The following is a 65995-nucleotide window of genomic DNA, read 5'->3' on the forward strand; positions in this document are numbered from 1 at the left end:
ACTAACTTCTCTGCATAATTTGTTATATATTCCTTCACGCTTTGTAGTTACTGACTCAACTGCAAGGTAACGTAGCGCTCCAGCTACCAGTTCATGTCTCTTGAAATTACACAAGATTGAAAAAGATACGCATGGTGGCATAGTTCATCCAAATCAACAACAATCTGCTTTTAATTTGCTTTGTATTTCATTGTTTTCCACAGTATCGTTACTATTCAAATACATCTCAAACACTATCCTAACAAGCTTAGTACTTCATCAGTCACATAATAACTAGAGAAATATCATTCATAAATTCCTAAAAGAAAAAACATAGTAAGAAATATCCCAAGCTTACAAGAATACTGATAATGATATCAAGTCTATCATCAACTTTATAACAGCGGTGATATAAAAAATAATTAATTATCTATCATACCTAAAGTGATTAACATAAATGTAAAGTTAGCGCTGTACCTGATCCTCTTGGCGGCTTTTACGGTTTCACCCTCAGTATCTTGATCGTAAGGTCAACACTTATCATATATCCCTCGCCAGACGGTATACTTAGGAGTTCTTATGATTCTCAAGATTCTGCTATTATGAATTTAGCTGATAACATCTGGTTTGCCAAAACGCTTGGAGAGAGTCGAGCTGAAAGCAGCTGGGGACATACAAGACGATAGTGGTGGAAGATAAGACGTGTGTGTGTGTGTGTGTGTGTGTGGTGTATACTACAACTCTTGAGGAAATAAATCATTTTTCCTCTGCGTATGATGAGATGATATGAGACATCTAAGAAGGACGTGAAAGAAAAATAAAAAACGTTCATGACAGACTTGCTTTTTTTTTTGTAAGATACCTTATAATGCATCAAACTACTATTTCATATAAAAGCATCTCATTTTCATTACCTCAGTCATTTTGAGGAATAAAGTTGATAATTTGAACTGTAGTGTTAATCAGTATATTTTTTTTTCTCATCTTATTTTTGTTGGACTTATGGCATTGTAATGGTGCATTCTAGGGTTAGTATTTTGTCGCATTTGGAACCAGTGTTTGAGAATGATTAAGTCATACGAGATTGAACATGGCGTTAGTTGGGCGTCCTTCATTCCGAGACTACACAGATTTATTTACTTGAGTTCTATCTAGCACAACATAAGGAGGTCGGCCAGCCGCCTATTTCTGATTAAGTGACATAACAAAAGCCCAAGTTTATCTTTTCATTCACTTTCTGCAACTCGCCGAAATCATACCGTCCACTTTGCCAGTGTATCATCTGCTCAGTGCCTGAATGGCTTCACTGACCGACATCCAAATGGTGAGGATCACAGACAAGACCGAAATTCAAGCACTTTTTTGCGTAAATGTGAGCTGAGGAATTTAAAGACCTTGAAAATAGTAGGTCAAAGCACGAGTTTGAAAAGTCACCCTTCTTTTGAATAAGTTCTATCAACATATGTCTCCAAGAAGAAACACCTTAGGTTTTTGAAAAGGGGAATAGACAAGAAAGCACAAAGGTCAGGGTCAGAAGCATATTCTTTCAAAAAACGAATATGGTTGCCACCTGGTTCACAACCCTCCTTTATATATATGTAAAAAAAAAAAACGATTTGGACTGCAAGCTGAAATCAAAAGGAGAAGCAGAGGATTTGGGGGCAAGGGAATTTTAGTATTATGTACTGCTGTTAGAGAAAAGAACCGAAAAAAAGTTCTGTTAAGAGTTGTTTGAGACGATTTCAGCTAGATCAGAAACACCTGTCGATTAAAGAGATATACAGTTGTCATATTTCCTTTAGATAAACTTACTTCTAGACTCACCGATAAAGTACTTGTAGTGACCTGGGCGGAGGTGAAGGTTAATGTCTATCGTTGTGGTTGGGAGGTGTTCGAGTGTTTACTGTTGTAGGTCGGGAAGCGTTCGGAGTTCATTGAATTTTTAATTTCTTTCACACTGCGCCATCTTTTCGTCACCAGTTGATGTAATCTTAAGCGTACCCACACCTATTGTATTCATAACTATAAATGCTGTTTTCACACCCACACCTACTGCATACGCACCCTTATCTACTATATCCAAATCCTTCACCATGAGTTTCACTCATATTAACATTCACAATCTTACGACTATTTTTCCCCTAGTTTTCTATCGTAATATTGTGGAGACTTAAAAATTCCGGTCTTTCCAAAAAAAAAATTCCAATATAGTCCAAATGTTGAGGATGGTAGCGCATAAAATTTTTTCGTGGTAATTATTTCTTGGCCTGACTATCAAAGTTAGCAACATCATGTGCATTCTTTCAGTGCAGATTTCTTAAAGAATACATAAGATAAATTTCAAAGTATTACATTTCCAATGTCATTAATAAGTGACAGATCTAATTTCAAGTATCCCTCAACTTACGATGATTGGTTTGGTTAGGCGAGATTTTCCAAACCCCTGAGTGATCCAAGATGACCTAACTCTGCCTATCTGTTACGCCTATTTACTGTTTCTGATGTATCTACTTGTCATTTGCTCTGCAGATGTAATGTACAAAAGATTTCAAGAATTTTCTTCTTTTGGTTTCTGGTGCATATCGTTAGTGCTTGTAAAGTACCAATGTACAAAGGCAAGACCAAAAGTAATTGATTTACATAGGCATGTTAGTTGACTGTACCTAATAAGTTGTCTTGAAAGGGTTATGATTGTGAGCGTGGTGACATGATCTGAATATCAGACTGCGGAAGACCAATGAGGTTTCTGTAGTTGTAGAGTATGTGTTTCAGGTGTCTGCTTTGAAATTCCCGTGAAAACTAAGAGGATTTGTAAGCGTCATTTATAATGAGTATGGCGAAAGCTTATGATAGGGTTGAAAGAAATGGTCTGTGGAATGTGCTGTGAGAGGAAGAATACTGGAAGTAGAGTAGTCTCTGTCAAGATTAAGGCATGCGGGAGAAGATGAAGATAGGTCTGCCGCAGGGAGTGTAATGTTCCCATGACTGTTTAATTTGTTTATGGATTGGGTGATGAATGCAAGGGTCTTGAAGCGAGGAGCAAGTATGCTGTGTTTCGATGTGGTGGAGGCCTGGGAGGTAAGTTGTTTTAGAGGGTGGATGTGTTGAAAATGAAACATTTGAGGACAGTATATGGTATGAGGAGGATTGATCGAATAAGAAATAATAGGGTAAGAGAGAGATGCTGTTTATGTATAAGCTGAAGGAAGTAGGCTAAAATTCTTTGGTTATATGGAAAAGTTAGGTGAGGAAAGTAAGACTAAAAGGGAATACATGTATGGTTTAAAACTTGAGGTTGTAATCATATCACTTCAATCTTCTCTCTTTAATGGTGGGCAAATCTAAGACTTCTCACCTTTCCTTGTAACTCAACTCTCTTAATTCCAGTTTCATCTTCAACCAATTATCATATAAAAACACTCCACACTCAAACCAAAGCAATGTATCAATCTGTCAACCAACAATGAGGGGAGGATGAACATCTATGGGGTAGAAGCAAACTGCCACGCCCAAGATTCTAATCCAAGCATGCCCATGATGATTCATGATCATTAACGCACACAAGTAAACCACATTGTCCTGTTTGATTGCTATTTGTTTCATATCTGTGTGCTATGAGGAGAGAGTTTTACGCTCGTTATCCATCATGTAACTTAGTCTATGTCCCGTCTTCCCTTGCATGTGTACAAACACAAACACCCTAGCTGAAGCGAGGTACCCATTTATCAATCTGCCCCAAAGGGAGGATATACATCTGGGCTGAGTGTGGCCTAACTGTCATCTTAAGATTCAAGCCAAAGCTGGCTCATGTGGGACTCGCGGTCAGTAACGTTAATTCCTAGACCTGTGTGCTGTATGGGGAGGTAGTTTTATACTCAAGGGGTTCCATCTCTTGAACACTACTCTCTTTAACCTCTTGAATTTCTGTATGGTATCTGCATTAACCCTGTCCCCAGTCCATCTGCTTCATTCATCTACCACTCTTTTACTGTTTACAAGTTTCTTAATTTCATATAATGCATGTGATTGCTCTATCCCCATAGTGTGTGTGTTTATGTAAATGTGCAGCAAATCTAAACTAGCTGAGCCTGTGGCATACAACTGCTTGTACCATCTTGGTTACCATAAAAAAAAGCATCTGCTTCATAATGTGGAACTTTCAGTACTCATGAATAAAACTTATAACTGCTCTCATCTTATAAACACAGGATCTTCCACTCACCATAGTCTGTTGCTGATTCTCTTAAGGGGCAGCTAGGGCTACAAAAACAAGTTATCTGAGCAGCAAGTTTAATAACTTCAAAAATGAAATTAAGTGCATTATCACTGATTCAAAACATGAAAATTAGGTCAATCCTGAAAAGAAAATCAAAAAAATATACAAAATCAATAAAAATGAGCACCCTAACAGAATGATTATGACAGTATAACAAAATTAAGCAACACCAATAAAAAAACTTCTTTTCTTAAAGTAGCTGTATTGCTAAGCTGGATGATTATGAAAGGCTATCTAACTTGCTGAAAAACCTATACACTAAAAAGCAAGATTAACATATTCTTGACTTCATAATACTTTATTTTAGAGATGGTAATAACAAATACATTCCACACTGATGCATCTACATGTGTTTTAATATGAGCATCATCTACAAATATATGCAGCAAGTGATCCTTAACCTTTATAACCCCTATTAAGAGGTCACAAAAGTAATGTCGCCTTAACCTTTATAACCCCTATTAAGAGGTCACAAAAGTAATGTCAAGAATATCTAACAGCATTACAAGTCCCTTCCTATCACAGAACCAAGATACTAAGACAAGAACGATTATCTACCACTGCAAATCATACATACCCCTAATAATTCATGAAATAATTACATCAGCTAATGTCATATTTTTTATATACTATAAACATCCTACAGCATTTCCTCTCACAAGTCTTACTTAACCCTGTAACATACTTAACCCTTTAACTATAGGATGGTAAAGAACTTAAAAATCATCATGCTTCACTTATCTAAGATACATCACAATGAAACTTCATATCTTCCTGGGGTAATTATTTAAACTTTTTTTTCTGAACCAATCTATCTCTTTATCCGTTTGTCCTCTTCTGCCACAGTAGAGTCAAAAACAAAGACTGAACCTTAGAGGAAAAATTCTCTTTTGGCTCTTCCTCCTGTTATCTCCAACAACATGCAGGTGATATACATCTAGTAATCTTTCTCCATGTAATATGCATGCAGTAGTCTTCCTCCCAAGGATCAAATTATACATATAAAAAATATCAATGTAATTTTGGCTTCAGTCATAATACACAACAACTCAGGTTTGGATATGTGTGTGAGTGATGATAGTGAGTGTTCTTGATGTTACTGTGTTAATGTGATGTACAGAGGGCATCCTTATTACTATCAGTTCGAAGATATCTGTCTCTCTCTACTATCTAGCTTCCTCTAATTTATGTAGACCACATTTCCAAGGCCAAATGGAAATTTTCAATTCTGCCTACTGGAAAGGTTGAGGTAGGGGATACCAGTCCTATACATCAAATTTCCAACATACATGCATCTACATGTTTGTTTAACCAACGACTATGCAATAACACTTATCATAGCAGATACATGTATATTTGCTGGGCAAAGGAACATTTCAGCCCTAGGGGCTACCTATTCTATTAAGAAATACTCTTATCATCCACAGGCAAAATTGTGGAAATTCTAATCACATGGTGTCCCTTGTTTTTATAATCTGTACTTTGGAAAGTATGTCTATCATCTGAAGCACTATAACTCACTAAAAATTTTGCTTTCAAGCCTAACTTTTATGTGGACACTTTTTTCCATGATCAGTGCAAAATTAGGTGAAACTTTGACATACAAAATAGTAACCTGGCTTAAAATCAGGAACTTTAAAATTAAGAGAACACTGCAAATATTATGGTTTGTCGTCTCTACCTGAAATATAAAGTATTCAACTTAAAAGCTTGATATTAACCTTCAACAAAAGATTAATCATACATCAAAGACTGTATAATGCATATGGTTATCACTTCTTTTTCATATCAATCATGCTTCAAAATAATCAGTTCAACAAAACATACTGTACCTATCTTCCAACTTACCATACAAACACTTGGCACTCCAGAAAAATACTACAACACACAAAGTTCTCCCACTTATGCATGACAAATCTTGGTTCACGTTCCTTTAAACATACCTAACTTCTCACATGAGCTGAAAAGCCTTTGGCACTCTAAGCAAATGTAAAGTTAAATGCTCCATGTGCTCCTAAAACTTATGTGCAACCCTATGGATGTACTGTGTATGATCCACCTTGATCACTAATCATTAAAGATCATATATGCATGTGAGCATCATTTTTACAAAAATGCAATTTTTTTTCATCTACAAACTAAATTGTTTTAGGCATAATACATAATATACATTCTATACATATTCCCTATATCAAATGTGGCATCCTTCACCGTCCGTAACTTGTAAGCCAAAGCACTTTCCCCAAATTCTCACTGAAAACTTTATTTACAAGTTTACGTGACGTAAGAAGTCTTTATATTAAATGATTACTATTACAAAAGCATTTATACATTTAAACAATATAAACATCATTCCTTTAATTCTGCCCCCTAAATCCCATTATATGAATTACTGTCACACTACCTCTATATACTTCAACAAAAAGAGCAAAAATAATCTTCATCCACCTTTATTTGTATCTCTTCTCCATACTAATTTGGTTATGTGGTGTGGTATATTTTTGAGTAGCCTTCATTAAAAGAAGAATGAGAAAGACTTACCTACTTACAAGTAACTATAGCAAGCTTTTCCCATGAGACAGGCCTCGTACTTTGAACTTAATGATTAAACTGCATCTTTCACAACACAGAAGGGCTCAACTTACAAGGTTACACTCTGGAACAGCTATCGGAAGTCAAGTAAAGTCCATCTTAGTTGAACCAAGGAAACTTATAAGTAGAATAATATTCCTGATCAAACATTTTCCCACTGTATCCCCTATGGATGAATCATAATGTATGTGCAAGTTTAAAATCCATATACAGTACACCATAACACACTATCATAACATTATTCAGATGATTTTTTAGTGAAAATTTAATATAAAAGTTACTGTATTGATACACCGTGATGAGGGATTTAAGTGCAACTGGAGTGCTATGGAGGAGACTGAGGGTGGCTATGAGGGTTGGGGAGGTGCACTATAGTTACCTACATCACCCCCAAAATTACCTGATTCATCAAATGTTGCCATGCCATAGGCAATACAGACCTTATTTGATACTTACCACAAGAACATAGTAATGAAACCTTGAGGTGTGGGTGGAGCGAAACAGAGACTACTTGAACATCTGATCCAGCATTTGGAAGACACCCAGGCTCACTGAAATGCCTACACTTACTGTGGATGTGGTAAATAAAGAGGTAACAGTGAACACAAATGAATGCATTTTGCCAGATGATGGGATACAAATCAAATGGTATTTTGCTGCAAAATAAAATATGCATGATAAGTACACAATACCATACTCATACACTCTATTTAGAGTTAAAACTAAAGATTCTTTTACATTACAAATAAAGCATTAAAAATTTTTCAATTTCTCCAATCTGGTACAAGCTGAATCAGTGTTGTTAGTTGATATAAGTCCAAAATAATGCAGTTCAAAATGTACCTTACATCCCTATGATATAGTTCTCTGCTGCCAAACATTGCGTAGTTATCTATCTTGGGTTCATCTAAAACACTTTAGAGTCAATTGTCCAATCTTCCCTAAAGGGTTTCAGTTTCAACACCTAGCAAGTCTCTATTTTTCTGGACTCAACGTTAGAGTCACTCCTCTTTCTTGCCCAAGTCTTGAACATCTTTGATCCACTCCTTTTTCATAAAATCCATGGAATAACAGGGGCCCCTTCCCAGATCCCTCAACAACCATGGCTTTGAATATAAGCATTCAAAATAATGTATACCATTTTACTAATTGCAACAGGCTCAAGTACCAGTAGCATTTTTTTTCAGCCATCTGGCAAGTATTTTGGCAGCCTAAGGGTATTTCTGGCCAGGCCTTATAGGGTCCAGAAGATGTGGAGAGTGATGTGTCAAAATTTCAAGGCTTTTGAACGGTTGCCCCATTTATACAAAGGAATTATTTCTCCTTGTATAGACTACTCCCCTCACATTTGAGATGGTTTTTACCTGGGCAGAGTTGAATCAAAAGCAGTCTTACTTTTAAATTCACCTATGCAAACTTCAAAACTTGACCCACACGCTCAACGATGCAATGTTCACTTTCCCTCTCCTTTTGTTCCTACTGTGGTTTTCACTCTCAAGAGTTGCTGCTTGTGTGCCACACCACCAGCTAGACCACACAATACTTGGCAAGCTACAGCGTCACATGATTGCGATAGAGGCCCCTGGCAACTCAAGGGTGTTCCATTTTGATAACTGTTTCTTTCCATACACCTCAAAGCTTTAATACTCTCTACGCTCTAATGACCTAGTATATTCAAAGACATTTTTTTTCACTTCCTCCAGAATTTATAAATACTTTCCCTTATCTCTTCTTTTTCCCTTTCATTAACTTCTTTATATTTCAATTAAAGTGCAGCCTCCAATGAAAAAAGAAAAATGCTGCATAATTTTAGGAAAACAGGTCATGTGTAAATAAATCTTTTAGATTTCTAATAGACTGAGTTCTATCTAATACAAAAGGGAGAACTTGGGACTATTTGTATCTGGACTGCCAGAAAACAATTGACACAACCACAAGGGAGATTTGATCAGCACCAGGAGAGAATAAGGAGGAAACTCTCTTACCAGACAGATTAGCTCACTGGAGGAGAACAAAGGATGCATGCTAGAGGAGCATCCTCCAAAAGGGTCGAGAAGACCAGCGAACTACCAGAGTTCTGTTCTACGACCAATAAACTTCTTGATCCACACAAATGACTTGCCTGAATGTATGGTTTCCTACCTGAGTATGTATGTAGATGAGGCAAAGGTCATGAGGGAAATGAAAAGCAATAATTACAGCAACTTACTAGGGACTAAAGAGACTCCAAAGCTGGTTTGAAATATACTTGATGAAATTCACCCAAGCATGCATAAAGAAATAAGGATAGGACAGAGTGAAATAAGGCCTCAATATGATTATCTTTAGCAGAAAATAAGCTTTTTGACTATATGTGTGTTTGAAAAGCTGCACAAACTATTCCCACAGTCCATGATAGAAAAAAGTTTTGGAGACTGACAATCTACAAGCATAAAATAGAATAGCTATCACGTATATGGATAAGGAAACATTTGCAAGCTGTTCGTGTCCTACAGAAGGCCAGAACTAGAATACATATATATATATATATTATATATATATATATATATAAAAAAAAAAACAAGAGAGGAGGATTTCCAGCCCCCTGCTCCCTAAATATATATATATATATATATATATATATATATATATATATATATATATATATATATATATATATATATATATATATAAATTGGGGAAGAGCAGTGTGGTTTCAGAAGTGGTAGAGGATGTGTGGATCAGGTGTTTGCTTTGAAGAATGTATGTGAGAAATACTTAGAAAAGCAAATGGATTTGTATGTAGCATTTATGGATCTGGAGAAGGCATATGATAGAGTTGATAGAGATGCTCTGTGGAAGATATTAAGAATATATGGTGTGGCAGGCAAGTTGTTAGAAGCAGTGAAAAGTTTTTATCGAGGATGTAAGGCATGTGTACGTGTAGGAAGAGAGGAAAGTGATTGGTTCTCAGTGAATGTAGGTTTGTGGCAGGGGTGTGTGATGTCTCCATGGTTGTTTAATTTGTTTATGGATGGGGTTGTTAGGGAGGTGAATGCAAGAGTTTTGGAAAGAGGGGCAAGTATGAAGTCTGTTGGGGATGAGAGAGCTTGGGAAGTGAGTCAGTTGTTGTTCGCTGATGATACAGCGCTGGTGGCTGATTCATGTGAGAAACTGCAGAAGCTGGTGACTGAGTTTGGTAAAGTGTGTGAAAGAAGAAAGTTAAGAGTAAATGTGAATAAGAGCAAGGTTATTAGGTACAGTAGGGTTGAGGGTCAAGTCAATTGGGAGGTGAGTTTGAATGGAGAAAAACCGGAGGAAGTGAAGTGTTTTAGATATCTGGGAGTGGATCTGGCAGCGGATGGAACCATGGAAGCGGAAGTGGATCATAGGGTGGGGGAGGGGGCGAAGATTCTGGGAGCCTTGAAGAATGTGTGGAAGTCGAGAACATTATCTCGGAAAGCAAAAATGGGTATGTTTGAAGGAATAGTGGTTCCAACAATGTTGTATGGTTGCGAGGCGTGGGCTATGGATAGAGTTGTGCGCAGGAGGATGGATGTGCTGGAAATGAGATGTTTGAGGACAATGTGTGGTGTGAGGTGGTTTGATCGAGTAAGTAACGTAAGGGTAAGAGAGATGTGTGGAAATAAAAAGAGCGTGGTTGAGAGAGCAGAAGAGGGTGTTTTGAAATGGTTTGGGCACATGGAGAGAATGAGTGAGGAAAGATTGACCAAGAGGATATATGTGTTGGAGGTGGAGGGAACGAGGAGAAGAGGGAGACCAAATTGGAGGTGGAAAGATGGAGTGAAAAAGATTTTGTGTGATCGGGGCCTGAACATGCAGGAGGGTGAAAGGAGGGCAAGGAATAGAGTGAATTGGAGCGATGTGGTATATATATATATATATCTGTGTGTGTGTGTGAACGGCATGTGAAGCATCTGGGGTAAACCATGGCAAGTTTTATGGGGCCTGGATGTGGAAAGGGAGCTGTGGTTTCGGTGCATTATACATGACATCTAGAGACTGGGTGTGAACAAATGTGGCCTTTGTTGTCTTTTCCTGGCGCTACCTCGCGCACATGCAGGAATAAGGGCAGACAGTATGAAATATGTACATGTGTATATATGTATATGTCTGTGTGTGTGTATATATATATATATATATATATATATATATATATATATATATGTATACGTTGAGATGTATAGGTATGTATATGTGCGTGTGTGGACGTGTATGTATATACATGTGTATGTGGGTGGGTTGGGCCATTCTTTCATCTGTTTCCTTGCGCTACCTCGCTAACGTGGGAGACAGCGACAAAGTATAATGAATAAGTAGAATCTTTTTTTTATGTTAAAGGATCCACTTACAGACAAAAGCCCACCTCAAGGCTGAGCCATAATTAAAATAAAGAGAGAATTATGAAGCAGAAAAAGAAAAGACAAAGGAAAGTACTTATAAATTTTCAGGGACGTGAAAGACCTGTCTTTTGAAATGTGGCAGGTCATATGCATTAGGAAAGACATGAAAAGGTAATGTTCCAAAGCTTCAATGTGCAGGAAAAGAAGCAGGTATCAAGACGGCACATTCTTGAATTGCCGATGACCACACAATAATCAAGTCATGCAGCAGCCTGCCAAGCATTGTGTGGTCTAGCTAGTGGTGGGGGGCACTCAAGCAGCCAGCTCTCAGGAGCAAAAACCAAAGTAATACCTATAGAAGAGGGAGAGTGAACCAACATTGTGGTGTTGAGCAAGGTGGTCAAGTTTGAAAGTTAGCCTGGGGCAGTTTATAAGTCAGACTGCTTTCGACTCGCCTCTTTCAAGTAAGGATACAGAGTTGGAACCACCCCAAATGTGAAAGCAGTTCTCCATAAAAGGATGAATCAATCCCTTTTATAAATGGAGCAATTGTTCAGAAGAGAAGTTTTGACATCGAAACTGGACACCCAGTTTCTTAAGAGGCAGACTTAACTATTCCTGCAATGTGGGGTTTCCAAGAAAGAAAGGATGTTACAGTAAAACCAAGTATGTCTATTGTGTCAAGAGGTGGAATTAAAGAACTGTCAAAGGAAAGGCGAGAGTTGTGAGGAGTTTTCAAAAGAGAGGAGGGTAGAAATCGGGTCTTGGAGGCATTAACCTTAGCAAGATTTTGTCTACCTGATTGGAGATATCCTGTCCAATTCTGAGTTTTTGAGGAAGCTATGTCAAGACGAGATGCAGAATGAGGGAGAGAAGAGGGAGCAAAATTGAAGGGTGTGGATGAATGCTTTTCTTGTTTGGTCACCACATCTAAAGAAGCTAAAAGAGCTTTAGAGAAGGTCCAGAAAAAGTAACCAAGATGGTACTAAAATTAGGACAGCTGAATTACAGATCAAAGATAGAGGCTTTAAATTTGCCAATCATAGTAGAAAGTGAGGGTGACTTAATCACACTCTTTAGCTTTTAAAACCAGATTAATGAAACAGACAGTAAACAGCATACCAACACTTCAGCTTGTTTACTGTTTCTAAATTCTGTTACTTATCTATTTGACTGCTGACCATTCAACACAGCTATTTTCATCTCTGCTCAACTGTATCTTTTTGAAAATTTTCCCTACAATGTTACTCGTTTATCTAATTTGAAAATACTAACTTATCAACGTGCTCCTTGAATTTAAGTTTCTCATCTCACACTTAGATCTCTGATGTTTCCTTCACTGTCTATTTCTTTCCATGTTGCACCTTTTGACAAATACACCATGACTTAATATACTTAAATTTTCATCAATAATTTCCATCATGTTTTCTTCTCCCATTGTACAATGCATCCCGTTCTTCTTGGTAGTTTTTCTTAGCTTCTGATTCTACTGTCAACTATTTCATCTGCAAAAACCCCAAACTATACTCTTCTTTACATCCCTCTTTGGTACTTCATGGTGGATGACAAGCTCTGATTTGATGCACTATACATGAAAGCTACAGTGTGGATGTGTACAAATGAGGTCACTATTCATCTAGATAAGGCAAGACAACAAAATGTGTTTAAAAATATGTAAGAAAATTGAAAAACCTATTCTCTCCAAAATGGTGACCCATAAGCATGAGATATATTCTTTATGAATGTAAGGGAAAAAGCACTAGCCTTCACCCATCCTTCACTGACCACTTACTCATGATCAAAGGCAGCTTGCTCATTGTCAGGTCCATACACAGACAATATGCAACCCAACAAGGCTGATGTCATTGACTTCCTTACTACCAGCATATTTAATCTTACAATTCACAGACCATAGATGCAAAACGCCAGGCAGTCTCAGCAGATAAAGAAAAAGGGTTTTTGAAAGACAACAGGAAGGTAAGGCAAAGTGCAAAAACCAAGAATGCTCACAGGACACCATTTCAAACGAAAAAAAGATTTTCAATTCTAAAAATTTACAATTCTATCTTATGTAATCTGCCCCATGAAGATAAGAACATATCCAGAGAAAGAAGAAAAAATTTCAGACAAGGTCAAACCCAAATGGGAAAAAATCCTTCATATATAATCTGATTGCATTTTGCAATCTGACTCTCCTGAAGGAGGAATCCCCTGCACAGCAAAGCAAAACCATAACACCTAATCTAAGGTATCATCTAACAAAGGAGAAAGATGAATATCAAAAAGCCCTCTCGTGGATCACCTCGAACAAAAAATTCTGTTGAAGGCCATGGTAAAAGGCCACCTTTCTCTCAACATGCTCTAGCATAAAGTCCAGGTTGATCCCATAAAAGAAGTTCTAAATACATGTAGATATTTTCATCGCCAAAAACTAGTCCCCTTGATAATCTCTGGTAAGTCCAAAACATCACTAAGAGATTTAACTGGGAATTTGGCAAGATGCTTTGTTGAAGTCTTCCAAAAATCCATTGCCATGGCTACCCCATTGAGGGAGTTACAGTTGGGAACAAGGGACATAGATAGATAACATGAGAGCTACCCATTCCTCACTTTATGCTAGGATTATTTTATATTTATTATACTTTGTCGCTGTCTCTCGTGTTAGCGAGGTAGCGCAAGGAAACAGACGAAAGAATGGCCCAACCCACCCACATACACATGTATATACATACACGTCCACACACGCACATATACATCTAAACGTATACATATATATATACACACACAGACATATACATATATACACATGTACATAATTCATAGTCTGCCCTTATTCATTCCTGTCGCCACCCAGCCACACACGAAATGACAGCCCCCTCCCCCCACATGTGCACGAGGTAGCACTAAGAAAAGACAACAAAGGCCACATTCGTTCACACTCAGTTTCTAGCTGTCATGTATAATGCACCGAAACCACAGCTCTAGGATTATGCTGTGCAAAAATCTCAAAACAGGAGAAATTACATTTAGCAAACCAATAAACATAAAGGAAAATCAAATGTGTGCAGAAACTTTGTGGTCAGCACGGGAGGATTCTTATGTTACCTCCAGGTTTTGAAGCTTCTGACTCTGAATAAACTTATCTAGCCATCCTTTACTTGTTTGCAATGTCTCTGGCTCAGCAATAATGTCTTTACATAAATGATTATGAATCTTAAGAGCTTTAGACCTTTGCAGGAGGTTAATAACGCTGCATTTCTTCTTTGTCTTGTGCTCTGTGTATAATGAAGGCATATGTTCCATCTTCTCCATTTGTAGATTTCCAACCTTTGTCATCACCAAGGCAGACAGGAGTAAAGTGGACCATACTACAAATTTTCTCTGCATCCATCATGTTGTAGACAATAGATTCACCCAGGTGGTAATCATACCCAAGAGCCGGTACTCTCTCACTAGCATTAGCACATCATAAAATTTCTAACTTTATTTTTAAGGTCAGCAATAACTGCTGGTTCTGGGGTAAGAGATTTTGCTGGGTGACATATCATCAAACACAAACACAATGGGTTGCAGGAAAATCATCTAAATCGCACCAGTAGCATAAATCCACACACAACCATGGCAAGTGAGAGACAGACCTGCTGGTGGGAACATGGCCCACTCCACCCAAGACCCACACTTATTCCACCCCCGTACCCTCACCTGCATTTTGACACACTCTCTACGGCACTTACACTCCCTCACTAGCTTTGGAGTGTAGTAAGATTTCTAGCTTCATTTCTAAAGTCAGAGAGGTTTTCTTCCATTGGCTGCTGGTTCTTGGGTAGGACAATATGTTGCTGGACCTTTCGATGACATATTAAGAAACATAAACAGAGTGAGTAACAGGAAAATCACATTAGCTTGTAGACAAGATGTTGCTGGACATTTGATGCCATACTGAGAAAGATAAACAGACCAGGTTGCAGGAAAGATCACATTAGCGGGTATACCCAAACTGCACAAGTAGCACAGACAGGGGTAACTGCGAGACTGACCTGCTGGTGGGAACATCACTACACCCAAGAGCCATGACTACTCCAGCTGCCAACTCTCACAGGGGTTTTGGCACACCTTCTACCATGCTGACACTCTCACACCAGCATCATAAGATTTCCAGTTTCATATCATAGGTCAGAGAGATTCTCTTCTGCTTAATTGCTGGTTCTGGGGTATAAAATGATGTTGCTAGATGTTTAGATGCTATATCCACAAACACAACGGTTCGCAGGAAAATCACATATAGCAAGCATACACAAATAGCAGAGGTCTGCACCCAGTGGTAACTGTGAGACTGACCCATTCAATATCAATACTCTATTCCTTGATAGAGGAATGGGAGCCTAGTGCTATCACAAGCACGCTCTAACCAGGACTCACACTTACTCCACCCACCAACCCTCATTGAAGCTTTGGTGTACTTTCCATTGCACATATCCACAAAGTAGTAAATTCTAACCATATAAAAAGAGGGACTGGTAGAAGTAGGTTCCTCGTATAATAGCCAGAACTGCGTGTATCTCTATATCAAATTTTCTTTACCAAAAATCTAGGGATTGGGTTATCTTAGCCCAGCATATATTTTCATCAAAGACATGAAGACACAGCATATAACTGATTAACTCTCCTCCTAGAGGCCAAGGCTATAAGGACAAGTTTTCATAAGACCCTCATGAGATAAACTACATGAAAAACTGAGACTGTATATAGTCTTTTGGAAAGCTCCCACTTGTGCACATTGAAGCATGCAGTCTCCTCAGAGAAAAAGACAAGGGAAGTTTACCTATACAAGGCCTATACCGGGGTTGACATGCTGTCAATGGATTGAACCAAGGTATGTGAAGGGTCTGGGGTAAACCATGGAAAGTTTTGTGGGGCCTGCATGTGGATAGGGAGCTGTGGTTTTGGTGCAATACACATGACAGCTAGAGAATGAGTGTGTATGAATGTGGCCTTTGTTGTCTTTTCCTAGTGCTACCTCGCGCGCGCATGGGGGAGGGGAGTGTTGTTTCATGTGTGGCGGGGTGGCGACAGGAATGGATGAAGGTAGGAAGTATGAATATGTACATGTGTATATATGTGTATGTCTGTGTATGTACATGTATGTATATGTTGAAATGTACGGGTGTGTGTGTGTGTGTGTGTGTGTGGCCATTTATGTATATACATGTGTATGCGGTTGGGTTGGGCTATTCTTTCGTCTGTTTCATAGCGCTACCTTGCTTATGCGGAAGACAGTGATTAAGTATAAGAAAAAAAAATAAGGCCTATTAGACTGACAAAAAACTCACTAGATGTTGACAAACAGCTTCAGTCGTATATTGTTTCCCAGACCAGTTAACAATGTTGGTACTTTTTTCTTTGACATAAAAAAACAGGATATAAATGCACGTTCAGGTCTCTTGAGCTGAGGAAACATGGAACTTAAAGAAAACTAACGAAACATGGCAACTTAAAGAAAACAGTGTTACTACCTGAGGCATAAGGAACATAATTAGTGTTCATAAGGATGAAGATTCAGTGACCACATGTCAGGTTGTTCTCTAAGCCTTATTTTCTTCCATACAGAAATTCCTTTACTATTTTAGTAAGCTGGCAGGTCAGCAGGTGTTCAGTCTGCAGTAGGAAGTTAGTGGTAAGTTTTACAATAATCTTGTGATGCCTTTGATTTGCAGGTTTTCCATGGACAGACAGACAGGAACATTTGGTGTGGGCACTAAGCAGCAGAAGTTGGTAGGAATTTTGTGTAGACACATTAGGAAGTATTAAGTTGGAACAAGAGGTAGGGGCTTATGAGAATACTTCACCAGAGTTGCCCACTGCCAGTGTCCAGCTTAGGGAGAGGCACTAAAGGCTAAGTCAATGGCCTTCACTGGCCTTGAAGGAGTTCCCAAAGGAAACAAGCATCAAATATGTATAGATTTCACTCAGTCATGGATAAAAACTTTTAAGGCAAACTTTTACCTAAAAGTACATTTTCTTAAACACGACTGGTAACATTTGGAATGATTTACTAACTACAGAAGCTGAAAGCAGTGCTACAGATACATTTATGGATAGACTTAATAACCATTTTGATTCAAATCCAAGACTAACATCATTTCCACCTCCTTTGTCACATCGACAGTCTGCAGGTTTTTCTCTTTGCATCATCTGCTAATCCATGAATCTCTGATTTCTCCAACTATCACACACAACCTTGAAGGAACTCAATGGTTTGCTGTTGTTTGAATTTGTTTGTAAACATAAAAATGAAAGAAATAGTGTAATAATTAATGGGATATAAAAGCCAATCTAGAAGCAGCACATACTGACAGTGCACACTCCTACAGAACTAGGAGCTCCAGAGGGCTGGAAATGAGCAAACTGGTAACAGTCTGGAAGCATTCACTAACTGATTAGGGTGAACCCGAAACAAGTAAGCTACCATGGTCAAGTGGTTAGTGAAGAGTGGGAAAAAGGTTATTATGAGGGTCAGAAAGTCCTAACCCTTATATTCCTTAAAAATTACATCATGCTCACTGGATAGACTGCAGAGGAGAGAAAGAAAACTTCCTTTACTATAACAGAAAACAAAGGATGATTGTTACTCTTTCACAACCTAAAGAACTGGTTCTGGTGTGACTAAATTCCCTAATTGTACATCCACTTTCTCACAAACATAGTATGGTTTTGTAAACAGTCACCTTCGCACAGTTAAGGTAGAATACTTCTCTTATCATGAAATATGAAAAGCGAATATATCAACTGCAATGTTAAAGATCTTGAATGGTATGTACATTTAACCTGTATGTTAACATTTACACACGTACACAGGTACCAAAGTGACTGTGAGAATCAATTTACCAATCTCATGACTTGAAAACATATCATGTCAACAGAACTCAAACATATTTCTTATACCCACTTTCACTTAGTTTAACACAAATTCCAGTTCATTTTTCATAACTCATTCTATCTCATAAAGTGAAAGAACTGTACAACTACTGATACATTAATAAGGAACAAAAAAAAGCAAAGTTTATATATCCATATTTCACATGCCATTTACCTGAACATTATGACATCGTGGAATGGACCTGATCATCAGTACTTACAGAAACATGACAATCTTCAACTTACATTCTCCATATAACTTGGATATGTCTTCAGTGGGTAACTACAAGAGCTTCCCACTAAAATGCAGAACAATGTTCGGAAGACCATGAGAACTCTGCTGAACTCACTTCTTTAAGGTGGAGGTAGAGGGCATGAGAAAAAAAATCTGCAAAAAAGATAAGTTAAAAATGCCCCCACTTTATCTGGCTGCAATATTCCACTTTCTATACATCCTAATGCATCAGTGAAGTAAAATGATGTTTTTAATACAAAATTTATGCTCTTTTCTCTTCAGTGGTATACACAGTAAAAAATTTCAAGCCAAGCTGGGTCCACCTACAACAGTCAACCATTATCATCACTTCGAATTACAATAAAATATCCTGTTTCTGCTGTTGTTCAGCGTCAGTCTTTTCTAACTGGCTTTCATATTGAAAGGAATCTAATTAAGATACTTTAAGCAAAAGTTTGTTCCCTATTACTGAGGTTACAGGAAGAGCTCTTCAATCGCTTCTTAAATCCATTAAAGTATTTCAAACGTTATTATTCATGAAACGAAGACGAATAGTTCATGATTAATGAACTTTAGCTCCAGAAAGTTAGGAAACCAATCAAACAGAGCAGCCACCCTTTTAGCACTGATATATTATCCAAAAGTGACTTATGCTCAATTAACAAGCAGCAAATCTTTACAGTATGTATATCATGAACCCAATTAAACTTGAATGAGCTCAATGCGACGGGGACTCTTAAATTACATTTTGTATTTTAAAGTGAAACGAAAAATATCTTGCATTAAAAAAAAGTATCGAGTCATTCATGGGTGTCCAACATAATGGAGATGAGTGATTACCTCATTGGCAGTATTGACACTCGCCCGTGAGGATGATGATGATGTGTCAACAAGGATGACTTGGGTAGACTGTACGCCATTTCGACCAGAAGCAAGTTCTTGCCTTCCTTCATCTTGACCCAGACTCTGACCGTGCTTCGAGTTAACTTCCCTTTTGTACTTTCTTTCCCCCGCCTTATTTCCTTCTTCAAATCAACAGTGAAATCTTCATAAGCTTCGCCAACTGCCCCTTCAAGCTTCAGAAAATTCTTAACATCTGAGATCTTCACATGCTTCATGAATTTTCAATTCTAGCTTGAAAACATTCCTTTTCTTGGTTGACTTTATTAGAGTGATGAATATAGTCAGCCTGTTCTGTCTTCGCCAAAAGATCTTCTCCAATCCTCCCTAAAGACCCCTGGCCAGTGCTTCTACTCTTCTTATTCATTAAGATTTCCTTATCTTCCAATATTCACCAATACTCCATTCTTCAAGCCTTGGGATGACAAAAAAAATAGCATTAAGATCTGTTTATTTATGCAATGAACCACAAATGGTTTGTCCGTGTACATCTTAGAACTAATGATGTCAGTGTAGTTAAATTCTTAGGAGGTTATCCTGCCTTAACCACACATATACTACATTCTTTTAAGGTTAACAATCAATTTTTTAATCATAACTCATCACAAGTCAACATAAAACATTACTAGCAAACACGGATAACAGGGAAATAAAAACTATACAGATGTGTGAATCATGGGAAATTTTACTTAGCTAGTCATAATAGCTATGGCAATCACAAAAAAAAAGCATTGTTCTGCAAACTACAACAGTGCCTTCCTTCGTATGTGACAATAATCCACACATACGTACTAGCAGAAAGAAATACTCATACCATAATATGCAATCCTTTAACTAAAGTCTATATCCTTTAACACTTTTCCATTGAAACTTAAGTTCTTAAAGACAAGAAAACCAAAATAATTTTGCCAAATTCTAATTTTCTTTGGCAAAATACACATAACTACATAATACAAATATGCATGTAATGTAATCTTATGGTCTATCTATATTCATATATCAACACCTCAAACCTGTTCTTTCATTTAAGATTTTACTCAGGATGGAGTATTTACTCCCTACACAAGGAGGTTTTCCTAAGTTTACCCAACAGTTATACAATATCAGGAAACATTGGCACCATTTCTTATTCAGTACACAGAGAAATGACAGTTGTGATGAACTTATGTAAATCTTACGTATAAAACCCAACATCACAGGAAAACATTCTAACGGGTAAAAAGTCTAGTTCAAATGGCCCATTTCTATCCCATTAGAATGGATATCCCATAAAGGCAACAGGATATATTTCCTGTAACAGCTAAGTCTAACTGACACCAACACCTCAATACCGGCTGTAGCGACCTGAAAAAGGACAGAATTTTGCATAATAATTCATATATGTTTTTGTTTGCATTTTGAAAATTCATACACCGATCTGACTAAGATTTCTTATTACAAAATGTACCATCTACAAGTATCAGATACTAAACAATAATTTCTAATATCACATAAATCAGTCCAACATCAAAATTGTTTTCTATGGATATCACTATCATTCAACTAGGAATAATGAAAGCTTTACTTTATATCTAATAGTAAATGACATGTATATGAACAAAGCTAAATGTTTCAGTCACACATACATTTAACTTGTGCTACGATGAGGGACCAAATCTAATTAAACAGTATTGGATAAGACCAGATTGCAGTTGGTGTACTTTCTTTGTTACAGTCCAGAGAGGTGCTGAATATGACCACAGCTCAGATGAATATTTCCACAATTCAAAACTCAACCAGAAGGTTCTCAATATAACAACCAAGTTTGAACAAACTGTACATGGAAAACCAGGTACAAGATAATAAACATGATGAAATCCCAGATAAGAGGTAGATAATATCAGCAAAATGCTGAAGAATGATACTGATCATGTAAGGGTTTACTAAAAAATATCAAGCATTTACAACCTGAGGAAAAAAGTTTCGACTGTTAGGTATATTACATTTATATGCAAGTACAGCATTGTGTATGTCAATGCATACCAGCACATTTGGGTGACTATACGCTTCATTTGGAGACACTATTACTCCAAGAAGCACATGCATTGTTAAAAAAACAGGATCTTGTACAATTTGAACACAAGCCTTTTATGTCCTTCAATAAGTTACAAGGCTAAGAGAATATGATCAGACCAATCACTGAAGGTGACTTAATTATGTGCATTATCTAACTGCTGGCTGCTGACTGCTATTCCATGAGATTGCAGGTTTGACAAGCAAGTACCATCACTGGTTCATAGTGAAGATGAGTCACTCAAAACATTCTTTCAGGTATTCAACCTGTACAAGTTTTAGAGATGGAAGAGTGAAGCTGAGACATAGACATATGTTACTAGATCTAAACAGGAGTCAAGGTTTGGCTGTTGCATGATATTTTTTGAGAACAGTAATAAAATGGACAAGGAATCAAAAAGTTGAAAAGTATTTTGCTTGAATTCTTGGACAATGAGTTGTGTGCTTACATGGCCTAATCAATCTGAAAAATACAAAAAGATGAACATTTATAATAGAAGACTATACATCATTCCCTTGTTTTACATGGGATCAAGTTGCACACTTTGCAACTGTGCTTTACTCACTATAACCACATCCCTAATGCAATGAGGAGGATTTGTGACTACTATGTACAATTCTTTCAGTCAGCTCATACCTGCATGCCACCAACTCAAGGACAAGCTGGGTAGTCAGGATGGCTTTCAAACAATTAATTAACAGTTCTCACTGCAACATTGCTCCACTTTCATCCTTAAACTGCAACTTTTATCAACTGATACTTTACAATCATTAGTGATATACCACGAAACACGAATTCTGTACCACTGTTTTAGAGTGTGCCTCAAGTTCACAAATCACGTCATATGCCCCAGCATGTTACCTAACATTACCCACCATCACTCAGTATCATCACTGTCAGTATGGAGGACTCGCCTTATCACCATCTACTTCCTGTGTCACAACTGATGTGCAATGGAAGTCTAGTGCAAAAGTGAGGCATAAGATTTATAATAATCTCAAGTACACTGGTTTATTCAATTGATGACAATTACTTGTTCTACTGTCTGGATATCCTAATTGCAACAAACACCTCATGATGTCGGTAAACAATCAACTGCAACAGGTATCACCTAAGACAAAATTTCCACCAGCTTTTAACTCTGTTCTCCCCCTAATTATGCAGAGCTCCCTCTCACTCTTCCCTTGCTATAAAATGAGGCATCAGCTGAACAGCACTTACACTCCCACTCAATTCTACCATGACAAAGGAAGATAAGATTAATTTTTTCATCTTTTATAATTTTGCAAGCATATCTTTAAATTTGAGATGAGAATGTAATACTTTTTAGGTTTATCTTCTCATGCTTCTTGTCACAAAAAAAGGTAGCCAGGTTTTCTTGTAGCTACAGTATAAGGGTTAAGGTTACACGTGTTGTGTTGGACTATAACATTTTGCATCGTGAGATCTAAATTTCCTGATGGTATTCCTGCTGAGGATGTACCAGCTACAATTAGATTTTTAGGCTGGAACAAAAGTTCTATATCTATTATCTATCTATATCTCTGATGCCTGTTTCCAACTGAAGCTCCCTCAAGGGCGTGTCCACAGCAACAGTCTCTCTATAACTTGTGAACTCCAGCACCACTACCTTGCCTTTGGTGCCTCAAAGAGTAACTCTAGTGCAGTGTTTGCAGAGGCTCCTACCTAATGTTCCTGCTCACTACTTCCTAATGCTCCTTCCTAAAGTTTCTGCCAACTATTTCTACCTAATGCTCCTGCCTAAATGCTCCAACTACTACTATTATCTATTGCTCCTTCCATTTGTCAAAATGCAGGGCTAGCAAGTAGAGCTCAGAGCAGGAAAATCTAATTATGAAGAATGAGTTGTGCAAGTCAAGTGTTATGTATGACGAGAAGAGATTATACCTTTGAGGACAGAATGCCAACAGTCTATGTGTGGGTGTGGCAGAAAGAAAAGACAACTAAATGGGTAAGAGGAGTGCAACTTGACAACCACTTAAGTGCTGGCTCACTACATAGCCATCACTAACTCTCCCAATGTTCGCCGACTGCTTACCAACAACAACATACCTTTTTTTCTTGTGATAATTAAAAAGTTGAAGCATGGGGAGTATCCCACCAGTACAGCTTGAACGTACAGTGTACACAATTCCAGAACTTTCACCATACAGGAAAGTGTCAACAAGATTAAGGTGCCACTGATGAAGTTAAACAAATTTCAGCATAGGTACAATATGATAACACAAGAAAAACGTATGTTGAGTGCTGGTTGCTAGCCCTGCATCAAGCAAAATTGAGACTAAAAGCAATAGGTAGATCGGTAGGCTCTTTTATAGTTGTTACATGCACAAAAGTAGCTGCTACAACATTTAGTGTTAAATGGAGAACCATAAATTCTCAAAGAACACAACATATGATAAATGAAATTATCAGGGATCTGAAAAGTAAATGATATTACTGAAGTTCCAATGATTCATTTTGCATCATCTTTGAAAAATCTATGAAAAAAACAATTTTGCATCATTAGATCCAAAACAAGATCAAATGGTATGCCGTATATATGGGGAGGAACAGTGCAGATGCTCTGCAGGATCTCACTAGTATTCAATACAATTATTGATTATGATGGTGGTATAAACAGTGCTAGTGATGGTCATGGAGCGAGTGAATACCTACAAGTACCTATGATGAAATTTTACTAAGACTGCAGGGCTAGCACATAGCACTCACCACTTGGCTTATAGGCTACAGAATGAAGTTTCTCTCGACCAGCACATCATTTTTCATAACTTGTCTTGCATGTTGTACAATGTTTTTTTTCTAACAAGAGCTACTCCAATGGCATAGTTATCTATTTCAAGTTCAATCTGTATTGTCTTCAACAAGGAGCCTAATCTCCTGAATGCTTCTCTCATCACTCCATGGAATTTTCCAAGGTTTTGTGTCAAAGAATCATTCCAACTTTCTTGCCAGGGAATAGTGGACCTTTACTATAATTCTGCATCTTCCTTCCCTAATCGCTTTCATGTTTAAAACACTGCTATTTAATTATTCTATTGTTTCAAGGCATATATCATAAACCTCTCCCTTCAACATTCAAAACTGTACAGCTTTCATGGTATTTCGAATGCTTCAGTCCATTTACTTTACTTGGGAAATGTATTTGTATTCTCTCTACCTTGATTAACTTAATATGCTTTAGTGGAGACCAAACAATATGGTAGTAACCAAGTTTATTTCTAACATATACATTAAACATTTTCATTATTGTCAATCTACTGCTGCAAATGTTTACAATATAATTTGACTGTTTTCATCAAGTTCCTTAAATTCGGTTTTTCACATAATAATTCCTAAATATTTGATATATTCACTTCATTTCATATTTCTTATCCTGCAGAGCCTCTGTATGTTGATGATGAAATAGGATTAACTGTCTATGACAGTTTTCTTGATCCTCCCAACACTCCATTGCTTTACGTAATCTTGTCTCATCTGCAAAACATGTGACTACTCTCTCCCTTACTTCTTTATCTATGTCTGAGATCATGATCAAGAAGAGCACTAATAGCGTTGTTGATGTGCAGTTACTGTTCTTGATACTGAAGGTGGTGATGTTCTTGGTGGAGTTCCTGACAATGGAGATGGAGGGTTGGTGGGAGTTAATGATATTGGATGAGTGGTGGTGGAGCTAATGGTATTGATGCTGGAAGACTAGTGGAACTTATTTCATAAACAAAATTATATTAAGTTATCTTTTTCTTTTATACTTCTTCCTAATGTTCCAACCTACCACTTCTACCTAGTGCTCCCAGCTCATGCTCCTACCTGCTACTTCTACCAAGTATTCCCAGCTACATACTACTACTAGCAAATGTTTGCACTTAATCTCCTGTCTAGCATTCCTACCAACTATATCAATCTAATGCTCCTACCATTTTGTCAAAAGGTAGGGATTGTGCATGGCACTCACCACAGAAAAATCTCAAGTTATGAAGAATGAGTTGTGTGAGTTAAGTGTTGTCAAATGTTATGTGTGAAAGGACAAACTGTATGTTTGTGGATAGAATGCCAGCAGTACACGTGCAAGTGAGGCGGAAAGAAGACAGCTACCTAGGTTGAAGAAGAGCAACTCTGACAATCACTTATGTGCTGACACACTATGCAGCCATCACTAATCCTCCTAACATCCAGGAGGGTAGAGTCTGTAATATACCTCCCTGGCTGGTGGCTGACTACCAAATACTACCTAAATTCTTCCTTACACTTCAAAAACTCCCACAGCTCCTCTTTCAGCAGCAGCACTACTCCTTTGTTAGCTTTCACCCTCAAAGTAACCCATACTGTTACCCTTAAGACATTCTAAAACCATTCTTCCCCCTTACCCTTGAACTTTGTTTCACTCAGAGTTAAGAATATCCAGTTTCCTCTCCTCTCTCTTCCTGTCATCTTCGTTAAATTCACACACATTCAGACACCCAAGCCTGAACCTTAAAGGAGGATGAGCATTCCTTATGTGGTTCCTTCTTCTGTTAAAACTCTTAGAAACTGAAATAAATGAAAGGGACATTTCCAGTTCTCTGCTCCCACCCCTTTTAGTCACCCACACCATGCATTGTTCAAGTTTCTTGGCTCATACCTAATACGCATAATTCAACACATGGTTCATTTTCTACATTGCCCGTCTATCTATCTCTCTGATGCCTGTTTCCTCTAAGAACTTCCTCACGGAGGTGGCCATGGCAAGTCTCCATAACTGGTGAACCCAAGTTCCACTTCTTAGCATATAGTGCCTCACTCTTAACAGGCCACTAAAGGAAGGCAACTATAGCAAACTGTTTCCAAAGGCTCTAACCTAATGTTCTAACTTGCTAATTCTACCTAATGCTCCCAGATAATGTACCTGTAACCAAAAATAGTTTACACTTTTCTTTAAAATCTAACCTTAAAACAGGTTAGACACATAATTAATAACATGGGCACTTTTGGACAATGGACTGTCTGGAGAGCAAGTCTTTCAATCCTACACACATACCTGGTACACTTGGGACCGAAGTCCCAAGTGTGCTGATGTCCCCTTCCCCCCAATATCAAGTCTCCTGGAGCAGCCATGAGCCATACAAAGAAACAGTAAGTCAAAAGCAATAATGTTTCACCCTCAGAATTTCACAACTGTCAGTTAACCTACAAAAACCATACAAGGATTCTTATCAAAATGTGTATCTGGAAGCTATGAAAGTGATACCTATGCATCTGGCAGCGACAAACATAAACACAAGGTACCATGAGAAGAAATAAGATACAGTTTTCAGGAAAAGTGTTGATTTATAGATATATGATGATAGTGATTACAATGACATTTTCTTTGGGTCCCATCATGACCATTAATAGGGAGGGTAGCAGGCTCACAACAATGGTAAATAACTACTGTATCAATGAGGAAACTGCAGCTACTAATGAAATTTTATCTTGTAAGTCTTGTAACATCTATATGAATTCAGGTGTGCAGTCACTTTCCATTCTTTTCATATATTATATTTTTGAAAAAGCCTTAGTTTCGAGGGTATGTAAAACCAGCCCAAGCTTCATGTGCCTCACTCCAATAACTGCACGAAAAAAAACATAAGGATACATCTTTAAATGGGACAAGATTTAAAGTTTTTCAATTTTCAAAGACATACTCTGAGCTTTCACTGTACTCTGGAGTTACAAGTAATGACACGAGGTAGATTAATTTATTCATAAGAATAATGAAAAAGGTGACGGGAGAGTTCTACAAAGAGTACAGAAGTCTGACAAGGCATGTGATCGAGCCAACACTTTCATTTTCACTGCCAACATGTTAGATATGTTGCAGAGAATAAAGAATATTAACAAGAAGAAACTGTACATATGCAATTGGTACAACACATAAAAAATAATCACATTTAATCCTAATGATGGCGACAAGCGAGCAGACAAGAATACTTGCTTGTTACATAATCAGGTATGTTACCATCAATCACAGAAAAAAGCTAATCCAATCCTATGTGATAATTATAGTAAAAAATCATAGAAAAAAAAAATCAGAGGGCTAAAACATCTGCATTTCATCTGATTCTGAAATCTACTTACGTGGAGAATATGAACGAGAGCGTGAACGGTAGGACCGTCTTTGAGGAGGTCCTCTATGATATGGGGATGGAGAGCGCCGACGACCACCATAACCACCAGTGTATCGACCACTCCCACGTCTTCCATATCCAGAACTATAAATTACAAAAAGTATTGTTATTTCAAAGCTCATATTTCATTTACAGAATGCATACTAATGTACTGTAATAATCGTAATAGATGTAAATTCTTAAGACCTAGTTTGTCATCATTTAACAATGCTTTTAACCCATTTCATGCACCATCTTTCAAGTCAATCACCTCCCTTAGTGAGGCTGGGGTAAATAAGCAAGTCTGATTTCTCACAACATACCCTTTAAAAAATTAAAAAATGCACCTTCAAACCTATGGAACCTGTTACTCCATTACAATGGAACAATCCACTGCAAAGGAAACTTAAGGATTTTTCAAGCATAATCAAATATTTCTTTCAGATTTTCTGAAAAGAATAAATCATTCAGTTTCAGTCTAACCAAAATCTCAAATGTATTTTGCTTTATTACTGTCTATTTTGAAACTTGCAAACTGGAGAATAGGAAGCTATGAAATTCACACAATAAATTTCCCAAAAATTATTTTTACTTCTCATATTAGAGTAACATGTGCTTGCTGAATCTTCAGACATAAATTTTTTGTAATTAGGCATCACGAATACCTCCACAAGATTGTATTTCAGTACTTTATTCACTAAACATGTTCATTTATGTTCATTATTTAAATGTAGTGTTTGGTTCCTTGTCATTTTTTGCAAGTTTTGTTCTCCACAATGTTGATAAGTTTTTGGTTAAAATTCCCACATGAATTTTTAGTGTGGTATTCAAAACAAGTTTTACTATTTCATCTTAGGCAAAATAAAAACTAATCCTTACATTTAAGGAATAATGATGGTGTGACTCCATCGACTACCAACAACTGACTTACCCAAATTCTCCAACCAAAGTTGAAATGGTTACTGAATCAAATAATTCAAAGGATGATGTAAAACAACTTAGTGCCTCTCTCTAACCCACCCCACTACAGTCAAGAGCTGTAATCACCAGATTTTCTGGTTAGGCTTCATTAAATATTGTATCATATCGATAAAGTATATACATGTGTATGTGGGTGGGTTGGGCCATTCTTTCATCTGTTTCCTTGCACTACCTTGCTAACACGGGAGACAGCAACAAAGTGTAATAAACAAATAAATATAACATCATTCTTTTTGGTAGTTTAACAGTTACTGAGTTTGTTTTTGTATGTTTTGGAGGGCAATCCATCCTCAACCATACACTTCCAATGAAACTTATTTTTCATAAAGCAATTCACTGTAACATGAGGTTTTCAAATCCCTACCTGCCTTATCATGTGAAGTCAGAGTATAATAAAATTCATAAATACATAAATGGAATAACACCTGACTATATCTGAAGTCAAACATAAGATCTAACCCAGGTGAAAAGTTTATCCTAAGGATAAAACCTCTTACAGCTGTATAAATCAGCAAAAATTCCTTCCACATACTAAAACTCACTACCTACTCACACACATACCTTTCTCTCTTGATAAAAGTAGTAGGCACAAACATTTAGGCAGGAGCATTATGCAGAAACATTAACTGGAAGGAGTAGGTACAAACATTATGGAGAAGAATCAGGTAGAAGTCAATAGGAACATTATGTAAGCTGCACTAGATTTGCCCTCTGCCAGTGGCCTGTTAAGGGTGAGGCACTAAAGGATATGAAGCCACACTCAAATTCACTGGTTATGTAGACTCTACTGTCATGGCCACCCCCTTCAGGAAGTTCCAGTTGGGTACATAGCTTTTAATGAACTCCTTCCACACCCTACATATGTAACACCTTCCATAAAGCCTCTCTGTCATCCCTACATGTTTTCTCCCGATTCACAAATGTCACATACAAATCCTTCTTTCTCTCTAAGTGTTTCTCACACACATCTTAAAGACAAACACCTATTACACAAATCCTCTACCACTCCTGAAATAACAGTTCTTCCCGACTTGTAACTCTGTGCATGCCAACATCATCTCAATCATCACTCTATCTTACAACTTACCAAGTAATCTCAACAAACCTGTTGTACTAACACATACATGTCCCCCCTTCCCTTTACAAACTGGCACTAAACATGAATCCTACCAATCCTCAGGCATCCCATCACAATCCATACATACAAAGAAAATCCTAACTAACCAATCAATAACAAGAAGCTCCAGTGACTCGAACCTTGTTTAAGTTGCCTTCATTTGCAAGCCTACTGTGTGCACAGAACTCAATTGGTGGTAAGAATACAAATGTCTCAATCAAGGACAACAGCACCCTACCAAAATTGCCTTCACTGAAGGAAATAGCAGGGAAAAGATTAATTGGTTTGCCTTTCAACACCCTGGTTCAAATGTTTGGAAAGAAATAAAAGGATAAGCAATCATCCTTTGAGCATTATGACAAGAAAAATTATCCACTTGTTTTAAACTTACTATGTGGGTCTGCCCATATAAATGCCAGGAGTGGGGGTATGCGCTCGTTCTGTGATGGAATAATCTACCCTGATTCGTCGACCATCTATCTCCATCCCAGTGCACTGCTCTTTTGCTTCTGTGGCATCATCAGTATGATCAAAGTATATGAATGCAAATCCTCGGGATCTACCAGTCTGAAAATATAAATCATGTCTCAATTGATAATTCAACTAAATAGACAGTGTGAAAAAGGTAAAAAGTACTAACAAAATTGTGAAGTTTCATGGGTTAAGAATACACAAGTAATTTGAGAAGCTATTTGTACAGTTGAAGGAAAAAGTTACTTTACACCTTGTTGTGGCTTATGGAGGAACTGGCAACCTTTAATTGTAAACAAATAGTATGCAGCAATCTTTTATCACTGCACCAGAAAGTGTATTCACTGTTAAACAGACAGGGTTACTTTACCCCCTTCATGGGCCCCAGTTCATCTTTTAAAAAATGAGACACCCATCCTAATGTAAAGTGTCCATCTATAACAAAAATGAAAGTTGCTGGATATCCTCCAAGGCAGTAGTCCACTATATTCTTAAACATTACAAATTCCAGTCTGAGTTTAAAGAACTTCTTACTTTCAAAGAGCTCATCTTGTCCCTGCTATTAAGTGTAGTTCAGCCTTGAAGCTGCAGGAACCCCATGATTCTTTTTTTTTTATGCCTAACAATATTATGATGTGTGTGGCTACTAGGTGTCACCTTCGTTTCTTCCCTACTTCTATTTTGCATGTGAGAATGAATACAGTTGCCAATACAGCTGCTTAACCCTTACCTGCTGAGAGAAACACACAGATGACTATGTAGAGAAAGTTAGATGTAAAAAATTGTATAACTTATGTTCACTGGCTTATCTTATAACTACCCACCAACATCACTACATTTGTATGGCACTAAGGCATCTACACATTAAGTTCAACATTATAACAATGCCATATAAGGTGTGTTAGCTCACTTTTGTACATATTTCCTTAACTTTTCCATGTACTTCCTTCATTCTATAATGGAAAACTTAAACTCTCAATGATGTACAACTTTCAAAATCCTCCTTCACCCTTCTCCCTCCACCCAGGGGGATTTATTCAGTAATTTCAGTCATGCAGGTCATTTTACCTCCAACTTTTTGTACATATCCTATACTTTTTCATCTTTTCAGAGAAAACAGAAAAATCTGATAAACTTGTATTTATCCATAATGCTATAAACTTTCTTAAAAGTCACCTGGCATTTATGGGTTAAAGGGTAACATACTGAAATTACAGGCTATAAAACATCAACTATTTGCATATTCTTCCACGTATAAATTCTGACTCTCAGTTTCAACTCTACAAAAGGTGGGATGGAAGGCCAGCTGCTTACATTCAGGCATTGACTTTTACAAAGCTAGAATCCCTCGCTATAACCCAATTCCTTGGGTAGACTTGATAGTCTAAACAATCAAATACAGCATCTGTGGCTGATCTCATATATTTTCATTATTTTCTTTAAAAAATTCCCAGTATTACACTGCATTTGCAACCAATGTCCCACCTAACATTTAACAAACCTATCTCAAATAACCATAACATCAAAATTACTAAAAAAAATTCTTCTTTTCTGTCCAAGTCATATATTACACTTCCCGTGAAAACAAAGTTAGTCACTAACTTACCTTGGCATCAAGAACTACTTGAACTTTGTTTAAAGGGCCATATTTGCTGAAGATATGGTGAAGCTGAAAAAGAAACATTCATATTACATGGATGTTGTTTACAATACAGAGAAAAATTTGGTGTGGCAGATATAATAAATAAAAACATCACACTACTCTGTTGCCTATGTAAAGAAAGTGAAACTAAAGACAACTTCTGACATGATCTACCACTCAAATGCTTTTTTCCTGTAAGTCAAACATGTTTCTGGAGTCTTATTCTGATGGCTCTCCTTGTCATATGTAACACCTGACAACACAAATCACGCAGCTTATTCTTCATAACACTAGATTTTCCTGCGGGGAGCTTTATGCGGTGGCCCTACCTTCTGGCAAAATGGTAGGAGCAGTAGATAGTAGTAGGTAGGAACATTTTGGCATGATTATTAGATATAAAAATTAGGTAGAAGTACTAGGTAGGAGCATCATATATAAGAAGTCATTGGAACATTAGGTAGGAGCCACTGCAAACTGCACTAGACTTCCTCTGCCAGTGGCCTTATAAGGGTGAAGCACTAAAGATTAAGAAGCAGCACTAGAGTCCTCTAGTTATGGAGATTCTGTAGCTGTGGCCACCCCTTTGAGGGAGTTCCAACTGGAACAGGCGTCAGAGATATAGACAGATATTCTATTGGCCCCATACATATATCTATTATTCATTTATTCATTATACTTTGTCGCTGTCTCCCACATTAGTGACGTAGCACAAGAAACAGATGAAAGAATGGCCCAACCCCCAAACACATGTATATACATAAATGCCCACACACGCACATATACATACCTATACATTTCATCGTATACATACACATCCATACAGACATATACGTATTCATACATGCTGCCTTCATCCATTCCTGCCGCCACCCCACCACACATGAAATACCACACACATGCACACACACACACACACACACACACATATATATATATATATATATATATATATATATATATATATATATATATATATATATATATATATATTTTTTTTTTTCATACTATTCACCATTTCCCGCGATAGCGAGGTAGCGTTAAGAACAGAGGACTGGGCCTTTGAGGGAATATCCTCACCTGGCCCCCTTCTCTGTTCCCTCTTTTGGAAAATTAAAAAAAAACGAGAGGGGAGGATTTCCAGCCCCCCGCTCCCTTCCCTTTTAGTCGCCTTCTACGACACGCAGGGAATACGTGGGAAGTATTCTTTCTCCCCTATCCCCAGGGATAATATATATATATATATATATATATATATATATATATATATGCCCCCCTACATTTACAAACCTTCTCAAATACCATAACTCACATTACAAAAAATCTCTCATCCATCTTTCCTCATTTGGTCCTCACTACTTCTCTACCTTCCCTCAAAACAGTTACACACACATCCCTTAATGCCTCAACTACACTTTTTAGTGCACCACTTTGCAAGATAGTCAACGCTGATACTCAAAAACCATCATCTCTTATTTCTTCCACAATCCACGAGCAAACATTGTGTGACGATATAATAAATAACCTCACACACTCTGTTGCCTAATACATCAGAATCCATCCACAGCTCTGACATACTACCACTCAACAGTCTTCCGTAATCAAAACACTTTCTGGAGTCTACCATCATGCATCCCTTTCTGTCCCTGAGACAAAAAATCACGACTTATCTATACTCTAAGGCCATATCTTCGGCGCTTCTCCGGTGCCCTACCTCTCGGCCAAATCGAGGTTCCACCGCCAGAAGTGTAGTAGCAACATTCGCAATACTTATCATCTAAAATTTAGGTCAGACAACTACGTCACAATTATATAGACTTCAACATTCAGTGGACCACACAAACTGCACTATTCTTCTTCACTCCCATTGGCCTTTAGGTGAAGCACAAAGCTTACAAACCAGCACTAGAGCCTCTAGTTTGGACTTGTTATCAGCCACCCCTTGAGAGTACCAACTGGAACTGGCGTCCAAGATCTCCAACCTATTCTATGGCCCATACATTATCTACTTATCCATAATCTTAGCATTGCCGCTGTCCCCAACATTATCACATCCATAAACAATCAAAAAATGAATGGCCAACCCCCAAACCTGCCAATACCTACATCGCCCGAAACATCCACCATTTCTCCCTACTACATTCATCATACCATACATCCATACAGATATATAGTATTATTATGCATACTATCCCATTCTCGCCGCCACACACACTGAAATAAACAAGCACACACACGCACTGAGCAAATATATCATAGGTACTTATACTTATAAACCATGGAAAGTTTTGTGGGGCCTGGATGTGGAAAGGGAGCTGTGGTTTCAGTGCATTATACATGACAGCTAGAGACTGAGTGTGAAGGAATGTGGCCTTTGTTGCCTTTTCCTAGCGCTACCTCGCACACATGCGGGGGAAGGGGGTTTTCATTTCATGTGTGGCGGGGTGGCGATGGGAATGAATAAGGGCAGACAGTATGAATTATGTACATGTGTATATATGTATATGTCTGTGTGTGTATATATATATGTACACATTGAGATGCATAGGTATGTATATGTGCGTGTAGACGTGTATGTATACACGTGTATGTGGGTGGGTTGGGTCATTCTTTCATCTGTATGTATCATATATTATACATAGTATATATTATGGATGCGCTACCTCACTAACGTGGGAGACAGCAACAAAGTATAATAATAATAATAAAATACATTATCCCAATATGAATCTTAGGAATCATGCCAAATTATGAGGATACAATTCAAAACCGACTCATGTTTCAAGTACTGAAAAACTTGTACTATCTATCCCCGACATATGTCCAAGTTTCATTCTGACCATCCAGTCGGATCTTGAAAAGGACATATATCAGCATGGCATATAAAGTTTGTAAACCTGTACTGCATTCTTTTATCCTACTCAAAATCTATCATGATCATCTCGTTTTTTATTAGCCAGCTTTATCATATGATTCTGAAGTTTCTTGTTACCTTTTATTCAAGATCCTTTTGTTCATATATCATCATTATCATCTTTTATGTTGTGTAAATTCTATCATGATTATCTCAATTTAACCAATTTTATGAATTAGTATTTTTTTTAAATCACTCTATGGGTTATTAAAAACAAAAAATTCTTTTGTTTATTTTTTACCTTTTCAGATGCTCCATCATCAGCGCCTGCTGCTTCACCTGTGACTCGACCGTTGTACAAGCTATATCTTCTTTTAAATCTACTGAACCAACCATGACATGCAGTGAAGTTCTCGATGTAATCCTCACCTGCTCGCTCCTTCAAAGTCTCAAAAAGACTTCTAGCCTTTGCCTGAATTGTTAATAAGCTTAATGGTTTACGTTTTTTAATTTGATCTTCCTTGTCGTTGCTCTGTTATTATCGTAGACTTCATACCTGCTGAAACTTTCAATGCTTCACGTATTTTTTCTTTGTTCGTTAAAACTGTGGAGACCGTCAAATGGGACAACATTTTTTCTGCCTTCATACTAGATGATTTTCTTCATTTTCAATTCCAAGTCGAGCGTCTTCCTCAACTTATTAGATTTATCAATGTGTGATGGGTTTTCTTTCTTGTTCATCTTCTCTGGGGTTTAGTACAAAAATGGTTTAATCCAGCACAAAAACTTGTTAGATCACTTGAATAATGTGCGCTTACAGAATGGTAACTGAGAACGAGAAATAAGAGAGATACTGTGATGTACATAATGCTGGGATATCGTCTGACAGTCACTATCGTACACACATAGCCATTAGCACTAGTGGACATGTGACCAAGCTTAATTTTCATATTTATGTATATTCTTTAATCTATAATTTTTTCCAGTCATATGTACGGATAGTTGTACATAGGGAATAGACAGTACAGAAGAAACCTAATGAATAGGACTCTCATGGAACCTCAGCTATGTGCCCACCTTAGTTATCTTTTTATGTGCTTGAATTTCCTGCCTTAGCAAAAATCCATCAAAAGCTATACTTTTGAAGACAAGCCCTTTATTTGCTACATGTTCTGTACCCTCTTTTGAGACAGTAACTTTTCAGAAAGAGAGGATCTCCAGCCCCCAACTACCACCCTTCTAGTCTCTTTCTTCGTATCCTCAAGAACAAGTATCACACAAAAATTACTTATAAAAATGTCTTCAAATACCATGGAAAGGTCTATGGGACCTGGTTGTGGATAGGGATCTGAGGTTTCTGTGCATTATACATGACAGCTAGAGATTGTGTGTAAAAGAATGTGACCTTTTTTTGTCCGTTTCCAGGCGCTGCCTTGCTGATGCAGGGGTAGCGATGCTGTTTCCTGTGGGGTATGGTGGTGCCAGAAATGGACGAAGGCAAGCAAGTGTGAATATGTGCATGTGTATATATGTATATGTCTGTATATGTATATATGTTGATATGTACATGTATGTATATGTGCATGTATGGGCATTTATGAGTTTATATGTGTATATGAGTGGATGGGCCATTCTTTGTCTGTTTCCTGGCACTTCCTAGCTGTCATGGGAAATAGCAATCAAGTACAATAATATAATAATAAATGATGGTGTACACTGCAAGGGAGTCCTAGCAAATAATATGGTGCAAAGAGAAATGGTAAAAGCCTTACATGCAATGAGGTGCAGCAAGGCAGCCAGACTGGATGCAACTGTAGTGAAGTTTCTCAAGAAAGGGGATGACAGAGTTGCTGATTGGTTAAAAATGCTAATTAAACAGTGTATGGCCCACAATAGGGTGTTGAAGGACTGGCACAATTCTTGCACTGTACCTTGACTTGAATGTACAGGAGACAAAGTGAATACTGTTATTCATACCAGGAAAGGTGTACAGGAGATGATTGAAAAGGTGATGACCTCCACTTAATGTAAGACCAGGAAGGAGCCATGTGATTACAGGAAAGGAAGGCAATGTGTGGACCAGGTGTTTACTTTAAAGAATTTTTGGAGAAAAAGCCAGAGAAAGAGTGTGAATTGTATGCAGCACCCACACATCACAAGAGAGCATATGATGGCATTGACAGAAGCCTCATAGAAGGTGCTATGAAAATATAGGTTAACCAGAAAGATACTAAATGTATTGAGGATGCAAAAGGGTAATGCAAATCGGAAGACAAGAGGATAAGGAGTTCTCATATAAGATGGGTCTCCATTAAAGATGTTACCATCATTATTTACCCTGTTTATGGACAAGGTGGTTTGGGAGGTAAATACAAGGGTCTTGGAGTCATATGACACCAGACAACAAACAGAACAGATAGATGACAAAATGATGATAACAATGGAAAAAGTGTCCCTTGAAGTGAGGAAGATGAAAATTATGGACAAAACAGTGCTTAAATATCCTGGATGTTACTCTGGAAACATAACAATAGTTATATCTAAAGGTTTTCATACAAAATAGGATGAACATATGCATTTAGGTGTTTTCTTATGTTTACAAAAAACTTCTAATAAACTATGAATAAATATCAATTTTCCTTAAGACTACTTATCCTCATATCTATGAACCTACATATAATTACAAAAATTCTGGGTTATTTATACTATTATGTATGCAGCTCCCTCCCTGGATTAAAACCTCAATGTTACCAATAAATGAACATAAAAACATATTTACAAGTACAGATTACAGCTTCTACATAAGAAATAAATGATTTCTGACCTGTCTCTCTGATGTGTAGAGGCTCAGCCCAAAGACACCCAAACAATTGCTTGGTGAGGGATCTTCCCGACTTCCATGGTGGCGTCGGCGATTTGACATTGGTGACCTAGATTGGGACCTAAGATTCAGAAAACTCAACAAACTTGTAAAAACCCTATTCACCAACACCTGATGGGTGAGGTATGCAGTCAAATTCAGTAGCTAAAAACTGAATGTGAAACTAGCAGAAACTTCTGGGGACGCATTAAAAACTAATAGAGAAACGAGAAAACTACAACTGCTACATCTCCTTTGGCCAGGTTGGTATTCTAGCCAATTATTTACTCTAACCCATAAACTATTCACAAGTACTTCCTTGCACAATTTTCCAGCAGCACAGGCCATAATGGTAGTTCTTCAAAAAAAAATGAGGACTGAAAATGAAGACTGTCTAATGTTGTCAACTGAACATGCCTTCAATCAATATTAATAAAGCAACCAAAAATGCAGTAATGTACATGGATATTCCCTTACATTATGTAAGAATCGGATGTATAATTATGATCTATGTCGCTGTATACAATTGATACACTCCATATCAATGGAAATGGAAACAAATGCAATATAAAGGTATATCTATGAAAATACCGTGATCTACATTCCACACCAGTTACATGAGGTGGATTAAAGTACCAAATGGCTTACTCCCAACCTGCATCAAAGGAAACACAGACTGCCACATCAACTGGGATCCCTGAAATAATCTTCAACATGAAACTGATTCACAGGGCAAAAAAAAGTCCCTACTCACTCCTCTAACCTCGTAAGATTTCTACTGTTCACATACATCATTATCTTGGGGAAAAAACATACATCACACTCCTTAACAGTATATTCAAAATTATTCATCTTTTGATGTACCTCTTCATTCTGGGACTATCCTTTCCATTTACTCATTCCGCTACACCTACACACCTTTCAAGCACCTATCCCACATCTAACACTTCTAATACATTTGAAGTACTGTAAATAAACTTTATACTTTAATTCAACATGCCACAGGTGCAAAATGTAAGATCGACTTGGTTCTCTTATAAGACTAATCAACTACAAACCAACAGACCTGTTACTCCGTCGACTTCTGGAGTAAGAGGGGGAACGTGAGTAACGACGACGGGAAGAGGATGAATATTTGTCATCACGGTACCGATCCTCCCGATATTTAGGTGATCCAGACCTCCTAGAAGAGTGTTTGTAGTTATCTCGACGATCAGGCGATCTTGATCTGTACATAAGTAAACAACATACCATCATAAAGTAGGATGACTGTTGGGTGTTCATGGAAGCTATACTTAAGCATGTGGCATACAATGAGAATGGGATGCAAGAGGAGGAAAGAGGAAGATAAACTGCTAATGAAACAGTAAATGGAATTTTATGGATGAGATTACATGAAAAGGGTGTGAATCATCATCAGGAGTACATAAGAAAGCAGTGGGAAAATAAGAAAAGCAAAAGTTGAAAAAAACAGCTAAAGAAGTGGAAAGAGAGTACGAAGAACTTCAGATGAGACATGGAAATCATGTATCTAACGAAGAGGTGAATAGTGTGAAAACAAGAAAACAAATATAAAGAGAGGTTGAGAAGATGGTAAGAAACAAAGCGACATGAATACTCTGAGGTACTTTACAGTATAATGTGTCAGATGACAGAGAGGCAAATGTAACATATCTCGGGCAACATGGCATGCAGAGCAAGTCGTGGAAAAAGAGAAAGTAGTGAAAGCAATGTGGAGGATAAAACAGTGACAAAAGTGAAGAGTGGAAGAGATCACAATTAAGTTTCTCAAGAAATGAGGTGACAGTGTTGCTGACTGGTCTTCCAGGCTGTTCAGAATATGTATGGCCCAAGTTGAAATGCTTGAGGAATGGCACAGTGCATGTATAATATCCTTGCATGAAGGGAAGATTGACAAAAATGAATATTTGAATCACAGAGGTACAAGTCAAAGTATACCTGGTAAGGTGTATTAGGCTAAAGAACTTTTTCTGTATTTGCTTTAAAATCATTATTCTAAAGCAGATGCAGAAGCAAATACATGAAGAGAAGGTTTGATTAGTCCAGAATAAAGGCAAGTTTGTTATCATGAGGAAATGCATATTAACTTGCTTGCCTGGTGATCAAACCCAATACACTGTCACTCAGCATGAATCTATTTCTGTATATACAATTAATGAGGAAACGTTCCAGAACAGGAACAAGCATCAGATATATGGATAGATAGATCAAAAAGAGGGTTGATCCACTGCAGTAGTTGTTCACAAAGCAACTTCTCCACTTACACTATCAACAATGAAGTCACTCAGGGTTCTATTGCTTACTCTCTTCTACTCTCTCTTCCAACCTTACTCACTCCCATGCTGATGGTTCCATTTTACACTTTTCAACTCACTCTATCATCCCCCTCTATTCTAAAATACATTCAAGAGTGCTAAAACAGTTCTTCCCTAAACAGCTTTACAATTTCCGTTCATTTCTATGTTCAATTTCAAAACATTACAATTCAAGCCTGTAATAACTCAAACATGTTAAGCATAACCATACCCTCCATTCTCTCCTGCAAACCCCACATAATCAACATAAAGTCTGATTCCCAAACACTGGGAGCATAGGTATGGATGTCATAGCTATTTTCCTTTAAAAAATCATTTCACATCTACAAGGATCCCATTTATCTTATCATGGAGCTATTTGTCCACCTTTCTACTAACAAGTGGAAGCAAAAGCCGTACATCTCAGTTTCCCTAAATACCTCTCTAATGATGCTTATGCCCTTTCCCTATTCTACAGGTTTGATTTCAGCCACTGCTCTCATATGATATCTGCACAAGTCCCTACCACCAAAGTTTGGAACTGAGGCACATGTCTAGCTTCTGCTTCCCACAGTGTGTGTATGGAGGGCAGCCACAGGAGCACTGGATACTATGATAACTCCTCCTTTCCTGAAACAGAAAGCTATGGAATGCTCTTACTTTCCTCATCTTTCCCTCTTCCTATAATCTTTCTATCCTTAAGAGTCAGGTCTTATACAATTACCTATACAGCCTTGATAAATTCCTTCATTCATTATCCCTTCCTTCCTTTCTTTCATCTCAGATGGCCTTCACTGAGGCATGTTTTGCCTGTCACGTCAGTCACAATAAAAAAATAACTTTAATTCTAATATTTCCCAGCCAATAGTTCACCTATAACAATTTTCCTGATGTGCAGCTCTGGTGAAACATTAGGAAGAATAATGACCCGCATGTCTATGTCAAATAGATTTCTGCAATTTAGTTCCCATTTAGTAACAATTGCACTGACGCCTCCTTTAACTCAGTCCCACTGAATGTTATCATCCATTTATCACACCAACATTTCTCCATGTCCCCCTGGAACATAATGTAACCAATGTCATTCCTTAATTTTCTCAAGATCCTGACATCAACTAAGCATATGTAAACAAATGGGATAATTTTGAAACCCATCTGTGCATGAAATAAATAAGATGGTCATACCTAGAACGGGAGAATGATGGGTCTCTGGACCTTTCACGAACTGGCGAAGTACCATTGTTTAGGCTACGCCTAGGTGACTGACTCATCTTTTCACACCTGAAAAAAGCTTTAAAGAGTTAACAGCTGCTAGAGTAAGGTATACAATATCATCAAAAATGTAGGAATAATGTAAATGTAAAAAACTGAGACTTCTCACCTAAACTTCTCTTATTCACAAATTGCAAGAAATATAAAAAATCAAATTGGTATGCTGCTTGGGACTGGACTAAAAGTATGACTGGATACCAGGTCCTGTCTGTTTGATAACATTTGTCTGCAATTAGCATGATGTACAATAAAGATTATGACAGGTATGTTTCAACTAGAATATCAAACATTAAGGTAAAACAGTCATGTTTCAAATAGAATATCAAACATCAAGATAAATTTTGATTTTTAGGGAGATTAGGTTAAGTTTACATGGATTCTGTTAACTTTTAAGTGTTCACACACTTTTACTTTAACCCTAGATTTTCCCTGATATTCATAAACCTCATCTTTATTGCCATATCTCATTTTGCAGGATAAAGCAAAATACTGATATTCATATAACTCATCATTATTGCCTTACCTCATTTTGCAGGATAAAGCAAAATGTTCTAAATTATCATGCTCCAAAATTCTTGCTGTATTCTTCAAACACTAGCATTAAAACAAAATGCTAAATCATAGGTATGAACAGTACATTTCAACTAAAATATCAAATATTAACCCATAAAGAACCCTAGCCATACATATGCATTTCATGGCACAGAGAGACCCTAGCCATACTTGTACAGACTGCCTCTCCCTGCCATCATTTAAATTTGAAGGCCCACCTTATCAGGATGTCGAGGGGCCTTACATCACAAACAACAGAAACTGGCATTGGAAAAATAATCCTATTTATATACATACCCATATGGCACACTGTCTCATGCTGTGGGGAACTTTGCCATACTTATATGAATTGCCTTCTCCATCATCATTCAAACTAAGAGGAGCACTTCATTGGTACACAGAGAAGCCTTTGTCACAAACAACTACAGTTAACACCAGGGAAAAAATCTTTAATGTCTGGGTTACCTGCATAACAAGACTGGAGAAAGATATGGCCCAGTTGTATGCCTTACGACATTTAGTAGCTAATTACTGACACTCTTCAGGGAACTAATTATGATAATAATGATTTAGCAGATATTGACCTTTAGCATCAATTGAAGTTCACAGTATATCAGTAATCCACTGGATAATTTACCAGATTCCTCTACCTTTTCTTTATAATTCCTAATTAATACTTAAAACTTTTGGAAAAAACAGTCCTGCAGACACCCAAATATCCTAGCTCAGTTCCTAGAGTTACCATAAATCTCAATTGCTAGAAAGTTTTGATATGGTTCATATTTGATTCTGTTGGACTTTTTCATCAACAGAACCCATATTTTCCCAGATACTTATACTTCTGTTGCCTTATCTAATATCACTTAACATCTATAATACTTGGGATCATACTCTGCAATCAATGAATTCTCTAAACACTAGATTAGCATTGCAGAATAAGATCACTCATTATCTAAAGCTAGTTTCAAGACAAAGTTAAACTCATAAAAATACCATTAGCATTACAGAAATAGGCACTCGGTATCAACACACAATTTCAATGAAAGGACCGAACTGACATTTTTCCTATATTTCAACTACGGCATTGAGTATTAGGGTAAACGTCAGTTGTTAAAGGGAAGTTACAAAAGAATTTGATAACTTCATTTGCTTTCTACAAGTTTGTCCCTTTATCTTACATTAAGCAGCCACCTATTTTCCCTAAACTTCATAACCATTCCCACTAACAACTTATCAGCAAATCAAAAAATGCACCAATTCATGCTCTCCTCATCCAACTTTCCTCTAAAGTACATAATAATATTTTTTTATATGAATTCAGCAGCATTCATATCATCAAAGCAGTGCCCTTAAATTTCATAATCACCAAATAACACCCTACCAAAACAATACACCATCACTCGCCAACTACCACTTCATCTACATCGTTTTATTCCCATAGCCAGCCCCGCCATGGTTCTTCCCACGACACACAACACATATTGCTACCTCTTCCTTGCAGATCCTTCTTCACGGCATCTGGGAACCACCGGAAGCTACAGAAGCAGCTCACGTTACAGTCCTTACTGAACCTGGCGCGATGCCCAGGAGTGGAGGACCCACGCGGATACACACGAAAAGAGAAATAAAATATCACAGTTCATACACCTTCCAGTGTTCATGTGGTGCAAGATCGTCTTGAATGCCTAAGTGCATGACCCAGCGTGCTGTCCTCTGTGATCTGTTTAAATGGAACTCACAACTCACAAATTTTGGCGTTGTCTTTCCTCCCATCTCGCTATACTGGACAAACATCTAAACCATAACACTAGTGGCCAGTCACTACAATTGCGTTTATTGTCTTCCTAAAACACATCTCCTCATTATCAAATTTAACATACAGGAGGGCAATACCACTTGTCTGTTTGTAAACATAACATAAGTGACCGTTCCTCCGCAAATAACATAATCAAGGACATGTATCCGCGCGTACAGGAGACCTTCCCTGCAACCACTGTGCGTACAATAGAGCAAATCTTAATCTTTCCTCGTTATAATCACGCCAACAAGCCTAATTGGTACGACTACACTAACCTTTATCTGTACAGAAGATAAGCACAAAATATACTCTTTGCACACCAGTATAAACTAAAAATGTTGGCTCGCTGCTAGACTCGTTCACTCAACGGAAACCAGTAGAGCTCTGTGTGCGCAGGCGCGGGAACCAGCACCCTCAGGCGTTCATGGTTTACCACATCCAAGTTTATATAACTCACTGAACACAACCATATTCGTAAGCTATCACAGTTATATTTTGATCAAGTTTTTTCCAAGTAAAACGTAACAAGAATCAAATGATGAAATTACATTTTCGTCATCTACAAAAATCACCGCTCACCCAAACCCTGTCCTGAAATCGGCTGAAGATATGAACAAATGTGTTTTCATAATAAATTATTACACATGCGTTACTAACACGCGTATGCACAAATTCCAGCTCTTACACACATATACATAGCTTGTCACACCTTTACGTTTGCGTATATCGCTAAGATTATGAAAGTAAGGAGTGTTCAAGTTGCGACATCCTACAACAGAAAGCTTCACGAGATCTAATCTTGGCTAAATACATGTTAATGATGCTAGATCCAACCTAATGCAAACTGAAGATAGTACACAGTGAAACAAGGCCTAATTAGGTCTATCCCATTACATGAAAAAATCTATAAGGATTTAAGAGTGTGTTCGGGGTCGTCATAATACTCATATTGTCACCATAGCCCCACCATACGAAAACTTTTCATTATATAAATTACTTATTGGTCGGCATCATAACTTCCTTTAGCTTATAGAAAAAAAAATGTTGAAAAATTCGCGGTTTAAATCCAAAGAGGAAGAATCAGTTTGGCCACCCCACTGACGGAAAGATATGGGCCATGGAACTAACTACCTGCATAAAGAGAGAAGGAATAAAGGGATACGATTATAACGTCCAACTTTTGTAATCGATTGCATAACGTCGATATCAAGCAGTTCTTTGAAAATGGATGAGGAAGATCAGCTGCTAGATACAACTAAAAGCACACACAAGATGTGAAAAATAATATGCTAAGTTGCCCTTTCCCACTTTCGGCTACGGGCTCTTGTTGAAATGGCCTTGACGAAGTTAATGAGAACAGCCCAAAATTAGCATTTGGATCTATTTCGTAAAACACAAAATGCAGTGTACATATGTATATATATCACTGAGGATAACACATAAATTACACAAAAAAAAAATCCCATTGTTACTCATGCATCACCACCTAAAAACACCAATAAACTTTTAACACAGACGAAAAGTGTTATATGTACAACATAAACGGAAATTATTTTCAGCCTTGATCTTCCCTCTCATGCATTCTACCAAGCCATTAATCCTAGTGACACCTTTCCCTTATGGAGAAATCACTAATTAGATTACTATCCATTGCATAAGACTGGAATCATGTTCACTCTGCAGCCTGTCTACAAGATTGTCAGTCGCCTGTATATGCACAATCTAGCAAGAGAAACCTAGATGAATTCTTTATCAAAAAAAAAAAAAATAACGAAAGGCGCTCAAGATGATGATGAACAAGAAGCCATATGAGAATTAAGGTGAACGAATATCAGGAAACTTCACGGAGCATACGGAAATTTATTAGGAGGAGTTCAGTAGTGTGAAACGAGAACAAATGGGAACATCAGCGAAGGGTGGAAATAAGTAAGCGGTACACAGGTAAAAATGTGCTGAAAAGATGGAGTGAGTATTATGAGCATTATTGAATGTGTTTGATGACGGGGTGGCACATGTGGATGTTTTGAATGTGGGGATATTCGAAGTGGGTATGGCAAGTGGCTTGGTAAAACGAGAAGAGATAGTGAAACATCTACTTAATATGAAGTGCGGCACAGCATCATTTATAATTGCCCGGTGACACCCTTTGAAAAAAAAAAAAGTTCTCTGATAAGGCTATACTGTGTTATATAGCCAGGTGTAGTGTCATGAAGGCAGAGCCTGGTAACATCCATATATAGGTTATGCAGGAGCCTCATAAGGATGGAAAGTGACTCCTGGTGCAGGAGACAAGGTTAGGTAGAAGTGCATGTGTATTAATCATTAAAAGTACAGTTATATGAAATATAATTACATGGTGAATGTAACAACTCCAAGTCTCACAATATCTGTGAAACAAATTTACCTTCGACTTAGAAAGTCTGCAATTGTCTTTGCCCATTTTGGTTTTAATAACGAGTAAGTCTTTGCCCATTTTGGTATTAATAACGAGTAACTTTGGATAAGCACTGACCATCTAAGAAGTCTTGAATCATCAAGGTTTCTTTTTCTTTACATATTCAAGAGCAGAACGGAGTATAACAGGTATTTCCCACCATTCAGATACAGGTCTGATTTCTTCATAGCAAAAATGATTTCCCGATACACTCGCATCAACGCAAAGTACGTGATTTCCTTTGGTTGTGACTTGTGATTAGCATAACCCATAAAGACATGGCCATCTCCGGACTCCTTGACTAGAGATCAGCTCCTATGGCGAAACGTATTGCTGATGCCTACGTTTGTACCACAAATATCAAGGTAATATCCGGCATTCTAAAGGCAGAATGTGAAGTTGTTCATATCTTCACAAGGTGAAAAGCATTGTGATGTCTGGTCTTCCACTTCAGCCTGTTCCTGAGATTAGTTACATATTCGTAAGTGATCGTGGTCTATATCTCTTTCGAGAGCTCTGTGGACTCATTTACTTTACGTCCATACAAAAGCTCAAATTCAGAAAACCCCAACTAGCTTAAGGCACTTCCACGTACACAAATGATGTAACAAAAAGTTACCTGTCCCAATCCTAAGGTTGTTCCTGGCACATCCTTGTTATGGACTAGCAATACCACGGAATCTCTCGTTAAGGCCACTTGGTACTGGATGAAAAGGGGTAGCGAGAGCCTGCTTTACACTGATAAGGTGAAACACTTGCTCTAATTATGAACGGTGAGCCTGTTACTGAAAATTTCTAAATAGAATCCAAGTCTATATGTTATATGGATTCAAGGGTCTGTCCCTCTGACATCCTCTGGTCTCTTCAGATAATGCAGTCCCCTCAACCGGATTTGGGTAGGGTGGCATCAGACACCCTTATAATCGCTCATTTGAATACTCCTTCCCCTCACCGGTTTCAGGAAATCACTGCAGCCTTCAAGGACGTTTCCAATGTCTAGGTCAAATATGAAGTGGACTTCATCCATTTAGTGTGGCGTAAGACATAGATATCAACGACGAGGCAAACCCAAAAGGCTTTTGTCAATAAGGTTACATTTTGTAATATCACCCATCACTTGCTGTGACAAGGTACCTGTATTTTGTCTGGACCACCACATCAGTACAACAGATTTGTCATTGACGTGGCCTTCCTCATAGAACATTCTGCAGTCTATATTACTAAGACCGATAATATATCACCTGAGACAAGATTGACCTGTGGTCCTAGTTTTTCCACCCATCGGTCAATCTAAAGTCACAAGTAATTGGGCAATGAACAGCACAATAGACTCTCTTTAATCTGGGTTGATCTCCCCACACAATATCCCTCATCTCTCAGCACATAACCGGAGCAGGATAGCCAACTTTGCCTCTCTCTAATTACCTGTTTGAATACTGTGAAGTCTATTGTGCACTTCTACAGCCTTACCAGTTAGCAGAGGTCTTAAATAGTCTTTCATGATCACTAGTTCATTGAAACCCATGTCTTAAACCTCTCCAGATAGGCGTTAACTTCATCCACTGGTTGGTCTAGTGAGTGCAGTTGTTGAGCAAAATTAATCACAGAAAATAAGATCTTTTCTTCTTTTAAACTATTCGCCATTTCCCGCGTTAGGAACAGAGGACTGGGCCTTTTTTTGAATATCCTCACCTGGCCCCCTCTGTTCCTTCTTTTGGAAAAAAAAAAAAAAAAAAAAAACGAGAGGGGAGGATTTCCAGCCCCCCGCTCCCTCCCCTTTTAGTCGCCTTCTACGACACGCAGGGAATACGTGGGAAGTATTCTTAATCCCCTATCCCCAGAAAATAAGATACCGAAAATAAAAAAAAAATGCTAAAGAAGTAACCTCTCTTCTGATACCCTAAATCACTATGAAGTAGTACGATACAGTGTAAAATAATATGGGTTAGGTTATGGCAGGGGTGTTTGATGGATCTGATTGGATGGGGGGGAGAAATACGGACGAATTACGAATTAGCCTATGTATTGATTGGAAGCTTAAAGAGAGGTAAGAATATGTTGTATCTTAGATTTAACCACTATGTCATGTACATATACAACTGAATACAGCTATTGCAGAGAAGCAAGTGTATTTAAACTGTTCACGGTAAATGTTTGCATTTCTCTGGAGGCTTTCAGAAAAAGGTAAGATGAGTGAACACAGAGTGGCCACTATAAAAATAATTAAAAAGTGTAAGAAAGGTTATAGTTAAGAGTGTAAGAAAAGACTAGGAAATGAGGAAGCACCTAATTTCAATTATTTTGCAAAAAAACTCTAAAAACCTGTCCTGATTACAATAATATTGTCCTAAATGTAGAATAAATGAGGAGCAAAGGGGTTTCAAGGAAAGGTAGGGAATGTGTGGACTGTATTTTAGCAGAGAATGACTGTACAAAAGTATATAGAAAAAGATAAGATGTATGCAGCTTTCATGGATCTGGAGAAAGCGTGACAGTCGAGTGGAATGCTTTATAGAATATGTTAAGGATTATTGAGGTAGGAAGGCAACAGTTGTATGGTGAGAAAGCCTATTATAGAGGAGCAAATGCATTGGGCAAAAGAGTCAAAGTTTTTATAAACATGTAGGTGGTAGGCAGGGCATGGCTTTTTAACATTTGGATAGAGATAAGAGAAATTAAAACAAAATTAGGTTAAAGAGGTGTAGAGATGGAGTGTGGTGGAGGTATGGTGGCTAGTGAAAAATCTGTTTGTGGATGATACTGTGTTCTTTGCTGAATTAAATGGAATTGCAAAAGTTTGTAAGTTTGTTTTATGACGCAGGCACTGGTGATTAAAGGTAAATGCAAATACAAATAAGTAATGGTGTTTGAAAGGAAACCGAGCAAAAGTTTAGATTTTGCAGAGCTGTGTAGAACAAGAGAAGAAAGTGCACTAATTTGTGTTACAGATATGGGGGTAGAGACTGAAAGAGGTAACAGAATTTAAGTAATGTATTTGGGAGATACCTTACATACATTTGGTGTTATGGGAGGAGAGATAAGGGTGAGAGCAATACAGGGTAGAAGTCATTGGGTCCCTTAAAATAATAAAGGGTCAAGGTATAATTAAGGAAAAGAAGAAAGGATTAAGAGACTGCATAGTCCTCCCAACACTTATCTATGCAGTCGAAACATGGACAGGTGATGAGCAACAATAAGAATCCAGGCTGTGAAAACAAATTCTTTATGAGGACAATGTGGTATGACTCAAGGGAATGAAGAAAGTAATGAAGGGGAGTATGAGAGATTTGGTATGGTAGGGAATGCAAAGCGAATGAACTGTGGAGTGATAGGATAGGTGAAACATAATACTTTAAGGTAGTTTGAGCAGGAAGAAAGGATGCAAGACAGGGAGTTTACAAGGAGAATGTACAATAGTACGATGAAAGGGGTTGGTGTGAGCAGAAGACCCTCATTAACAAAGAGAAGAGTACTGGAGGGAGAGAAACTGGTTAAGAATGTATGGAACAGTGTAAGCAAGGGAGGCATGTAAGGACAGGGATAAGTGGAGACTATTTTGCTTTGGCCACCTCTTTCATTCTCGAGTTGGCATCTTCAGAAGTACAGTAAGGCTTTTGATTCAGAACAGCTTCTGTTTCTCAAACTTTTGGGTTTTCATGTTTTGCCTGTGTAGAAAAAATAGTACAGTACATCTAAAATCAAATTAAAGTCCTCTTCGTTACTGTATGCCCCAACTGGTGTTTCCAATTGCTGAATAAGCAAGTAAAATATAGCATTTAGAGTATATGAGGGTTAAGGCTATAAGTTGGAAGTTCCAATCCGTGTATGATGCCTCTGGTTGTGCACATGCCTAAGGCCAATTCAAATTGCAGTGAAAGCAACCAATATGTATTTGACATAAAGCCACTGAATAAATTATGAAGGAAGAGGTAGATGAAGTGATAAAGTGGAACAGAGTAAGCTAATGTATATGGAGAGATCAAGACAGAACCCACAAGCAAGATAAGTGGAAAGGTATACAAGTTAAGACTAAATGGTAAGTACATAGTTTTATGCTTTAACCAGAAAGTCTGATTCACACATATATATATATAAAAAAGAAAAAGACTTAATCATTTAACTGTCCCAGGCAATGAAGCATACGCATTCAATCAAGGTGGATTTATTGATGACTAGTTTAAAAATATTACAAAATATGTAAAAAAAAAAAAAAAGAAATCTTAACCTATGTGTTTTTGAGGTGAAGGGATCTGTACATGAGAAATAAATAAGAAATTTAATCATATATTTTTCAATACAAATACCTTTTAAGGCAATAGACCTTCATCTAGCTCCATTACTTTTAAACAAATATGTAAGTTGATACATATTTATAGTTCAATAATGAATTTAACCCATTGACTGCAGCTACTCCTGATAGTGTGCCCTCAGTATAACAATTCTAAATAAACTTAAGAAGAATTCTATTAAATGTTTTCTTACCATTCAAGAGCTTTTTTTTTCCAAACAAGAAAAAAATCAATATAGTAACAAGTTACTTATATGCATGATGAAATTTGTTACTTATGTGCATGGTGAATCTATCAAATAAATAAATGTTCAAGAACACTGCTCGACATACAATGTTCCCCTTCCAGCAATATATACACATCTTACTATGCACTCAGGTTATAATGCCCAATAATGTGTTCCATTATCAGCATTCATTTATTCATAATTACCTTAGGAACGCTTAAAAAAAAAAAGACGATGTTACACAGGACCTCTTTCTAAAAGTTCCTATAGCCCAAGGATGTGATACTCAAGATAGCAAGAAAATGTGGATCCCTTTGGAGTGAAAGGTTCTTTGATGAGAGACTACTCCAAACAGTAGCCTCACTGAAGGTGACATACTCTTGCAGTGTAACTTTGAGCTGGCAGATCCCAGTAACACCCCACTATGAAATCTATATACATTTTCTTGTACGCCAAAGCATTGTAAAAATGAAGTACAAATTTATCCCCGTGGTATTTTGATGGTACCAAACATTGAGAAAACATGAGAGAAGGATATGGAAACACTGTCTGTCATGTCAATGGTTGCTTCCTGATTCACTACTCCACTATTTATCATGCCTGTAACTATTAGATGCCCCAAACCATATATGGCACACTCACAGTCAACTGCCAGAGGCATCCCATGCCACATTTGGCACAATGACAGTCAATGGGTTAAAAATCGTTTTTTTCACTTAAGGATTTAAAATCATTAAGTATTGTCAACTTTTTGAATTTGTAAGGCCAGCACTGTTCAAATAAACCTAAAAATATGCATCTTATTTGTGACTATCCAAATTTTTATTGTTGAGAAAGAAGTGTTGTACCTCAAACTTAAAACTCACGTATAAAGCACAAAGATCAAAGTATTACTAAGAGTTCAGTACTGAAGTTACAAATCCGGCTCATTATTAGCAAGAATATTTTCAATCAAATGGATAACCTGTACACTTTAATCTAAAATAAAGCTAAAAATAATAAACATTTTAATCACACTGATTTTGTAATTGGCATGTTCTGAAAGTACTTTTGATTAAAACTCATATGTCCTGTATTTTGCATGGTAAGTACACAGACTAAATACAATGTAAAATAAGTCACACGAACTACTTACACATGAGCAAACACATACATGGTAATTTTGGTCAGTCCTACATTATTACAATTGTGAGATATACTCTAAAGTACACACATCTTTCTGCTTATTCATTCTGACTAATCATCTGTAATCAATTCACACTTTAACTGATAAAAGTCATATGCAGCCAACTAAATGTGACAATAGTCAGAGACAGCACTGCATTACTCTACTTAACTGAGGTTGTTATTTGTTAAGGTTCTAAACTGGTAAGTTTCATGCATAATGATAAGTGAATTTCAGAGACTAATTTGTAAGTGAAACCTAAAGTGACTAAAAGCAAGACAGTTCTGTCAGAGATAAGGGGAAGTCTAGGTGTGGAATGGCTGACAGTCATACATGGCAATATGTAACGAAGTTTCTTAAACACAGCAAGTATATATACAATTAGCCAAGACAATGGAGTAAATATTGAGATCAAATGCCACAAAGCAAGCAAACTGTTGGAACTTCAAGGAAAATATTGAGGAAAAAAAATAATTCATCCACTTAGTAAGGTTTGTCTGGAATAGTGTAACCAATGTCACTGTTTGCCTGGAAAAACAAAATGACAAACTCTACACAAATGGCTAAGAGTGACTTCCAGTGAAAAAGGTTATGAGGTACAGAAAATCAAAGGTTTACTAGCTTAAGATGGAGTACTTAATGAAAAATATGGACAAAGGAAAAAAAAAAGGCATATGTAAGACTGACTAGGAAGAATTAATTTTGAGAGGTCAGTTACAAAGGAAGAATCAAAACAAGATACAACAGCGAGAAGTACATGGATGAAAGAGCATCTCTATGGATAAGTCTGTTCAAATGTACACAAATCAAACTGCGGAGAAAGTTTGGCAAGATGAATCCTGCTGAAGGGAGGGCATGTTTTAAGGTACAAAACAAATTCTTTGACTTGCATGAAAAAAAGTTAATTTCTCTATTCTTTCCATTTACAGTCAACACCTTTTTTTCTAAATAAACAGGAAGATTGTCAATGCATAATCTTCACTAAACAGCATATTCACCGTCCTTGACGACATTCATCCATACGAATACCTCTAAAATACATACCTCTTAACCTCATCTTTCCGTCTATCTACTATTTTCCATTGCACTAATTCTTCTTCCTCAAAATTTTTGCTGTAATGATTATTACAAGTTATTCTTTTTAAATCCCTACACTCCTTATATCACACTTTTTTGTTTCATTCAATTCTCCAGGATTTCATCTCCACAACTGCCTCAAAAAATGCACCTTGAATGGCACCATTCTCACCTACCTATTCTAAGAGGGCTTTTATACTCCACTGTAACCCTCTCCACTCCATGAAGTCAACATACGTTTATTTTTTCTTCTTAGCTCACTTGATATCTAATCTTTTTAGCAATCTGATCTTATCCTTCATTTCAAAACTGACTTTATCTTCAATGCACATGAAAAGTCTAATGTTATGACAATGCTTGTATGAATGAGTATTTTATGTAGACTGTGATTATGAAGTGTTATCTCTGTCTGTCCAAATCAAAATAACATTCAGAAGAGTTATAAGCAATGGTGCTGGATAACATTCAGAAGAGGTATATGTAATGGTGCTGGATGGTAGATCTGAATGTTTAGTAAACCTTACACATACTATCCCCTTCTGCTGATGTTTTCTGCATTTTGTAAGTTTCAGAAGTGTTTAAAAATGGGGAAAGAATTGAAAACAAATAGTATAAGTGGTAGAAAATAATTTCATGGTAAAGTTCAGAATACAGTGCTACATTTTGCCAACAGGTGTCTGGACTGTTTTGCTCCATGTAATCAGTAATGCTGCACCTAGGATCATGGTCCTCTCTTGGCTGACTGTCTCATATGTAAGGAGGTTAAAAGCTAATCTACTAAACATGACACTTGTAACCTCCTCATACAATGCCAATAATATTAACTTACTAAAGTACTTAATGACAAAAATCACAGCCCATATCACAGCTTCAGCTAAGAAATAACACTGGAGAAACTGCAACATGCATAGTTGCTCCTTAATACCAACTCACCTAAAAACACATTACAAGACTAATCATCTAGATCCCTGAGTTTAAGCATACTCTATAGAGAGCACTGCATTTATATCACACTTTCTTCAAAAGGATAAATGTGTATATGAATGGAAGACATCATTTACCTTAAATTTCAAATATTATTAAGTATAATTAGCCCTTCAGTTCATGCTTACGCTGAACAAACTGTGCACACATGCAAGACAAGCTTCCTTATAAGTTAATAGTTTTTCATCTAGATGATAATCAAAATTATAAATACAAAAATTGAGAAAACTTGGCCCATTTTAAAAATACACAAGCACTAATATGCATACTGACAGAGCACAAATTTTATCAGTTTCCAGCAGTGGCAAATGAAAATACACATGAACACAAGAAGTGCTCTTATATTCCAATGATTATGGATAATCCTAAACTGTTTACAATAAACAGATTATCAGGAACACTTGGTCCATTTGCTTATTCAATATTAACATCTAAGTCAAGATAATGGCATTTCCCATTTGGAACCTTTCAGTAATACAGGAATTTAAATTTTTTTTGGGCTTTAACCCCAAACAATGGCACCTAATGGCAAAAATATGAAATTTTGTTTTATTACTTACAGGAATGGCATTATTTTTGAAGTGGAGGAATTTGACAGTCCATGGGAACATTGTAAGGGGCAAGAATCAAACTACAACATTAGTGCACCGTATCATGAAAACTTCCATTCTCAAACGCTACAAAGTTTACCCCAGTAGGATGAACACAATAGACATCTGCATACCCATAAACTGCTTCCAGACATTTAGTTTACTTCACAAAATTCAGCAAACTGGGGCAAAAATACGTCCACAAAATCCTCCTCTCTGAAGAAAAAAATACAACCTCAACGTTCACCTCACAATGAAAAACATGTGATTCTTCTGCTTTTGTTATGGCAATACTTCAGCTAACCTTGTCCCTGAAGCATGTATTAATATGCTCCATTTCCAAATATAACAACTGTCTAATTCAATAGAACTCTCCTCCATTTGGGAGAATATCTGGCGATATAAGACACAAATATTGACTTGTACACTGTCATCCTAATCTTAATTTTTGCTGTGCCCCCACTACAAATCTTAGAAACCTGTTTTGTTCCTCAATATTCTCTCAATGTATTACACATTGTACTTTCTATGTGGTGCTCTTATACTTATTAACATGGTTGTTCCTACTAATGTGCAGTTCACTGAGAACTGCATTGCAAATCAGTGCATGAGTCAATGTTATTACACTGTAATTTCTAAAACTAACAATTTAGGTATAAATCATAAATAATGACCAGTGGCTAAAATGTAAGAAAAGTAACCTTCTCAGTTCACTTGTTACATTCACTGTAGGGAAAACTCTCAACTGCACATAACAGATACATCACATATTCTCTTGGATTGGCGTGACATTTGTTCCAGTTCAGCAATAATTTCTTACATGAATTTTAATGAGTTACTTGCAAAGGTTTGGTTCATGCTTATCAGACATCACATCTACTAAGTTTGCTTTCTTTCTTCGTTAGTTTACCAACAAATTTTTGTCACTCCCCTTCTATTATTCACAATTTTGTTTCATATTACAAATGTATGATTAAAAAGTCCCATTTACTTTAAAAGTACAATACAAGGTTTTCAAATCTTGGAATATTTTTCCATTTATGATTCTCATTCTAACAACAAATATTTTTGCAATAGGAATTTTGACATCTAATTTCCTATTTAAGAGTAAGGGCTCTCTTTAGAATATTTTCGAGAGACAGCATAATTAGTATCAAAACATTTATAAATTTTCACCAATTTTCACTTCCACTATTTCCTTTTATTCTTCTGTAACTACTGGTAGATATTTTGATAAAATGTTTTGTTATACTTTTAATAATACAACAGCATAAATATATGCCTAGAATATGAAATTAAAGCTAATTTATAATATATTAATCATCATATGATTTTGTACTATTAATGATGGTGCATTTCTGGTGAAGCATCTGCAAAATTACTCTTTCAGAGAGTTGGACATGATGAAAAGGATATAAATGCTAACACAATGCCAACTCACAATATCTCAAAGTTCCTCTATACAAGAAACTAACTTTAAAAAAAAATGAATTTATCAAATGCTACAGAATACATGTATGGAAGGACAACAAAGGCGAGGTAATACAGCACAGAGATTAATGCCAAAAAGGCACCACTACTATCAATGAATGAAATTATCATATAACTATGCTTTATCTGTCTGTATTTGGCATTCATCTAAATAATTTAACTATATATCAAAATATTCCAGGATCTACACTTTCTCGTCACAAACTAAACTTGCAATGACAAATATAAAAACTAAACTGAATGCCTAAAAAGATGTTCTATGATCTACTGTCCCTGAAGAAGGTTAAGTTTCTAACTTTATCTATTTCAACTGATTTGAATCTATTAGAATTAGCTGATTTTTCATGAAGAATTTTAGTTGGCAGTGACCTCAAAAACCTGACCTTCTACACATTTATGGCATGTACATACGTACAAACATGATATGCTTCTTTACAAAAGTATTGTTTCTAGAAATAACATGCACTAATAAAATGTAGGTAAAACTGATAAATCATACAAATCTAATATGAAAAAGACCACACGAAAGTATATATGATATGCTTCACAAACCATATATCTCATTTCAGTACTTTCATTGCTGATAAACCAAAATCTAACTAGTCATTATTCACAATCTAATTGGGAAATCCAATAATTTTGGTATATCGCACATCCTAATAAAAATTCCTTACAAACTGAGGGTTATTTCTAGAGTCCAATCAGTGGAAAAAAAAAAAAAAATGTGCCTTATACTATACACCAGGCAGCAAAAACTGTAGTGTTTTACATATAAAAAAATGGATACCTTGGAGAACAACACCAAGAAGTCATCATAAAATATTCAGAAATGACATGACCTATGTTAAATTCATGATAGTGGGCACATTTAGCTGGATGCTATTACTTGCTCTTAGCTTAATTTCTAATAGCAAGCTAATTCAACCTCTTTTTTTTTCTTTCAAACTATTCGCCATTTCCCGCATTAGCGAGGTAGCGTTAAGAACAGAGGACTGGGCCTTGAGGGAATACCCTCACCTGGCCCAATTCTCTGTTCCTTCTTTTGGAAAACCCAACCTATTTGGAAAATTTAACTTCAGGAAGTAATACCATAATATGATCTGAGCCTCTGCTTATTAGTGAACTGGATGGTCCCAAACATTCAAAGTAAAAAATAAATGAAGAGAATAATAAAGAAATGACACATTATGAAACCTTTTTCTTTTGACAAAAAATTCCATAAATATTATCAGATTATTATTACACACTCCCAGAGGCCCTTTTATAGGGCTCCTGCAGATCTGAGCGTGCACTTTAAGCAGGAGCTGGGAAATGACAGACTCCTTTGTGAGGTTGTACTGTATTTCATTCCGCTCACTAACAATGATACAGCTTTGCCAAAAAGTGACTTCTCACTCTTGGGGTAACCACACGTAAATGGTCCAGGAACACACACCTACATATGCACCTGATACTGTTGAAGTCATGGAAACAAAGCTTACTTAAGATATATGATCTCACCTGTTCAACTCAGAAGGGTACCTGATAATAAGGAAAGAAAGGAAAAGCAGAGGAGAGGGAGAATAAGCACTCTTAACACAATGGTTGTTGCAGCTCCATATATCGTATCCCCAATTCATTTGAGAACTTTTCAAAAAATAGATTAAAAGAATCTATGAAAGATTTTCAAAAACATATAAAACAATATGGTAAGCTCAAAGATGAATACTTTTTCATACAAGTCAAGGCCATCTTCACAGCCAACTCTGCCAAACATATGCTGCAGCCCTTGTCATGTGACACAATATATACACACTTACTTTACTACAAGTATGTTAAAGTTTCCTTACACTTATGTACATACAAAATTTCTCATCATAAGAATAGTATTTCTCCAACTGCAAAGGCTGTACTACTAAGAGTATAACCTTGTCAAAGAACAACTCATTCCAAAGGAGTCTATATTTCCCTGCTATTAAAAGTAGCACAGCCTTGTGCTGCAGGAGCCTTTAGAAAGCTCTTGGGTAACACCAGAACTCTCATAGAATTTTGTCCTAGGATAATCATAAATAAATTATTTGCAAAGTTACACATTATACTCAGTGACTGCTTTTCATACGGTACATCTTAAAACATGAATAATGAGACACTTAATTCCACATCATATCATTTTCAGTCTCTTTCCCAATATATATTATAAAATAATGTATGTCATCACTTTCTACAGCAAAAAAAAATTAATCTTGTGTGATGTCAGTGAACATGGATAGCATACTGCTTAACGATGTTGGCTGTGTTTCCCTTACAAAACTATAATATCGATTTGTTTCAATCACTATCATGCCTGTCAAATCACTATCAAAATACCCCAAGAAACAGTCTAGCTCCTAAGAATTCTCAGTAACAGAACAAACTCCAGTTATACCTGACAGGTGAATGGCAGACACAACAAAGCACCTCCCCTTCTCATACCGTAACTGGGGTCATCACCCTCATTCCTGGCAATATCATACTTTTCTTTCTCCTGCCTTCTTTTTTGCACATCTTTGTGAAAACTACATCACTTGATTTACTATCTATATCCTCTAAAATGTCAGAGTCAAGTGCATATAACAAGTCCATATTTGGGTTTCCATACATGGCTCTCGCATTGCAAAGTTGCTACACCATATGCTTTGGCATGGTGATGGTCACTGGTCACTCAAGCAGAAAAATTACTCTTTGATATGCCAGTAAGTGAATTCAAAACAATTAACACTCCTATAGCTGAGTATAAACTTTTGAAAAATGAGATCCCACACATGGGATACTCATAGTCAACTCCAAAAGGAAAAGCATCCTATGTATGGGATATCAGCATTCATTGGGTTAATAAAAGAGAGCTTTAAGAAATAGTGGGGCACGGCCCATTCACACAATACATAATAGGAGTAACTGTAGGGTAAAGGGCAATGTAGTGTTAATACTATATAATCCTCTAAAGAATTCTAATCATCCAGAACAAATATAAAATATTAACAATGAAGGAAAAATCAGGATAACTCATGTACTATCAAAAACACACTGTTCTGAGATGGCAGAACTCTAATAATGAGGGATGTATTTCATAAAGAGCAATTAAGGGAAAGTGGATTCTCATACTAATGGGGTGTCATGGATAGATACACAAGGTTTTAGTGTACAAAGGAAAATTTCCTTTGTTTATATGTAGGTGAACATACTAGGATGAAAGGAACTGACAGCGAGGAACTCACACATCATCAATGCTTTGATCATATTTTCATACATACTAGTATGGATACTAAGAACATCATATACAATAAACCTAAAGGAAAAAGTGCTTATGTAATGCTCAAGTCTGACCAAGTGGTAAATGAGGACGTTAAAGGAGCAGACGTGAGACAAGACCTAAGTTAAAGGAGCAGACGTGAGACAAGACCTAAAACATATAACTGTAGGAACTACACAAACCTTGACAATTTGAATGGTAACATAGACAAGGAAAAGGAGATCAATATCAAGAAACCATGGCTCTTTGGTGAGAAGTTCTGTTAAATCTGCAGAGAAGAAATAAGAACATGGTTAAATTAGCCTCAAATACAGAGGTCATATCAAGGAGGAAGGAATGGTTTAATGAAAGATGTCTATAAGCAAAGAAGCTTCAAAATCTGTAATGGCAATGATATAGGTGGCAAGGGTCTGGTGCTGTTGCAAAGAATTCAGTGCTGAGCATGGTGAAGGCTGATCATATTTTTTTTACCCAATTGTGGATAGATGGTTGGTTACGAAGTTGCTTGGGTGGGTGAGTAATCACATACTTCACCAGTAAATAATAATACAAAAAGTAGGAGATAATCTTTGTCCAGGCTGCATGATAGTCAATGAAGACTTTCCCATCTTACTCTGCCTCCATGTGGAACACACCCTTACAGCCACAGGAGACACATAAAAGAGGTCCCCAGGCTACATAGATTAATTAGCCACTGCATACTAATGTGTCATCCCTAGTAAGCTATGTAGAAGAATATCACTGTAACCAGCTAATTTCTCATTAGGTCCTCCCAAAATTTAACACTGTAATGTAACATAGGTGAGCTTTCATCATTCTCTTCATATCTCTATGCCCTCCATTCCTATACTGCACACAAAACTAAATGTGTGACTTTACTCTTGGCCTAATCAACACACATTTTATGATAATATTTAGAGTTACTATTTAGTCTTAGGCACAAGAATATGAGGTATATTGAATGGTCAAAGTGTCTAGAGACCTTGTATGCACCACTATACTTAAAGTGCAGAAGAGAAGAGGAGAGATTTACTTTTTAAGTCTGTCACAGACACGGAAGATACTTCCTCCCTCTCCAAAATCCAGTTAAGCTGGAGTTTGCTGTACTAAAACATTGTTACTACAGGCCTTCCAAATTTACAAAGACAATATAAGAGCTAACCTTATCTACTGCCAAACCAAGCTTGAAATCACACTTACATGTTAGAGCTAAAGGATTTTTCAAGCTTAAACTTTATTGCATTTTGTCAGAAAATAACACATAATGTACTTATATTGTTGTACCAATGAAAACTCTTCATTTACTGGCAATACTGTGTGGCAGTTAAATAAGCTTACAGTGGAATATTGTATTTCCTTAAGAGTTATGCCATGTCTTAAATTCATGAAGTTATGGGGTTGGCATTAACGAACAACTAACTTGCACTTCATAGCTTGCAATTGTTACTCAAATATTCCCGCTCAAAAATCTGAAATTTCCTGTACACCCAATGAATTCAGAAATCAATCATTTAATGGACAATCCAAACATGCGTGTGACAGCTGGGGTGTGAGTTGAAGCAACTGCTAACAACAGTGGTAGGTCATTCAAGTCTAAGCCCAATGCCCTTGTTAACTCTGGTAAATGATATGGGCTGAAAGTGGCTTCTGAGCCTCCAAGAAAAGCCCCACCAAGTAAGTACTCTGCTAACAGCTGCGACTTCAGGTACAATTCACACAAACGTTCCTCCAGGTGCTGCATGATCTGTGGGAAGAAGTTACATTATTCTAGAAGGGCATCTTATTTATTTTGCTTTGTCGCTGTCTCCTGCGTTAGCAAGGAAGCGCAAGGAAACAGATGAAAGAGTGGCCCAACCCACCCACATACACATGTATATACATACACGTCCACACACGCAAATATACATACCTGTACATCTCAATGTACACATATATATATACACACACAGACATATACATATATACACATGAACATAATTCATACTGTCTGCCTTTATTTATTCCCATCGTCACCTCGCCACACATGGAATAACAACCCCCTCCCCCATCACGTGTGTGCAGTAGCGCTAGGAAAAGACAACAAAGGCCCCATTCGTTCACACTCAGTATCTAGCTGTCACGTAATAATGCACCGAAACCACAGCTCCCTTTCCACATCCAGGCCCCACAGAACTTTCCATGGTTTACCCCAGATGCTTCACATGCCCTGGTTCAATCCATTGACAGCGCGTCGACCCCGGTATACCACATCGTTCCAATTCACTCTATTCCTTGCACGCCTTTCACCCTCCTGCATGTTCAGGCCCCAATCACTCAAAATCTTTTTCACTCCATCTTTCCACCTCCAATTTGGTCTCCCACTTCTCCTCGTTCCCTCCACCTCTGACACATATATCCTCTTGGTCAATCTTTCCTCACTCTCTCTCCATGTGACCAAACCATTTCAAAACACCCTCTTCTGCTCTCTCAACCACACTCTTTTTATTACCACACATCTCTCTTACCCTATTATTACTTACTCGATCAAACCACCTCACACCACATACTGTCTTCAAACATCTCATTTCCAGCACATCCACCTTCCTGCGCACAACTCTATCTATAGCCCATGCCTTGCAACCATACAACATTGTTGGAACCACTATTCCTTCAAACATACCCATTTTTGCTTTCCAAGATAATGTTCTCGACTTCCACGCATTCTTCGATACTCCCAGAATTTTCGCCCCTTCCCCCACACTATGATTCACTTCCGCTTCCATGGTTCCATTCGCTGCCAAATCCACTCCCAGTTATCTAAAACACTTCACTTCCTCCAGTTTTTCTCCATTCAAACTTACCTCCCAATTGACTTTACCCTCAACCCTACTGTACCTAATAACCTTGCTCTTCTTCACATTTACTCTCAACTTTCTTCTTTCACACACTTTACCAAACTCAGTCACCAGCTTCTGCAGTTTCTCACATGAATCAGCCACCAGCGATGTATCATCAGTGAACAACAACTGACTCACTTTCCACACACTCACTTAGAAGGCCACTAAAAGGGGAGGAAGCGGGGGCTGGAAATCCTCCCCTCTCATTTTTTTTTAATTTTCCAAAAGAAGGAACAGAGAAGGGGGCCAGGTGAGGATATTCCCTCAGAGGCCCAGTCCTCTGTTCTTAAGGCTACCTTGCTAACGCGGGAAATGGCGAATACTTTGAAAGAAAGAAAGAAAAATATATATAAAGGTGACTGTTCTAATAACAGAGGTATAAGTTTGTTGAGTATTCCTGGGAAATTATATGGGAGGGTATTGATTGAGAGGGGTAAAGGTATGTACAGAGCATCAGATTGGGGAAGAGCAGTGTAGTTTCAGAAGCAGTAGGGGATGTGTAGATCAGGTGTTTGCTTTGAAGAATGTATGTGAGAAATACTTAGAAAAAGAGATGGATTTATATGTGGTATTTATGGATCTGGAGAAGCATATGATAGGGTTGATAGAGATGCTTTGTGGAAGGTATTAAGAGTATATGGTGTGGGAGGTAAGTTGCTAAAAGCAGTGAAAAGTATCTATCAAGGATGTAAGGCATGCATATGAGTAAGAAGAGAGGAAAGTGACTGGTTCCCAGTGAATGTCAGTTTAGGCAGGGATGTGTGATGTCTCCATGGTTGTATAATTTGTTTATGGATGGGGTGGTTAGGGAGGTGAATGCAAGAGTTTTGGGGAGAGGGGCAAGTATGCGGTCTCTTGTGGATGACAGGGCTTGGGAAGTGAGTAAGTTGCCATTCGCTGATGATACAGCGCTGGTAGCTGATTCTGGTGAGAAACTGCAGAAGTTGGTGAATGAGTTTGGTAACGTGTGTGAGAGAAGAAAACTGAGAGTAAATGTGAATAAGAGCAAGGTTATTAGGTTCAGTAGGGTTGAGGGACAAGTTAACTGGGAGGTAAGTTTGACCTTGACCAAAACATCCTATATCTGCCACTTAATCATCAAACATATTCAACAAACTTTCAAAACACTCACTACATTTCCTTCTCACTTCACCACTTTTTGTTACTTCCCCATTAGCCCCCTTCATCGATGATAATATATTTATATATTTATTTTGCTTTGTCGCTGTCTCCCGCGTTTGCGAGGTAGCGCAAGGAAACAGACGAAAGAAATGGCCCAACCCACCCCCATACACATGTATATACATACACGTCCACACACTCAAATATACATACCTATACATCTCAATGTACACATATATATACACACACAGACATATACATATATACACATGTACATAATTCATACTGTCTGTCTTTATCTATTCCCATCGCCACCTCGCCACACATGGAATAACATCCCCCTCCCCCCTCATGTGTGCGAGGTAGCACTAGGAAAAGACAACAAAGGCCCCATCCGTTCACCCTCAGTTTCCAGCTGTCATGTAATAATGCCCGAAACCACAGCTCCCTTTCCACATCCAGGCCCCACAGAACTTTCCATGGTTTACCCCAGACACTTTACATGCCCTGATTCAATCCACTGACAGCACGTCGACCCTGGTATACCACATCGATCCAATTCACTCTATTCCTTGCCCGCCTTTCACCCTCCTGCATGTTCAGGCCACGATCACTCAAAATCTTTTTCACTCCGTCTTTCCACCTCCAATTTGGTCTCCCACTTCTCCTCGTTCCCTCCACCTCCGACACATATATCCTCTTTGTCAATCTTTCTCATTCTCTCCATGTGCCCAAACCATTTCAAAACACCCTCTTCTGCTCTCTCAACCACGCTCTTTTTATTTCCACACATCTCTCTTACCCTTACATTACTTATATATATATATATATATATATATATATATATATATATATATATATATATATATACTTAAAGAAAGACAATGACACTAGCATTGTGGATGAAAGCAGAGATGAAATGAGAAAAGTAATTAGAAAGACTGTTACTGTACTGAACAGATTTAAATACTTTGAAAAATAACATTAACTTACTCAAAAATAAGTATGATAATAAATGTCAGAACATTATAGCAGAAAAAACATTTTAATCTAACAAACATATAAAAATTTAAATAATAAAACCAACACTATTACGTACAAACTGTGGGTTTACATCCATGCGAGTGAGGTCCAGCACAGAGTCTGTGATAGCTGACACAAGGGGAGACATGCCCACCCGGAGTCCCACTTGAACCCCAGATCCACCATGTTCCACAATGTACGAGTGGGATGACACCAATTGTACTTCCCTGTTGAAGTTATTCTTATGAAACCAATGATAGTGGCGAGTGTACCCAATGGTTATGGTAAATTAGTCAAAAATAACATGAAAGATGACCGGTAGATTTACTTGTAACATAATGTAAACTAAAGAAACTTCAGCAGATTTACCTATGAAATGACTAAAATAATATTGTGATTAAATGGTCAGAGTTTACATGTACCTATAAAATTCTGAAGATACAGCAAATAGACCTTGGCTCTCAAATAAACCTGACCTCTATTCATGTCAACATCTGTGCTCTTCCTTCTAACATTTCTTCAGTTGAACACCATCTATCTGTCACCTTTCCAAATATCATACTTCTCCCAGAGACAAATGTCAAATCATGTTTTTTTAATTCCTTTCATATCTCCAACCATTTAACATTTACATCCAAATTCCACTAGAAAGGGACAGTCTGGGCTTATTTGGATGCCAACACACCTGTTGTATGTCTCACTGACCACTATCTTTAAACAATGTACTCAGGATAAGATTTGTCACCTAACTACCCTGATTTTTATCAGTTGCTACTTGCCTACTCTGTGTAATCAAAACAGTAATGTCTCTCTTCAAGAAATCTTGGGGACAAGTAACTCTCTATAAATGTATTTTGCCTGATTATGGGTATCAATACTACAGTAAGGATCTTATACCTGATCAAATGTCATAAAAACCTTAAAACTTTAATTCCCAATGAATGTTACAGAGGTATAAGTTAACTAAAGCTATGTGGTTACTTTAATGTGAGGAAATCAGTGAAAATTACAACAATGACATTGCTACACACACTAGAACAATATACATGTGTACCAGTCATGAAAAACACTGAGTTCTCACTGATGGGTAATTTCCACTAAAGTGGAAAGGGTACTGAAGGCAATGAAAAATGTGGGTTAAAACAAGGAAACACAATATCAAAGAAACCTAACCTAATTCAAAATGACAATTTGATTGTGATGCAAAAACCTTTATTTACCATGTGTTAGTGTCAGCAACAACTGCAACAGCTTCTGCCACCTGCTGGTCCAGGGTTGAACAATGAGCAGCAGCTGAAAGATCCTGTCTTAAAGCATCCTCCCAGTGATGGGTCTGGGTAGTGGCATGAACAACAAATACTGAGGAGTAGTGATCCATCACACCCCCAAGCAAAGATCCAGCTAAGCTGCTGCTGCTACAGCCACTCACTCTGCCATCCCCAAGAAATGATCCACCAGAGGAACTGTTATTCACACACACACACCTGCCAAAAGATAAGTAAACCTATCAGTCCTGTAGCATCCAAATATGGGTGCCAGAGCATGATAAAGAATTAATGTTATAACACCAGCCTCATCCAATAACTTCTAAAGCTTAATTTTCATGTATCATTAGTGTGAACAATAATACAATAAAAGGTAGAATGATGTGTCAGTAAGCACATACTGTTCCCTTTATCAAACTCTTTTGTCTATTTACTGCATATACATTCCTTCACTCATTAACAGCTACTAATATTCTCACACATTCAAGTGTCAGAAATTCATCAGTAATGTTTGTAACATTTGCCAGATATTCTTAAAAATTTGGTTTGGCTGCCAAAAAAGTGTAGTCATCAGATGCTTGCCATGAGAAATAATGAAGAAAAAGTATTGGGCTACTTTGTGTAATTCAGGAGAAAACAGTAGAGAGGAGGAAAAAAAAAAAAAAAGGGGGGGGGAGGAAATGTACCACAGACTTAAAGTTCTGAGGTAACTGCAAACTAACCTTAAAAAGATATCTTTGTGTCGTGTGTGGTACAAAACCAACCTGTTGCAGACATAATGTGGTCAGAGGTATAAAACATCAGAAACAAATGGCAATCTCTTCCTTTCCCTCATGGCAAAACTTCCAACAGCAACAAAGGCCAAGAAAACTAATGCCTAGAATTAT

At 37.3% G+C, this 65995-nt stretch overlaps 2 protein-coding genes across 6 annotated transcripts in view; both read right to left on the minus strand.

The window, feature by feature from the left end:
* Positions 1-18249: 18249 nt before the first annotated feature.
* On the minus strand, positions 18250-43710 carry LOC139746571 (transformer-2 protein homolog alpha-like). 5 transcript variants are annotated; one of them, XM_071657946.1, is made up of 8 exons: positions 43574-43710; positions 40862-40957; positions 38428-38589; positions 37326-37431; positions 31615-31677; positions 29929-30104; positions 27411-27544; positions 18250-19655 (listed from the first exon to the last, which is right to left on the minus strand). In XM_071657946.1, the coding sequence occupies exons 2-8, from the start codon at positions 40945-40947 to the stop codon at positions 19618-19620; spliced, it is 765 nt and encodes a 254-aa protein (XP_071514047.1). In that variant the 5' UTR covers positions 40948-40957; positions 43574-43710; the 3' UTR covers positions 18250-19617. The 5 variants fall into 5 exon arrangements, with proteins under 5 accessions (XP_071514047.1, XP_071514048.1, XP_071514049.1 ...); XM_071657947.1 differs by lacking the exon at positions 18250-19655 and adding an exon at positions 19679-20584; XM_071657948.1 differs by lacking the exon at positions 18250-19655 and adding an exon at positions 19679-21755.
* Positions 43711-49883: 6173 nt separating this feature from the next.
* The window catches only part of LOC139746600 (folliculin-interacting protein 2-like), a 16158-nt gene continuing 46 nt past the window's right edge, over positions 49884-65995 (minus strand). Inside the window, exons 1-4 of the mRNA XM_071658008.1 lie at positions 65064-65995; positions 63920-64070; positions 56611-60566; positions 49884-56479 (exon numbers count right to left, since the gene is read on the minus strand). The exon at positions 65064-65995 is cut by the window's right edge and continues 46 nt beyond it. Of these exons, the coding sequence (XP_071514109.1) occupies positions 60330-60566; positions 63920-64070; positions 65064-65221 (546 nt within the window). The 5' untranslated portion in view covers positions 65222-65995 and the 3' untranslated portion in view covers positions 49884-56479; positions 56611-60329. The remainder of the gene's footprint in view (positions 56480-56610; positions 60567-63919; positions 64071-65063) is intronic.

The sequence above is a fragment of the Panulirus ornatus genome, chromosome 65 (assembly GCF_036320965.1).
Source record: "Panulirus ornatus isolate Po-2019 chromosome 65, ASM3632096v1, whole genome shotgun sequence".
In the NCBI taxonomy this organism is placed as follows: domain Eukaryota; kingdom Metazoa; phylum Arthropoda; class Malacostraca; order Decapoda; family Palinuridae; genus Panulirus; species Panulirus ornatus.

Excerpts from the sequence above, each read along its gene's own strand:
- LOC139746571 (XM_071657944.1), bottom strand. The coding sequence starts at position 40,947 with ATGAGTCAGTCACCTAGGCGTAGCCTAAACAATGGTACTTCGCCAGTT. Across the intron at positions 27,545-29,928 it reads TATATGGGCAGACCCACATA|TTCTGGATATGGAAGACGTG; the intron begins GTAAGTTTAAAA and ends TGTAATTTATAG. Across the intron at positions 24,929-27,410 it reads CTCTCGTTCATATTCTCCAC|GAACTCCACCAAGAACATCA; the intron begins GTAAGTAGATTT and ends CTCCATTGTCAG.